This window comes from Dasypus novemcinctus, chromosome 8 (assembly GCF_030445035.2).
Source record: "Dasypus novemcinctus isolate mDasNov1 chromosome 8, mDasNov1.1.hap2, whole genome shotgun sequence".
NCBI classification, from domain to species: domain Eukaryota; kingdom Metazoa; phylum Chordata; class Mammalia; order Cingulata; family Dasypodidae; genus Dasypus; species Dasypus novemcinctus.
This window is the reverse complement of record NC_080680.1, coordinates 3669498-3741586: the sequence shown is the minus strand read 5'-3', so window position 1 is coordinate 3741586 and position 72089 is coordinate 3669498. Positions and strand designations below refer to the sequence as shown.

Below are 72089 nucleotides of genomic sequence, written 5' to 3'. Positions count from 1 at the left end.
AGCGGGCGGCTCCCCACAGGTCCCCCTTTTCTGTTTAATACGTAATGAAATAAAGAAAGGAACAGCCGGCGACGGCTCACGTTAGAGCAGGGCTTATTTTCAGTAGTGGCATGCAGCTGCAAGGTGCTCCTGTGCTGAAAGGGGGGCTGTGCCTGTCTTAGGTCAGGGCTGCACCCGGTAAGCGATTCGCCTTACCCAGTATGCGATCAGTCTTACCCGTCATTGGGAATCATGGCAGCAAAAGGCCACGTCCCTGTCTTAGGTTGACTGATGGGTCAGCCCAGTTGCCCATCATTGGCTAACCAGTCCAGCGCTTAGCGACAGATGGCTTGCAATTACAGCAAGCTATAATGGGGAGCCCTCATAGACCGCATATGACAAGCATGATGTACTGAGATTGGTGGGTGTGGCCACACCCGCCCCGGTCTTGTCAGGCCAGGGTGCCCATTGCTCGTTCGAGCTGCTGGATCTTTGCCGAAGCCGTTCAGTGATATAGATTAAACAGAGAAGGTTAAGCCGTGATAAGGGAGGTGGTGACTGTAAAGGGAAAACAGGCAAAGAAATGTTATTAGGGTACAGGATAGCAAATGAGACAACATAAGAAATTTGCATTTTCAAAGGTTGGTTGTTCATTCTTCGGTCCGGATAGGTGGGTACTGACGAACAGCGGCAAGATACATCACGTGGGCCGAGATTTGCTTCATCCTTTCTTGGAGAAATTTAAGGAGGCAAGGTGCAAATGCACAGATTAATATGAGAGTGATTAGGGGGCTGAGGAGGGGACCTAGCCATGTTGCGAGAGGGGAAGTGAGCCAGACGGATAAGGAGGAGGTTGATTGGGAGGGCAGTATTCCTTCCCGCAATTCTCGCAATTTCTTAACATTTTGCTCAACAATACCAGATTCATTTATATAGTAGCAACATTCTTCCTGGAGGAAAAGGCAGGTTCCCCCTTTATCAGCTTTAAGTAGGTCAAGATGATGATTTTGATTTAAATGCAGATATTGACCATTCTTACTATTATTCCCAATCCATTCTATAGTAGGAGTTATTCCTAGAAAAACTTTCCACAGATTCTTCTGCTTGTGTATAGATGTAATATTACACCATGGAGAAGGGATCCATTTCCCTTTCTGTTTCCAAACACTATTATTTTTAGTAAAATTTATTTTTTGTTGTCCTTTACTATTTAGACTATACCAAATTAATCTGTCATTATATTCAATGGGACTCTCCATAGCGGCACTTTCCCACACTATTCCATAGGAATCATTAAAAATGACAAATTCTCTTCCTATATGGCATTCTGGCCATCCTCTTTATCCCTACTGTCTTTTTGTGGACAATCATAAGTAGGATTTTTGGTTATGAATAAATTGGAAGAGTGAAATAAAGTCACAATAAACTGAGTATTATTATTTTTGAAGATAATTACGGCCCGATTTTTAACATACATACAGGAAGGATGGTTACCCATACATAAGGGCCGATAATCAAATGGCAATATGAGTTTATCGATTCTTTGTCTTTCTTCATAGAGTTTAATTAGCAATCGATCATCAATTGGTCCAGGGAATATATGGGTCTTATTCAGATATATATGAAAGAATGGATTTTTCCAGGTTAACACTCTAAGTAATGGGGGGTTAGGTATATAGGTCTAATAAGTGTAATTACTGGCAGCTTCCTTATTACTTACAATCACCATTATCAGAAGTTGTAGAAGACTCCATCTCTTCATTCTGGGGTTTAATCCTCTTCACAGGTAGCCAAATTTGTTCTCCATTTTCTGAAATGATAAGAGCATAGCCTCACCCCCTTACTTTAATCCTGCCTTTTTTTTTTTTTTCCATTCATTGCTTAAAAGATCCTTCTAGAATATTGGTTGATCTTCATTTCCTGCGTCTACTGTAGATGCTTGACATTTTCTAAGTGATATTCCACAGGTGTCAATGAATTATAAACATTAAGAAAATTTAAAGTAAATAATACTTTTGCCAATTGATCTTTTGGTGTTATAATACTATCATCTCCCCCTTTTTGTTTTAAAAGCATAGTTTTTAGGGTATGATGGCTGCATTCAACTATGGCTAGACAGTAAGACTTACATATTTAGAGTCAGAGACAACATTCAAGGGCTCTCAAAACATTTGTAAAACTTTAATGATGGCTGAAAGCTCTGTGCATTGAGCAGATGAATAAGAAGTTTGCCAAACCTGTTCTTTTTGAGAAATAATGTATGCTGCTTTTTTATTACTATTACTATCAGTAAATACTGTACAAGATGGTTGGGCTATGCACACAGCCCTGAAAAGCACCGCAGAAGTCTATTGTTGGGTTTTTTTTTAATAGATAGAGGATGCAGCTAGCTTGATTTGTCTAAGAAGACACTAAAGAAAGTCTTAGCAAGTTTTAAAACAAAGTGATAGCAATACAGCTGGATATTAACTTTATGCAACATACTAGCAGTGTTTGGGATTGCTGCATACTAGTGTTGTTACTTTAATCTATGATAAGAGGTTGTTTCTGTGACACATACTCTTATAATTATTAAAACCATAATTAACCACATTGTACTTTTCTTTAATATTATGCTGAAATATTGGTAAATTTATACACTCTTAAGCAGTCATAGGAATCTTTTACTCATACAACTTTAATTAACAGAGGGTTAAAAAAATCCTGTTAATTTTATAACACTTTTAAACACTCTCAACTTATAACATATTAAATGAGCTTAACTGTTTTTTTCTTTCAAGGTAAAAGAACAAATCTCTTGTAATTAGTTTGAAATAAAAAGCTGCTTTTCAGGATCTGATTTTTAGAAAGCAGGTTTAAACATTATTTCCTTTAAAAGAGATAAGACCTTTTCTTCCTTGAACACTGAGGAAATGATGAGGTTAAAGCATAAGAATCTGTTTTGATAAAGCAGACTCTTTGTATACTGATTACTCAGGATATAAATTTCCATAAACTTTCACCAAAACAGACTAATGATTTCAGAGACTTTGAAAAAGAACAATATTTTTAACTTTGATACATACTACTTGATACTAAGGCTTTTTCAAACTTTATAGACAGACCCATCAAATCTTACTTAACTTTAACCATAAAATTTTCTTTCCACAAACCTTCTACACTTTCAGTATTCATTTGTCCCACATTTTACTCTTTCTCAATAATCAATCATTTTATTTCAGGATGAAATCATCTCCTGTTTCCTTAGTAATAAAAACACATTCCATATATCCCACATACTAAGTTACCAGGCAAACTTCTTACAACATATCACTGCCATCAACACTAAATGAGCTTGTTAAAATAATGAACTTTTCTTCACTTGAAATACTTAGTAGCATGTAATACCAGAAACAGTCCCCTAGAAGCCAGTTTGCAGGGAAGACTAGCCACCAACAAGTTTTCCTGTTATAAAATTACCTTTTATTATTTATCATCATCAATTCAGTTTTATATATATTTAATAATGACTTTTTGGAATTAGCCATTTAAATACCTTAATTTAAACAATGCTTCATTAAACTTCTTATAATTATTTATAACCATATAGCCTATATTATTTTAAGACAACTTTTACATTTACAGAACACATTCCCTTACTTAAAGTTACCACAATACCTTCTACAACTCACCACATGCACATTAAGTTCCAAGAGTTTATGAAAAATTAGCCATCCTATTTTAGGACAAAACACCTTTTTGCAAAGACTTATTAAATTTCAGTTAGCATTTTCACAAACTTTTAACCAAATATTCATTTAAGTTTTACATCCTTCATATTATCCTGTGAAGAAAAATAAGTTATTCATTTCAATCTAGGCAAGAACCATTTTTTATGAAAAGGCATAGCAATTTTGTTAATCAAGACTTATAATTTTTATCATTGTAGCTATCTTATTAACATTTAAACTTATGTATTAATATAATAAACTTAAGTATTAATATAAGCACTTATTTAATTTTTGGCCATTTGAATAGAGCTCTTTTTTTTTTTTTTTTTTTTTACTAATTTATATTACCATCCGGAGGTATCACAATATACAGTGACATTGAATGAACAGACAGACAAACACAACACAATTACAACACATTAACAGAAACATACCAATTTATTTACAATCGACTCATAATTCTTTACTTTCTTGATATAGCTGCTTTTAAATCCTCTGTTATACAGCACATCTTAGATTGTACCTTTCAAGATTTCTTCTGGACTTCATGTTGCCTGTAATATGCAAGCTTGTGCTTGGAAACATTTCTATTAGTTATCAGCAATCAGTTAAAATAACTTGAGCAGCAGTTAGGCAGACCATTAGCACACATTTTTGGATTATTACTGTAAGACTATACTGAGACTTGAAGTTCTGGAGATAATTATTGATTTAAAACTGAAAATTCCTTTTAGACCTTGATAAAAATTTTGTACTCATTTTATTATCTTGGTTAAATAAGCCCAATCAGAATTAGCATGGAAATAAAACAAAACACAAATGTTGCCACGTTTTTCTCTCATACCAGTGGATTAACTATACTAGCCCTCACTAGCCCAGAGCTACATTGTCATGTAGATAGTAGGGAGCCCGTAGAATTGTGAAAGGGGTGGGCGTTTGCTGGAACAGAGTTGATTGCCTTATAAGCTTGTTTGGATTTTGGGGCTTGTGGCTGGCCTTGTTGATAGGCAGGGCCAATTTCAGAACAAAGCCTGATGTAACCAGACAAGTTCTCCTTCTTTCCATAAGGTCTAACTGCGGCCTGATAAGCCGCATTTGCATTTACAAAGGCAATTTGCTTTACATAGTCTGTTTCTGTATTGGTATCACCAAACAGCCTTTCTGCAGCCGTGCACAATCTGCCCACAAAATCTGAAAAAGGCTCCTCCGGCCCCTGTTTACTATTAGTGAGGGAGGAGGCCGGGCGTTCTTTTGAGCGCAACCTTTTCCAAGCCTTAAGGGCAGCAGTTTGAATTTGAGCAAATAGGCCAGGGTCATACCTACACTGGTTTGTATTATCTCTATAATCATTTGACCCTGTGAGCATATCAATAGTCCACCTGTTGTTGCCAGCCTGAGCATTATGCTTGGCTGTATCGCCACAGAACTCGGCGTACTCGGATTTCCATAATAGGTAATCTCCTGCACTGAGAGCAGAGCGAGCAAGAGTACGCCAATCATGAGGTGTGAGCCAAGCATCGGCAATGTGCTCCAAGATGGTAATAGTATACGGAGCAGTGGGCCCATAGGTAGAGGTGGTGGACTTAAGCTCTTTTAAATTTTTAAACGGAAAAGTGGAGTGTACCCGAACTTGCTCATCATCATCATTTCTTTTTTTGGTAACCGGGTAAGCAGAGGTAATTACAGGGGGGTGGGATGGAGAAAAGTTAGGAGGGTATTTAAGTGACAGTTTTAGCACGGGCGGCTCTGACGGGGAACTACAGCTGGGCAAAAGGTCGATAAAAGGGTTGTGGTTAACTTCCTTCCTGCATTTACAGTGTTGTAATTCTTTTAGCTGCTGTAGCTCCTTTTATGAGTTGTAAATGCTCCTTTCCTATGGAAACTAGGGATAAACTTCTTTTAGGAAAGCAAGGAATTCTAGGAGCTGTTTAACCTTTACTCCTCGTGCCTTTAAAGCCTCACGTAGACCTTCTACAAACACTTTATGCTCACTCATTGCTTGTCCCATACTTTCGCCGATCACTTACCGAGATCCTGACCGCGCAGCAGGCTCCTGTGTGGTGTCTCCGTTCACTCACGAAGCTCTGACCGTGGACTCACTCTACACGGTGTCTTCTTGGATTTCTTCTTTTGGGCCCATCAGTCGGTGCTCTCTACGTCGTTGCTCAGTTCTGCCCCCACATTGGGCTCCAAAATGACCTGGACCCGCCCGCAGGCCAGGCCAATACGACAGGACGTCTCCCGTCTGACCAAGCTCGGGGATCTAGAAACAAAGCAAACGACACAGAGACGGGGACAAGAGACACGAAGAATGGAGGCAAGACAGGATTCTGATCAAGCCTCATTTATTGGGGGTAAAACACAGGAATTTATAGGGAGGGAAGGGAATGTGTACATAGGTGATAGGCTGGTTTTGTGGGTGGCAGACGTCCAAGGAGGGGATTGGCCGACAGTTCACGTCGGGTCTGCGGAGTCTCGTGCCTTGCGCATGAGGTATTGCTGTGGTCACCAAAGTTACGTTGGGAAGGGGAGAACAAAGAAACAAAGAGAGTTGCAGCAGGAAAAGGAGAACAAAGAAACAAAGAAGAAGAAGAACAAAGAAATGACAGGGCAGATTTGTGAACTCCACCATGTTGTGAGATCCGCCATGTTGTGGCAGGCTGTAAATAGGTCTCACAGCGGCTGGCTCCCCACACCTAGAACAGGATGAACCAAGAATCAGAGAACAGCTACTTAACAGTAAATCCCCATGTGAGAGAGAAACTAACATCAGAATAAACTCAACATCATAATCAGATGCCTAGGCATCAGCAAAACTTTACAAGTCATACTATGGAAAATAAAGATATGACTCAGGAATATCTTTGCTCCAGATGAGACACAGGACTTGAAATAACTAATCAATAAGGTTCATACAAATCTCCTAAATCAAATCACAGAGTTGAAGGACAACATGGCTGAAGAAATAAAAGACATTAAAGATGATGCTGGGTGAGCACAAAGAAAATTTGAAACCTTGGTTAGAAAAATAACAGCTTATGGGAATTAAATTTGCAATAAGTGAGATTAAAAATACAATAGAGGCATACAACAACTGATTTGAAATCATGCAAGAAAGAATTCAGTGATGTAGAGGACAGCTGAAATTGAAAAGAAAATAACAGAGAGAGAAAAGAATGGAATAAATTGAGGAGGGGCTCAGAGAGTTGAATGACAGCATGAAGCACACCAACTTATGGCTTATGGGATTTCCAGGAGAAGAGAAGGGGAAAAGGGCAGAAAGGGTATTTGAGGAAATAATGGCTGAAAATTTCCCAGCTCTCATGAAAGACATAACCAAACATGTCCAGCAAGCACAGCATTCTCCAATTAGAATATGCAAAGAGATCAACCCCAAGACACATAATATGCAGGATGCCAAATGCCAAAGATAAAAAGAAAATCTGAAGGCAGCAAGGGAGAAGTGAAACATCACATACAAAGAACGACCATAAGACTTAGTGTTGATTTCATTTCAGAAACCATGGAAATGAGAAGGCAGTGGTATGATATAGTTAAGGTACTGAAATAGAAAAACTGCCAGCCAAGAATTCTTTATTTGAAAAACTGTCCTTCAAATGTGATGGTGAGTTTAAAACATTCACAGATAAGCAGAAACTAAGAGAGTTGCTAACAAGAATCCAGCTCTGCAGGAAACATTAAAGAGATTTCTGCAGTCAGAAAAGAGAAGACAAGAGAGACAGGCCTGGAGGACAGTGTAGAAGAGAAGACTATCAGAAAGGGTAACCAAATAGGTAAAAAGATGGAGAAAAATAAGATATGACATTTGAAAGTCGAGGAATAAAATGTTTGAAGTAAGTAATGCCTTTACAGTAATAACATTGAATGTTAATGAATTAAACTCCCCAATCAAAAGATATAGGGTGAAATAATGGAAAAGAAAACATGAGCCATCCATATGCTGTCTGCAGGAGACTCACCTTAGAACCAAGGATAAAAATAAACTGAAAGTGAAAGGACAGATAAAGACATTTTATGCAAATAGTAACCAAAAAAGAGTAGGATTAGCTATATTGGTGTTATCCAAAACAGACTTTAAATGTAAAAAAAAATTGAGGAGATGCAGAAGACCATTATATATTAATAAAAGTGACAATCCACAGGAAGAAATAATGGTCATAAATGTCTATGCACCTAATCAGGGTGCTCCAAAATACATGAGGCAAATTCTGTCAAACTGAAGGGAGAACTAGATACCTCTACAATAATATTTGGAGATTTCAACACACCATGCAAATTAAAAGATAAAAATAACTAGACAAAAGATCAAGAAAAGATAGAACTTGAACAATATGATAAACCAACTGGACCTAACAGATGTATACACAACTTTGCCCCCAAATCAGCATTTACACATTCTTTTCAATGCTAATGGATCCTTCTCCAGGATAGACCACATGTTGGGCCACAAAATGGCTCTCAATAAATTTAAGAAGATTGAAATTATGCAAAGCACCTACTCTGATCATAATGGAATGAAGGAGGAAATCAAGAATAGGTGGCAATATATATTTGCAAATATATGGAAGCTAAGCAACATATTCCTAAACAATCAGTGGGTCAAAGAAGAAATTGCAACAGAAATTAGTAGATATCTCGATACAAATGAAAATGAGAAAACAATGTATCAAAACTTATGAGGTACAGAGAAGGCAGTGCTGAGAGGGAAATTTATAGCGTTAAATATTAAAGAGGAAAGAACTAATATCAAAGACCTAAATGAACTCTTGGAGAAACTAGAAAAAGAAGAGCAAAGCCAATCCCATAGAAAACAGAAAGAAAGAAATGACAAAGACTAGAGCAGAAGTAAGTGATATTGAGAACAGAAAGCAATAGAGAAAATCAATGAAATCAAAAGTTGGTTCTTTCAGAATATCAATAAAGTTGACAAACCCTTAGCTACACTAACAAAGAAAAAAAGAGAGAAGACACAAGTAAATAAAATCAGGAATTGGGTGGGGGTGACATTATGACTGAGCCCACATAAATATAAAGGATCATAAGAGGATATTATGAGAACCTAGATGCCAAGATATTAGACAACCTAGATGAAATGGACAAAATTCCTAGAAATGCACAACCTACAATGACTCTACAAGAAATACAGGAACTCAACAAACCAACCAAAAGTAAAGACATTGAATCAATCATCAAAAATCTTCCAACATTGGAAAGTCCAGGAACAGATGACTTCACAAGTGAATTCTACTAAACATTTCAAGAAGAATTAATACCAATCCTGTTTAAACTCTTCCAAAAAACTGAAAAGGAGGGAAAATTTCTCAACACATTTTATGATGCCAATACCACCCTAATACCAAAGTCAGATAAAGATACTACAAGCAAAGAAGACTACAGACCAATCTCTCTAATGAAAAAGATGCAAAAATTCTCAATGAAATATTTGAAAATTGACTCAAAACCCATGATAGTGGGTTTTTTCCTTGGAATGTAAGGATGTTTCAACACAAGAACATCAATTGGTATAATAAACCACATTAACGAATTCAAGGAAAATAAAAACACATATCATCTTGATTGATGCAGAAAAAGTATTTGACAAAATCCAGCACTATTTCTTCATAAAAACACTTCAAAATATAGGTATAGAAGGAAAGTTCCTCAACTTAATGATAGGCATATATGAAAATCCCACAGCAACAATTTACTCTATGGACAGAGTTTAAAAGCTTTCCCTCTAATAACAGGAACCAGACAAGGATGCTCACTGTCACCACTGTTATTCAACATTGTGCTAGAAGTTCCAACTATAGCAATTAGGCAAGAAAAAGAAATAAAAGGCATACAGATTGGAAAAGAGGAAGTAAAACTTTCACTATTCAAAGATAACATGATCCTATACTTAGAAAATTCTGAAATCTCCACAACAAAGACATTAAAGCTAATATGAGTCCAGCAAAGTGGCAGGATACAAGATCAACATTCAGGAATCAGTTGAGTTTTTATACATTAGTAAGAAAAAACTGAGGAGGAAATCAATGTAAAAGTTCCATTGGTAAAAGCAACAAAAGACTCAAATATGTAGGAATCAATTTAGCCAGGAATGTAAGGAGGTTGTATTCAGAAAACTACAAAACACTGCTAAAAGAAATCAAATAAGGCCTAAACAAATGGAAGGACATTCCATGTTCATGGATTGGAAGACTAAGCATTGTGAAGATGTCAGTTCTACTCAAACTGATTTACAGATTCAATGCAATACTAATCAAAATTCAAACAGCCTACTTTACAGAAAGGGGTCCTGAATAGCCAAAAACATCCTAAAAAAGAATGATGTTGGAGGACTCATGCTTCCTGACCTTGAAGTGTATTACAAAGCTACAGTGGTCAAAAAAAGCATGCTATTGATATAAGATAGACACATTGATCAATGGAATTGAACTGAGAGTTCAGAAATAGACCCTTACTTCTATGGTCAACTGATTTTTTATAAATCTACCAAGTCCAGTTTTCTAAGACAGAACAGTCTCTTTAACAAATGGTGCTGGGAAAACTGGATATCCTTAACCAAAAGAACGAAAGAGGACCACTATATCTCTCCAAATACAAGAATCAACTCAAATGGATCAAACACCTAAATGTAAAATCCGGGACCATAAAACTCCCTAAAAAATAATGTAAGGAAATATCTATAAGACCTTGTAGTAGGTAGGGGTGTCTTAAACCTTACAGCCAAAGCATGAGCAACAAAAGAAAAAAAATAGATAAATGGGACCTTCTCAAAATTAAACACTTCTGCATTTCAAAGGACTTTGTGAATAAAGTAAAAAGGCAGCCTACTCAATGGGAGACAATGTTTGGAAATAACACATCTGACAAAGGTCTAAAAAGCCAAATGATCCAACTAAAAAGTGGGCAAAAGACCTGAGTAGATATTATTCTAAAAAAGAAATACAAGTGGCAAAAAAACACATGAAAAGTATTTAATATCACTAGCTATTAGGGAAATGCAAATCAAAGCTACAATGAGATATGATTTCACATATGCTAGAATGGCTACTAATAAAAAAATAAACAGAAAAGTACAAGTGTTGGAGAGGATGTGGAGAGATAGGAATGATTATTCACTGCTGACAGGTATGTAAGATTGTACAGCCACTGTTAGGTGGTTCCTAAGGAAGTTAGATATAGATCTACCATGTGACCTGTCAATACCACTACTAAGTATATACGCAGAAGAACAGAGAGCAGTGTCACGAAGAGACATCTGCATACCAATATTCATAGCGACATTATTCACAACTGCCAAAAGATGGAAACAACCCAGGTGTCCATCAACTGACAAATGGATAAACAAACTGCAGCATATACACACAATGGAACATTATTCAGCTCTAAGGAGAAATGAAGTCATGTAGCATATGATAAAATGATGAACCTGGAGGGCATTATGTTGAGTTAAGCAAGCCAGGCACGAAAGGACAAATATTGTATGTCCTTGCTATTATGAACTAAGAACTAAGTATAATAAGGAAACTCATAGAGTTAATAGCTAGAATATAAGTCACCAGAGAAAAGAGCATAGTTAGAGGATGGAAGGCTGAGTTTTAATCTTTACAGAACTGGTAAAGGGTTTCTTTTTGTTGCATCATCTTGCTGTGTCAGCTTTCTGTGTATGCGGCGCCATCCCTGGGCAGGTTGCACTTTCTTTCGTGCTGGGTGGCTCTCCTTACAGGGTGCACTCCTTGCGTGTGGGGCTCCCTATGCGGGGGACACACCTGCATGGCATGGCACTGCTTACGCGCATTGGCACTGTGCATGGGCCAGCTCCACACGGGTCAAGGAGGCCTGGGGTTTGAATCGCGGACCTCCCGTGTGGTAGGCAGATGCCCTATTCATTGGGCCACTGCTTTCCTCAAAGCTGTTCAGTGAAAGACTCTCAGTTCCCAAGCTTCTGTTGATTGGAAAAGACACCTGTATCTGTCACCCTAAATTCATTAAATTTAAAACTAAATTCAAATATCAAGGAGGGCAGACTTGAGCAGACAGCTTCTTCTTAGGGTAGTAAAGGAAAGTCAACCTGGGGAGGCCTAAATGCAAACAACCAGCAAAATGCCACAACCTTTAAAACAGAGTTTGAATGTATGTACTGAAAGTACAAGGACTTTGCATTGTTACTGGGCAATACTTGTATGTAAGTCTCTGAACTTCAAATTAATAGAGCTTTATAACACATTTGTGGTTCTGTCCAGTAGAGCTAGAAGGAGGTTAAATTCTATTGTTTAAAAGCTAGCCTTAGGGGCAAAAAAGAAGAAAGTAGGAGGGATTTATAGCTATAGTCATCAAGACAATGTGTTATTGGTGAAGGTATAGGCACACAGACCAATGGAGCAGAATAGAGAATCCATTCTTGGTAGATTTATAAAAAATTTGTGTGCCAATTATGCCACACAAATATGCCAAAAGCAATTCCATGAGGAAGGATAATCTTTTCAACAAATGGTCCTGGAAAAATTGGATATTCATAGGCAAATAAATAATAAATTAAGTGATGACCTAAGTCTCACAATACAAAATTTAATTCAGAATGGATCAAGGATTTAAATGTAAAATGTAAACTATAGAACTTTCGAAGAAAGCAGGAGAAATTTTCAGGCCCTTTGGCTAGGTGAAGAGTTCTTAGACATGACACAAAAAGCATGGTCCATAAAAGAAAAAAAATTAATAAATTGTTCTATATCAAAATAAAAATCTTGTGCTATAAAACACCCTATGAAGAGGATGAAAAGACAAGCTATAAACTGGGAGAAAATATTTGCAAAACACAAAATTATATGGAGAATTTATAAAGAACTCTCAAAACTCAACAGTAAATAAGAAAATAATCCCATTAGAAAATAGGCAAAAGCCATGATCACATATTTCGTCAAAGAGAGAATACAGATGTCAAACAAGGACATGAAAATGCATTCAACAGCAAAAGCCATTTAGTAAATGAAAACCACAATGAACTCTCACTACACAGTTCTTAGAACAGCTAAAACAAAAGTGATGAAACCAAATGCAGGTGATGACAGAAACTAGAAAAGGGTAAAGCCACTCTAGAAAAGAGTTTGGCAGTTTCTCACAAAAAATAAGCATGTATGTACCGTATGATCTAGCAATTGCACTCTTGAGAAATTATATCTAAAAATGAACATGGTGTTCATACAAATATCCATAGATAAATGCTCATAGCAGCCTTATTTACAATAGCAAAATGCTGGAAACAACCGGAATGTCCTCTGCCTAGTGAGTGCATCCATGTAATGGAGTACTACTATTCAGCAAGGAAGAAGAATGAATTATTGATACAAACTGAATAGACCTCAAGGCCATTATGCCTAGTGAAAAAAAAAGTCATCCTCAAAAGGTTTTACATTCCGTATGATTCCATTCATATAACATTCTCAAAATGATAGAACCACAGGGGCAGAGAACAGTTTACTGGATGCCAGGGGGAAAGGACCAGGGCGATGGAGAAGCACAAAAAGCAGGGAGTTCTGCGATGATTGAGCAGTTCTGTATTTAGGTAGTAACCATGGTTACATACATCCATATACTTGAGCTAAGAGTCATAGAACTCCATACATGCATAATGAATGCAGGAGAAAATGGTATAAACGTAAGAACGCCTATAGGGTAATTAAGAGTATTGTCCAATGTCAAGGTCTTTGGTAGGGCACTACCTTGTTTGATACACATGAGGTAGAGGTGTTGGGCGAAGCTGGGTGAAGAGTACACTAACTATTTTTCAATTTCCTGCAAATATGTACTTATTTCAAAATAAAAAGTCAATTAAAAAGTTGCCCTTTATAAGGCACACACTTGTTATAGATGATAAAGTATCCCTTCACCTCCCAAAATAATTGGAAATAAGGTTTTTTTCTGGGAGTTAAATTAACAGGGAATGGACTGAGACAAGGATATTAAAAGTCAATTTAGGGGACGGTAGACTGGGCAAGTGTGGGGAGGGAAAGCAGCCTTGGACTGCCACCTGAGTACCTGACCCAGAACTCATTTTCAGGAAAACAGCTTCCTTCAAAATGATAAAATAATGGAAGGAGGATTTTGGACATTTTATATTTGGATGGGAATCTGCTGAGCATTAAAAGAGCGATTATTACTCCAAGCCATGTGTTAAAATTGAGAATCTGAAGAAAATGGAAGTATTTCCATTTTTGCTGACATGTATTTTTCTACCCTCCATAAAGGGACAGTCTCTTCACTTGTGAACCAATTGCTGTTCCCAGATATGTGAACATGGTCTACAATATGACATTTTTTTCTAACCAGATGGGTCATTATGACCAGAACTCTGTTACTACGGAAATGAAGCTTTTTCTTCCTTTTGCAAATCTGGAATGTTCACCAAATGTTGAAACTTTCCTTTGCAAAGCTTTTGTACCACCCTGCACAAATCAAAGTGATGCGATTCCACCTTTTTGTAAACTTTTTGAGAAAGTATATTCTGATTGCAAAAAATTAATTGACGCTTTTGTGTCCGATGGCCTGAGGGACTGGAATGCGACAGATTACAATACTGTGATGAGACTGTTCCTGTAACTTTTGATCCACCCACAAAGTTTCTTGGCCCTCAGAAGAAAACAGAACAAGTCCAAAGAGACTTTGGGCTTTGGTGTCCAGGACACCTCCAGTTGCCTGGCGGGCAAGGCTATAAGTTTCTGGGAATTGACCAGTGTGCACCAACGTGTATTTCGAAAGGGACCAGCTCGAGTTTGCAAAAAATTTTACTGGGATAGTTTCAATATTTTGTCTTTGTGCAACTCTCTTCACATTTCTGACTTTTTAAATTGACGTTAAAAGATTGAGATACCCAGAGAGACGGATTATTTATTGCTCTGTCTGTTACAGCATGTCTCTCTCATGTACTTCCCTGGGTTTTTGCTAAGCAATAGCACAGCCTGTAATAAGGCAAATGAGAACTTGGTGACACAATTGTTCTAGGCTCTCAAAATAAGGCTTGCGCTGTTTTGTTTATGCTTTTATATTTTTTCACCATGGCAGGCACTGTGTGGTGGGTGATTCTTACCATTACTTGGTTCTTAGCTGCAGGAAGAAAATGGAGTTGTGAAGCCACTGAGTAGAAAGCAGTGTGGCTTCTAGCTGTTGCATGGGGACACCAGGTTTTCCGACTGTTAGGCTTCCTGCTATGAGCAAAGTGGAAGGAGACCATATGAGTGGAGTTTGCTTTGTTGGTCTCTATGACTTGGATGCTTCTTGTTACCTTGTATTCTTGCTACTGTGCCCTTGTGTATTTGTTGGGCTGTCTCTTCTTTTAGCTGGCATTATTTTCTTAAATGATATCTGACAAGTTATACAACATGATGCCCAGAAGCAAGAGAAACTAAAGAAACTGAAGAAGTTTATGATTTGAATAGAAGTTTTCAGTGGCCCGTATTTTATACCCTTAGTGACACTTGTTGGATGTTCCATCTATGAACAAGTGAGCAGGATTACCTGGGAGATAACGTGGGTCTCTGACCATTGTCATCAGTACCACATCCTGTGCCCTTATCAGGCAAAAACAGAAGCCCAGCCAGATTTGGCTTTATTTATGATAAAATATCTGATGGCATTAATTGTTGACATCCCTGCTGTCTTCTGGGATGGAAGCAAAAAAGACATGTACAGAATGGGCTGGGTTTTTTAAATGAAATCGCTGGAGAGTTCCAATCAGTGACAGTCGAAGAGCGTTGCAAGAGTCATGTGAGTTTTTCTTCAAGTTCAATACTAAAGTTAAACACAAAAAGATGCACGACAAACCAAGCTCACATAAGCTGAAGTCATTCCCAAATCCACTGAACCAGCACAGGAGCCACAGTAAAGCACCGCGCTTCTGCAGTAGCAATCACTCCCCATGATGACTTAGCACAAGAAGCTCTGACAGGAATCCAGACCCTACCGGAAACATCAGTGAGAGAGGTGGGAGCAAATGCAGGAAGCACCCCTCAGTAAAGAGAGCAGGACGGTGGTGAGCCTAGGAAGGCAGCACCCAGCTCCAAACTCTCTGGGGAACAGACTCATAGAAAGAGCAGGGAGGAAGCGGCAACGACAAAAGCAGCGTGTCTGAAGTGTGCAGAGTGCAGGAAGGGTAAGTCCAAAGGGGAGTTTACAGGAACAGGCCCAGTGCAGACCCCCAGTTCTTCTCAGCCAAGCAGCCCCAGGGGCTCCGTCACTGCTGGTTCACTCGGTTTCAGGAGTCAGAAAAGATCAGGGTGCCATTCACACGCTTGGAAAACCCTGTATTCTGTTACTTGAAAGGGGATTCGTATTTCACCGGAGGCAACCGATGCGCTGTGTTATAAGAATCACTACCGGCAATCCCTTATGTTTTTTATGTAACATTTTCTGTAATCTAAGTATCTTCTAAAAATAGATAAAAAATATATTTTTAAAAAACTACTTTAAAAAGTAAGAATCACTACTATATTCTTATTTTGCATTTAAAGCTCATTGCCCACGGTTACACTGAAAAGAAAAATAGATTTCAAGGATCATCGGATTCATTTTACCTAGAACACAGAAATGTGCAGGTTAATAATATTTTTAAAAATTTGTAGGGGGAGGGAATTAGAAGGAATCCTCCTTTACTATTTTTGAAGATTCTACTCTTGTTAAAAGTATTTTAAGATGTACTATGCTATTTCACTTTCAGGATGTAAAAATCAATATTTTTCTTTGAAATATTTAAAAACTTATCCTTTATCTTTTTTATATATTTGAAAATAAGTTTATATGTATTTGAATTTTTTAAAGATACCTAGGAAACCTATCTAAAATATAATATCATTCAGATATCTTATTTTAACCCTTCTTGTGTAGCTTTTACACTGACTTTCCAAGGAAATTGGAAAATAGTATTCTTTTATAATATGAAAATAGTTGATGCATTGAAAGGTGTTATAATAGGAATTCAACTTAAAAGCACTTAAGGAACCCTAAAGTCTTAAATATGTGAATTTTGCAATTTCTCGTTATTTTAGAAATTTCACAGATCTATTATGGAACCAAAATAAGGTGCTTATTTAAAGGGTACCATGCTGCCCACTGACCCTTCTGCATTTTTAAAATAAAATGTCCTGAAGGATTTGTAGACGAAATGCTATACTTTTTTTTTTTTTTTAATTTTCATGACCACTCAAGATTGTATGATGGTCATTTACAATTGCTTATACTGTAACTTTTGTTTAACATTCAGATAGTATAAACCCTTTGTACTTGTGCAGTATCTTCTCAGATTCCATGTAGAATTCACTTCTTCAGCTCAGTATATGATTTTGCTGAACATTCAAAAGTGTGTCAATGTGCCAATCAAATGGGGAAAAACTGTAGTTCTGATGAGCAAAATTATGTACTTTATACAACATATTTTGATATTTTAAATCTTCAAATTTTTTCCCACTAATAAGGTTTTCTGATGCTTTTACTTTTTTTTCCTCTATTTAGCCTTCTGTGAAAGCGTAAAAAGAAAATTATGTACTATGTGGAAAATGTAAATCTTAAGTTTTTCACATTTTTAAACAACTTTGTATGTAAAAGCTTTGTTTTGTGTGATCTTTTCAATAATAAAATTTCCTTTGTATAAGGGAAAAAAAGTCAACTTAGGGAAGCGGATGTGGCTCAAGCGATTGGGCTCCCGCCTACCACATAGGAGGTCTGTGGTTCAGTTCCCAGTGCCTCTTAAAGAAACAAAGAAGACAAACAGACACAGCAAGTGTAAAACAATGAGGAGATGGGGAGAGATAGATAGATAAAATAAATCTTAAACTTAAAAAAGTAAACTTAAACTTGACAATTGACAACTGGAGTAAAACTAGGTTGTGGAACCCTTCCTCCACCCCTGCCAAAAAAAAACACAAAAAAACCTAAAACCCAAGAGGTGGGCTGGTTGGGTTCCATGGACTCAGGAGGCTGACCCTAGGGACGGGGAGAAGCTGTGCTTGGCGTCGTCTCTGCTGCTAGGGCGGCAGCACGAGACTCCACCGTGGGGTGCAGTAAGCGCCCAGTCTGTGATTCCAAACAAGCTTCTCCTGATAATTCAGTTTACAGGCAGACTTCATAGTAGGACACTGGACAATTTGGATAAGTCAGAAGTGCAGTTAGTAAAAGGGCTTTCTCCTGAATTCAGCTGGCCAAGGAAGCCACAGGGAGTGAGGTCCTGGGTAGAATGCCTTGCCTTTCGAAGGTCGACAGTCGTTAATCAGACTGGAAAATTTTGTACATTTCTGTCATCACCTATTGGGCTTTCAGAATGATAATTTCTTAAAGCCCAAAATAACAGGCGAAATTTTGAAAAATGGGCATGAATAGCTTTGTCCCATCTTACTGGTTAAGTAAAAGGGGCTTGTATAATTCTAACACTGCACACACCAGAAGATATGACATGAAATGTTAGAGACGGATCCTTTCGTCGAGGGACAGCCAAATCAAAGCTGCATTTGTAGTGTTTGCTCGTTGTACTGGGAGTGCCCTACCTCTCCGTGGGCGCAGGTGTCTGCTGAGCCGGTGGCCTCGGGCGCAGCGCCCTGAGCAGGCCCCGCTTTGCCGTCTCCTCATGTGGGCCGCGGCTGAGAAGGACCGGGCTTGGCTGGACGGCTTGTCCTGCCCTGACCGCTGAAAGGGCTGGCTGCTCCGTGTTGTCACCCAGAGCTCCCTGCAGTGGACGCGCACCCTCCGTAGCTCCCCGGCTCTGCCAAGAGCCCAGGGCTGCAGCCCAGGTCCCAGGGGGGCTTCTGGTCTAGTCTGCGGCTCTGGCGTCAGCCTTCAAAAGCCCTCCGTGTGATCCTAAAGCGCAGCACAGGCTCAGAATCCCTGAAGTCGATTTACAAAGTCTACGCAGTGAAACTCCTAGAAAAAGGCACGGGGATGGGGAGAGTGGAGCAGAAGTGGAACTGAGTAAAGCCAAGTGTTCATCTAGAGCAGGCACGTCCCGTGGGCGTCACTGTCACCCAGCAGCACGTTTCAAGCCCCGATCAACACCCACTGGGTGAAGGTGACTGCCACCCTAGAAATGTTTTCATGAAACTTCATATTCACTTGAGATGACCGCATTTCACTACATCTTACAAGACAGAAGAGGAACTAGAGCACTGTCTTAAGTTTAAAAGAAATGACTTGGGGTCCCATTTTAGAAGACACTAAATACTTCTCCGTATGAGGTGCATGGCCTGCTGGAGACGACGAGGTGTGCCTGGTCTGCAACGGGCAGAAGCAGAGGCCTCTCCCGGGCAGCCGGGACGTGGACGACTCGCTGGGGGTGAATGGGGATCTGCCTGCGCCACGGCGGGCCTTCTGGCCAGGAGCCCCCGGCGCTGGCTGAGGTAGTGGGCTGGGGGCATCGCGGGCAGGGGGCTTCTTGGCGCCAGCGCAGCCAGGCAACGGGGGCTTCTGAGAAAGGGGTCTCGGCCCTGGCTGCACAGTGAAGTCGCTCTGGGGTGTTTAGGGTGGAAACAGGCACCAGGTTATTCGATGCAAAGTGGGGTTTAAGGCTCAGTTTAGAGGCATGACAGTGACCAATATGGTTTTTCTTTACTTTGACCAAGTTGCCAGCCTTGCTCCTCCCTCTCCCTGACTACCTTGAAACTAGTTCTGCAGGGAATGCCAGGGAAAATAACCCTGAGTGCAGGAAAAGAAGGCGGGGTGGGGAGGCAACTCCAAGGACCAGCCACTCTGGTTTCCACTTGCCCCACCTTCCTCGCCCCTCTCCCCAGTGGTTCACAGGCAAACCTAACAGCGGCTTTCCCCTACCACTCTCCACCACACCCTGCCTGCCTGGGAGCTCGACTCTCTTCCCAATCATCCCACATGTTAGCTGTAGATACAGTCATCCTTTCCTGTTCATATTGTCCAGTGCAGGCTTTTCTTGGTCATAGCAACCATTTGAAAGTCCAACTCTTAGGTCATATCAACATTTGCAAAAATTAGGAGGGAGAGAGAGAGAAAATCACAGAGAGAGAAAGAAAGAGAGAGGGAGGGGAGGAGGGAGGGAGAAAGGGGAAAAGCAAAACCATCAGAAACTAAGGATTCAATTTCTAGTGTAAACCAAATAGTAATTTAATATGGAAATGCACACCTTTGCTATTAGGTGTGCAATGAATCAATTGCAAAATGCTATCTGAGTTTCACTAAAATAAATCTGAAGTGGTCATGGAGATTATGATTCAGAGGACACCTCAGTGCCCTGCAACGGAGGGGGCATATGTAGGTAGCACAGGGCATTTGTGAACTATTTTATTATTGTTGATAGAGTTGTAAATTGTAGAATAGCAATTCCTGAATGTTGAAACCTAAGTAGCTGAGAAGAGTTAGCCAGGGGAATGCTTGGCCATTAGAAAAACTGTGCTGCCTCAATGTTCATTGCTGCATTATTCACTATTGCCAAAAGTTGGAATCAACACAAATACCCATCAACAGATGAATGGATAAATAAAATGTGGTATATACATACAATGGAAGTATGTATGTAAGAAGGAATACAGTACAAACACATGGGAAAACATGGATGAATCTTGAGGACATTATGTTGAGCGAAGCAAGCCAGTCATTGAAGGACAAATACTAAATGACCTTTCTGATATGAATTAAGCAAATCAAGCAGTCTCAGAGAGCTAGAGACTGGAAGATAGGCCTAGAGGAAATGGGGGAGAGGAAGGTTGTGAGCTGATGCCCACATGGGGGAAATCTATGATGACTTGGAGATAGGTAGTTGTGCAGTGAAAGGATAAGATGGGGGCATAGGGATACCATTTGATTGAGCTTTGCAAGCTTGAGGGGGCTAGGATTGGGAGGATGGGACAGATGGTCCAAGGAATTGGGGGAAGGCTGGGGGGGGGGGGCAGGTGAACATGGGAGATTGTCAGGTACGTGGTTGAAACTACAATATTGAGAAAACTCTTTAGAAAATACAATAAGGAAGGATTACGGTTTTAAGGTGTTTGATGGAGGACATCTGGCACAGGGTTCACCTGGGGCAGGCTTCTAGGGAGTGTGTGAGTGCTCATCTTGTCACAGGGTGTTACATCAGTGGGTGGAGACCCATACAATGAGCAGGAAGATGTTGTACCCCCATCCTGGGGAGGCCGGATGTTCTCAAACAGAGGGGAGGGTGTTTCTCGAGAGCATGGGTGGCTCCCAGTGGGGGAGGCCAGACTAGTGTGTCAAGCCCTGAGGATTATTACATGTACCTATGAATCTTGTCCTTTAGGCAGTGAAGCTTAGTTGTCACTGTGAGCCCCAGGGGTGGGGAGATGAATAGAACAGATGGAAGAGGGGGTAACAAACTGGTGGGCAATGGAGGTGTTTTGCATGATTGTGAGGTGACGGATGCAGGCCATGTTAAATTTTATCAAAAATTTGTAGAGGTGTATGGTCTAAAATGTCAACCATAATGTAAACCATAATATAATAAAAAACTTATAAAAGTGTCAGTCTAAAATATAAACCATAATGTAAACCATAATGTAACCATGGTTGGTAGCTATGTTTCAATATTTGTATATTAGTTGTAGCAAATGTAACATCCACATGCAAAAAGATCATTGCTAGGGAGGGGGGAGAAGGGGGAGGATGTTGGGTATGTGGGAGCCCCCCATATTCTATATGTGACTTTAGTGTGACCTAAAACTTTCTTGAAGACATAATTTTTTAAAAAAAGATGCAAGACATAGAGGGCAACACCTATTACAGTGATCCTATTATAGTGATGTAAGGCAAAAAGTCAAAAACAATGTTTTAAGACGTTTTTCATTTTTTTAATACCCCAATTTATTTTTTACTTTATTTTAGTTTTTCTAAATTATTATGTATTTTATTTCTAATCTTTAAACCTATCATTACTATTTCATTTTCCTATTAATTGAATTTGGCAATATATTAGGCTTCATTTTTGAAGAAGTTTAGGATCACAGAAGGGTTCAACTATGGCAGGGGAGGAGCACTGGTGTGGAGTGTCATTGATGGGGGATGCATGGGTGGGAGGGAGTTTTTCAGGGCATGCATATAGGGTATATAGATATGTTCAGATATTCATTGGGTATTGACATAGTGGGAAGCGTTTCACATGACAACTGAGGGAGTGCTGAGTTCCTATCCTGGGGAGCTCTGTCACATTCCCCATAGAACAGCAACAATCCCCCAAGTGCAAGGGCAAAAACCAGTAAGCAGGATGGTCCGATGATGAGCCCTTGATACTGATGACTATGCTTATAAGTCTGTGTGCTTAAAATTTCAACTTGGCCTAGAGCTGCAGAGTGCCTAAGAGGTACCTCCTGAGAGCCTCCACTTTGCTCAAATGTGGCCACTGTCTAAGGTAAACTCAGCATATAAATGCATTACCTTCTCTCCAGTGTGGGACATGACTCCCAGGAATGAGCATCCCTGGCACAAAGGGATTATTACCAAGCACAGACTGGTGATGCAACTAGAAAGAGACATTGAATAAAAGTGGGAAATGGTAAAGACAAATGAGTTTATATGGCTAAGAGACTTCAAAATGAATTGGGAGATCACCAGAGGGGCCACGCCTATGCACATCTCAGCAGGAACTCGGAGACAGCCAAAGTAGATATAACCCCAGGTAGTGGTGCTCCTGAGGGCTACAGAGACACCCAGATCCTACAGTCATGGCACATAGCTCTGGAGTTCAGTGCCTTGCCAGTGGGCCCTACTTTGGAATTTGTGCTCCTGAGTGTGATGGAGTTGGACTCAGATGTGACTTCTCTACATATGCCTCTTCTGTCACTTTTACTGAACCTGTGATTGGTGCTGGGGTTGGTGTATGACCAGGAGACTTGAATCTCTGGACTGTCCATGTGCCAGCTGGGCCCTGAGCCTCAGCAGAGTTGCAACATCTACTCTCTAGTTCGTTGGACTTACCCAGGTCAGCTAACAAGGAGGTGAGGATGGTCAACCACCACACCGAGGAACTGAGAGAGCCAACAACTGCTAGCTGGAGAATCCCATCCATCGGCCATGTGGGAGCTAAACCCTCTCTCAGTTTAGAGGTGGAGTGGGCATTGCCATCCCAGGATCCTCAGGATGGAGGAATAAAATATGGATTAGAGTGGACTTACTGGCATTTACCAAAGAATTACTGTGACTCTAGCAATGGAGGAAATTGTATCATTGATGTGGAGACCGTGGCCATGGGAGTTGCTGAGGGCAGGGAGAGAGAAGAAGAGGTGTGATCTGGGGACATTTTTGGGACTTGGAGTTGTCCTGAATGATGTTGCAGGGACAGATGCAGGACATTATATATCCTGCCATAACCCACTGAATGGACTGGGAGAGAGTGTAAACTAGAGTATAACTATAATCCATACTGTGAAGCAGTTCACCAAAGTGCATTCATCAAATGCAATGAATGCACCACACTAAGGAAAGAAATTATTGATGTGAGAGGAGTGGGGCTTATGGGGAATGGGATATATGGGAGCCTCCTATATTTTTTAATGTAATATTTTGTGTGATCTATGTATCTTTTTAAAAAATGATAATAAAGTCTATTTCATATAAAAAAACAAAAACAAAAACTGTGCTGCCCAATGGTAAGGTGCTGGTTTAGTACTACCAGAAAGTCTGTGGCTCAAATATACAAAACTGGTCTTTAAAAATTCCTTTCTTCTTTGTCAAGAATCCTCCGTATTCATTTATAAATGAATAAAAACTATGTAACAACCTTTGTCAAAGAAAACACTGCACAGGTAAATGTGAAACAGGCAAGGATGGCATCATAGCTGTCGTGGTAGGGGAGAGAAGTAGAATTCCACTGCATTAAAACAAGGACAGTGTGTTTTGAGGGCTGGGCCTGGGGTGGGAGGTGGTGGTGGGAGGAGCTGACCACTGCAAAGGGTGGGGGATTTACTCAGCTGGCAGGGAGGCCCACGTGGTTGGGAATGTTTTCCTTTGCCATGATTGGACTACCAGAGTCTGTAGAGGTCGGGGAAGAAAAGAAAGGTAAGGAACTGCCTATTTAGGAGAAGATGGGTGCCACAGTAGTGCAGGGTCTGGGTGAGTGGGGCTCAGGCACCAGGGGTCAGGGACAAGCCTGTCCAGAGCCTCGTCCGGCTAAAGGAGGTTAGGTGTCTTGGTCACTTTCTTCCGCCTTTTTCTTTCTCATTGCAACTGTTCAGGGGCATATCATCACTTGGCAATTGCAAGCGGAGCTGGGAACTGGAGGAACCAAGTGCATTCTGTGATGGACATCAGGAAGAAAGAGAGAAAACAAAATATGAAATTATACAGAGCACGCTGGAACAGGCACCGCCCCGGAAGTTCTCGCCGAATGCGCAAAGGCAGGTCATCCATCCGGAAGAGGAGGAGAGCACTGCAAGCGCACGCCGCGCAGGACTGCGCAGTTCCAGGGCTCTGCAAACGGGGGAGGGCGAAAGGACGCGGGGCTCAAAACACGCCGCCCCCGGCTCTGCCGGCAGAGAGGGCAGCGGGTTTGTCTCCTTCCTGCCTCCGCAGGCAGCGGCTGGCACAGGGGAAAAGCGTTTTCTATTTAAGAACAAACCGAATTTGAGGAGCCTCTTTTATGGTTTTGTCCGGGAAAGAATCTTCCTTGTCACTAATTGCCCAGTGCGTTTTCACTGGGCGTCGAGCGCTTGAGTGGCGGGAAACAGGAAACGCAGCATCGGGGCCTAACTCACCGCTGCTCAGCTGCGCAAGGGGCAGTTGCCTGCAGTGGGAGACTAGGGGGAGAGCTGCCCACGCAGTCAGGGTGCTGTAGCCAATCAGGGGAATTGCCGCGAAGCACGCAGTGCAGCAGATGTCTTTAAGGGAACAGGAAACGCAGCACTGGGGCCTAACTCACCGCTGCTCAGCTGCGCGAGGGGCAGTTGCCTGCAGTGGGAGACTAGGGGGAGAGCTGCCCACGCAGTCAGGGTGCTGTAGCCAATCAGGGGAATTGCCGCGAAGCACGCAGTGCAGCAGATGTCTTTAAGGGAACAGGAAACGCAGCACTGGGGCCTAACTCACCGCTGCTCAGCTGCGCGAGGGGCAGTTGACCTGCAGTGGGAGACTAGGGGGAGAGCTGCCCACGCAGTCAGGGTGCTGTAGCCAATCAGGGGAATTGCCCCGAAGCACGCAGTGCAGCAGATGTCTTTAAGGGAACAGGAAACGCAGCACTGGGGCCTAACTCCCGCTGCTCAGCTGCGCGAGGGGCAGTTGACCTGCAGTGGGAGACTAGGGGGAGAGCTGCCCACGCAGTCAGGGTGCTGTAGCCAATCAGGGGAATTGCCCCGAAGCACGCAGTGCAGCAGATGTCTTTAAGGAAAGAGGAAATGCAGCACTGGGGCCTAACTCACCGCTGCTCAGCTGCGCGAGGGGCAGTTGACCTGCAGTGGGAGACTATGGGGGAGAGCTGCCCACGCAGTCAGGGTGCTGTAGCCAATCAGGGGAATTGCCGCGAAGCACGCAGTGCAGCAGATGTCTTTAAGGGAACAGGAAACGCAGCACTGGGGCCTAACTCCACCGCTGCTCAGCTGCGCGAGGGGCAGTTGCCTGCAGTGGGAGACTAGGGGGAGAGCTGCCCACGCAGTCAGGGTGCTGTAGCCAATCAGGGGAATTGCCGCGAAGCACGCAGTGCAGCAGATGTCTTTAAGGAAAGAGGAAACGCAGCACTGGGGCCTAACTCACCGCTGCTCAGCTGCGCGAGGGGCAGTTGACCTGCAGTGGGAGACTATGGGGAGAGCTACCCACGAAGTAAGGGTGCTGTAGCCAATCAGGGGAATTGCCGCGAAGCACGCAGTGCAGCAGATGTCTTTAAGGAAACAGGAAACGCAGCACTGGGGCCTAACTCACCGCTGCTCAGCTGCGCGAGGGGCAGTTGACCTGCAGTGGGAGACTATGGGGAGAGCTGCCCACGAAGTAAGGGTGCTGTAGCCAATCAGGGGAATTGCCGCGAAGCACGCAGTGCAGCAGATGTTTTTAAGGAAACAGGAAACGCAGCACTGGGGCCTAACTCCACCGCTGCTCAGCTGCGCGAGGGGCAGTTGACCTGCAGTGGGAGACTAGGGGGAGAGCTGCCCACGCAGTCAGGGTGCTGTAGCCAATCAGGGGAATTGCCGCGAAGCACGCAGTGCAGCAGATGTCTTTAAGGGAACAGGAAACGCAGCACTGGGGCCTAACTCCCGCTGCTCAGCTGCGCGAGGGGCAGTTGCCTGCAGTGGGAGACTAGGGGGAGAGCTGCCCACGCAGTCAGGGTGCTGTAGCCAATCAGGGGAATTGCCGCGAAGCACGCAGTGCAGCAGATGTCTTTAAGGGAACAGGAAACGCAGCACTGGGGCCTAACTCACCGCTGCTCAGCTGCGCGAGGGGCAGTTGACCTGCAGTGGGAGACTAGGGGGAGAGCTGCCCACGCAGTCAGGGTGCTGTAGCCAATCAGGGGAATTGCCGCGAAGCACGCAGTGCAGCAGATGTCTTTAAGGAAAGAGGAAACGCAGCACTGGGGCCTAACTCACCGCTGCTGAGCTGCGCGAGGGCAGTTGACCTGCAGTGGGAGACTATGGGGAGAGCTGCCCACGAAGGTAAGGGTGCTGTAGCCAATCAGGGGAATTGCCGCGAAGCACGCAGTGCAGCAGATGTCTTTAAGGAAACAGGAAACGCAGCACTGGGGCCTAACTCACCGCTGCTCAGCTGCGCGAGGGGCAGTTGCCTGCAGTGGGAGACTAGGGGGAGAGCTGCCCACGCAGTCAGGGTGCTGTAGCCAATCAGGGGAATTGCCGCGAAGCACGCAGTGCAGCAGATGTCTTTAAGGAAAGAGGAACTCAAAAATCCCACAATCAGCTACAGATGGATAACGTTTTGCAGGGATATTTTTCAGAAAGAATTCAGATCCTGAGAGAGGTAACAACATACTTCTGAATTTGCAGAGAGCAACACTTTATATAATTTCCAGAATACTACAACTCAGCATAGAACAAATTAGGAACAAAAATAGCTAAAGCAGAAGTTTTCAAGCATGATGAAATTCAGCTCTTTTAACTATACAGCTCAATAAAATTTGGCTAATGTAGTCGTTTTACGTATGGACCACTCTGATCAAGAAAAAAGAATATTTCCATCTTCCCCGAAAGTTTCCTCCAGCCCCTCTGCAGTTAATCCCACCTGGAGAGCCTGGCAACTACTGATCTCTTTTCTGGGCTCTCATTTTGCCTTTTCCCGAATATCTTGTATAATAGACCGCACAGTATATGGCCTTTTGTGCCTGGCTCTTTCCAGTAGCATAATACCTCTAAGCTTCATCCTTGTTGTTGCCTGATTAAGGAGTTTGTTCACTTGCACTGTGGCACAGTGTCCCATTGTAAGCGCATAACACTCTTACCCACACACCCTGCAATAGTTGGCTGGAAGCATTTGTGTACAGGTCATATGGTAGCCCTGTGTTCTCGTTTCTCTCATTTTTCTACCTAGAAATATTCACTGGGTAAACATATGTTTAACCTTGTGAGATACAGTACTGCCAAACGTTTCCAAAGTGATCGCACCATTTTGCTTTCCCATCAGGAATGCTGGAGATTTCCAGTTGCCCTGTATCTTCAGCAACACTTGCCAATCTTTTAATTTAATTATAATCATTCTAGTCAGGCCTGGTGGTATTTCACTGTAATTTTAACTTGCATTTCCCTAGTGACTAATGATGCTGAGCATTATTCCAGGTGCTTATCACACCACCCACATATCTTCTTTCTAAAGTGTCTGTTCCAATTTCTTTTAACTGAGTCATTTTTTCTTATTATTGAATTTTAAGAATTTCTTGTTGGTTTGTTTGCTTGTTTAAATATATTCCATATCCAAGCTCTTATATATATTTCACAAATACTTTCTCCCTGGCTACAGCTTGTGTAATTCTGCAAGCACAAATTTCCAACCTAAAAAGAGTGTGAACATCTTCTCACAGTCTCTGTCACAAACCCCAGTGCAGAGGTGCGGACAGAGTGAGGGCAGTGCCTTGGACCCTCTCTTGCTTGGCACCATCAGAGCCGTTCAACTCTCATACCCCAGTGGGGAAATTTACAGTGACTTAATTTACAGCAACCTAAATACGCATGAGACTCACCCGGGGAGACCTCAGCAATACGATTTCTAGAGATACTCATTCAGTCCGTGCGGGCTAGGTCCCTCCTTTGGATTTACACCAAACGAAAAAATTTAGCAAATAGTTGATCATATCTGGGTAGCTGAGGCAGAAAGACCCTATTTATCAAAAAATGAAGTGTGTCCAACTGTTGGAGAAGTTCACTTACTAAATAAATGAACGAATACCCTGGTTCTGATACAAGGAAGGGAGCGGCCAGCATGGCTGGGGAGGAGCCATGCAGGACATATCGGCCCCTGGACCTTATTGCCCCACAAGAGAGCAAGTCCACACCCAAGTGCATCCAGCTTTGCCGGCACGCTGGCTTCCGTGGTGCCATGGTTTTATTACTGACATTGGTAGTATGGTTGTGTTAACACAGTCACACCTATATTATATTCTAGGGCAGGGGCAGGGCAATACTACTGCTTTTGTTATACATTGAGGACACAATTCAAAACCAGTCATCTGAAGATGCCATTTTTAGAAACTCAGCAAATGGTTCCTTTTATTAAATTCATTTTGCCCTAAATATTTAGTTTTAAATGGCCTTACTTTAAAGGATTTAACTGTCAAGTTACCAACCGGAGAAATGACATGATTGCACACAAATTTGAAATATTAATTGCAAGAGGCAGAGGCCAATGTTCTACAAAATATACTTACAGTTAGAAAAGTAAAAGAGCTAATGCTTATAACTGTCAAATGAAGAGGCAAATCTAGTCACGTCTCTTCAACTATTTGTCCACACAGCTTGCCAAAATATTTTTATATCATTAATCGTGTTGTATGCTACTGTACATAATGCTACATGACATAATACCTAGATGCTGAGATAGGAAAATAAATGTGATTTTCACATTTGCCCAATACGAATTGTGGTCATATAATTAGTTTAGAATCTACTAGACCAGAGAAGCCACGTAGGTCTTGGGCTCTGGGTTAAAAGTGGCACACTGCCTGTGACGTTTATCTCTTCTCTCCTCCAAACACCAAATGGCCGTCAATAAATAAAATAGACAATGTGTGTGTGAGAGAGAAGGCAACATTAGATGAGGAATTTCCATGAATTTTTGAGAAGAGGGAAAGCAACCAACATAGCGGTGAATTCTTCAGCAGAGTGGAGGAAGTTATAACCCGGGGAGGCCACAGTGAGACATGTCTTAGTTTGCCCGGGCTGCTAGGACAAGCACCACCTACTGGGTTGGCTTAAACAGCAAGCAGTTGCTGCCTCATGGTTTTGAAGGCTGGAAGTCTAAACTGAAGGTGCTGGCAAGGCCATTCTTTCTTCCCCAAGTCTTGAGTCCCCCCTGTGGCTTCCTCTGACTTCTGGCTTCCCTTACTAAGGCCTCGGGTAATAGACTAGGACCCTCTCTGATTCGATGTGGCCATCCTACACTAGTGACAGCACCCTCAAAGGTCCTCCTTATAAACGGGTTCACCGCCCTCAGAAACAAAGGTTACGATGAATGCGGTCACCCCTCGGGCTGAAGTGTGGCTTGCTGGCCTGGCGGGGGAGCAGCCGCGGCAGGCCAAGCTGCTGCCCCCATAATAGGGTGGCTGGTCGGACTCACCGCCACCCCTGAAGGGAGCTCGGCATAAGGGCGCAGAGTGCCCTCGGGTCTCCCCTTCTCGGCAGCCATGCTTCCGCGGCCGCCCCTCCTCCCGGATGGCGCCACACGATGCCTGTGGGGCAGCACCCTTCTTCTTCTTTCTACCTGCGCAGGCGCAGGGTGGAAAATTCCAGTCTGCCCTTTTCCCCTCCCCCGACAGCAGCAACAGCCAGGCGTGGGCGGAAAAATCCAGTCTGCCCTTTTCCCTCCCCCGACAGCAGCAACAGCCAGGCGTGGGCGGAAAAATCCAGTCTGCCCTTTTCCCTCCCCCCCCCCCCCCCCCCCCCCCGCCACAGCAGCAACAGCCAGGCGTGGGCGGGAAACTCCAGTCTGCCCTCCACCCCAGCAACAGCAGCCACCAATCCCTAAACCCTGCCCCTTCCCCCAGCAACAGCAACAGCCAATCCCTAACCACCACCCCTCCCCCGTCCAGTACCGCCCACTGACCTTTCGCCGGCAACCAATCAGAACAGGGCGTGGCTTCGACCAATCAGCCTTCCCCAGCCCCTATAAAACTGTTGCCTCTCCCTCAATAAAGTGGACTTGCGTGTTTACCTTGTCTCCGCGGTAGTTCTTCTGCCGTGCGCCCTCCAGTCCTGAGAGCCCCCGACCAGGGCCTGGCCTCCCTTGTCCCCAGTTCGTCGCCTGCTTCTCCGGGCGACCCCTTCGTCGCCGGCTTCGCCGGGCGACCCCGTCAGCCAAACCGCGCAACCCCTGTGAGACCGACCCCTCGTCCCAAGCGTGACCGATCCCTCGTCCCAAGCGGGACTGACCCCTCGTCCTGAGCTGGACCGACCCCTCGTCCGCAGCCAGACCCCACCTCTACCGACCGAGCAAGCCGCTGCAGATGAAGAACCTGCCTTCTGTGGGGCACGTGATTCAATCCCCTGCAGGGAGCAGCTAGGGTAAGGGAGCCAACTGATTCTACAGAAATTCTGAGAGGCCCCCAATGCGTGGGAGGGTGGAGGCAGGCCTGGAAGTTGGGAAATGGACTAGAAATGTGTGTATTGGACAAACGGACCTTCATGTCCCTGCCCTTCGCCTGTAGGACAAAGTCTGTTGGATGTCTCTCAGTCCCCTGCCTCTCGCTCCAGCCCCTCTCCCATAATCAGTTGTAGGAGTGAATGTGTTTTCTCCCTTCACCATAATGACGAACATTTGGAAACCACCAGGCCTGTTTTTTGCAGAGTAATTGACTTACAGAATCCTTATAATCCTCCTATATTTAAATTTCCTGTATTTTATGGACATAAAACTAATAGCTCTTTTCTTTCAGTGCATGGTTTTGTGACTCTATCAGAGTCACCTTTACATGTCTGTCCTCTGGTAGAATTTTGCATCATCAGCCTTGAACTTTCTCTGATATATCTCCATAAAGCAACACACTTCCTTTTTGATGAATGGGTCTTGAATCCTGTGACAGTTTGAATTTTGTGAATCTCAGTAAATATTCTGTTCTTGAGCTAAACCATTCCTATAGGCATGGGGCCCTTGGATTGGATTGTGTCAGTGAGTCACAGTGAGTCAGTGTGTCAGTGAGGCGTGACCCTGGTTGGGCCTCCACCCTCTTGCTGGGGCCTTATACAAACTGAGAACTGAAAGCCAAAACACACAAAGAGAGCTGCCACCATCTTTACCCTGTCGTGTGAAAGAGAAGACTCCAGGTTTGTCTATAGCTGCAGAAAGACAAAGAAGCTCTGAGAGGCTCAAGGACACGAGGCCCAGGGAGATGCCTGATGGCCCACAGCTGAGCTCCAGAAGAAAGTAGAGAGACCAGCAGACCCGCCATCTTGCCTCACCACATGGCAGGAGGCCAGGATCTGCCAGCACTGACCTTTGGTAAGAAGGAATTTCTGATGATGCCTTGGTTTGGACATTTCACAGTCCAGAATTGTAAGCTTAACCACTAATAAATTTCCTGCTGTAAAAGCCAACCCAATTCTGGTAATTGTGCATCAGCAGATTTAGCAGACTAAAACGAACTCCAAAGAACATTTAACCACTTTCATTTTTTTTATTACCTGAATTTACTGTCCTTGTTAAAATATCTTTGTTCAGTTAATACCTCACTCATAAATAACGTTTATTGTTCAAGACTTGGATTTAATGGACAAATAATTCAGGCCTCGAATGCACAATTCTTATTGGTGGTAGCATTTCTTTATGCTTTGTGGAAAATAATACTTGGTAAAACAGATCTTCCAACATTCATAACTGCTCTTTTGGCATTGGTCTCCACTCTTGGGTTGTCCCAAGAAACCAAAAGATTAATCTACCTGGAGAGAGGACAGACTTTCCCCAAATAAACACGCATGCATTCAGGGATAGAGCTGTAACCAGGCATGATGGTTTTTGTTTTATGCTACAGGCTTATTAGATGAATATCCTCACATGACATTAGCACAATTCACAGAGGTACTCTGAAAACAACAATTTGGTTAAAATGCATGAGTCCTCTGAATAATACACAACATTTTCGGGGAGAGGGAAGTGGCAATTTTATTTTCATTTCAAAATCCCTGTGTACAAAGCATCTTTTCAATTACTGATGTGCAGGGTAGACCTATAGATTCTGAATAGAGAATTTTCACACTCCAGTGTCTTCTGTGCAATTGGACTCCTTTTCAGGACTATTAAGGCTATTTTGGAATGGTGCTTTTATCTTCACCAAATTCCTGTAACTGATGAGACCCCTAAATCATCCAAATGGAGAAACTTCAATTTTGCTCCCATAAAGGTTTATCTGGCTGAAAGGACTTAGAAAACTAATCTATTAGTTTTTTCTACCCAAAAGCAAAGTGTGTTAAGTACTGGAAAATGTGAACCCTGTGAGCAGCTCTAACTTTCCGTCTTACTTGGTTCCTTTCTAAGATGAAAAGTCCCCCTGCTATTGTGGAGCGTGGAGCGTGCAGACGTGGTCTGAGCTTTCGCTCAGCTGGAGAGCCGCAGCTTTCATTTCTGTAAAACGGAGATATTAACATATGCCTTATTTGGTTATTCTGACACTCAAGCAGGATAATGTATGTAAATTGTCTAACAGCGACCTTACATGGCAGGTACTTAGTGATTCCTGGTAACAAATCGCATGAAGGCAAGGACATCTAGCTCGGAGCCTGCTCTCTATGTAACATTGCTTCTCAGTGTTACCCTCATGGACAGATTCGCACAAAATGAGGAATCAGGAGAGGTGGATGCCCCTGTTTCTCCCGGCCTAGCTTCACCAACCAGCTTGCATTCCCCACTCCCTCTCAGGCTGTGTGTTTAACTGGACTAGCCAGTGCAGGGAGGGCAGGTGACCTCAGGCTACAATGTTTGGTTCAAGAGCCCTCCAGAAACCCCGTGCTAATCCAGTGAAACAGAGATACAGACTTTCATTGGACCTTTGGGAAAGGTAATCATTCATTCATTTTATAATTATTTGGGGGAGTATACTTTTTAAAATACATTTTTTATTTTTTTAAAAGCTACTTAGATTACACAAAATGTTACACACCCAAAAAAATGGGATTCCCATATGCTCCACTGCCTCCACCTCCCGCTTTTCCTACATTAACAACTTCTCTCATTAGTGTGGTGCATTCATTGCAATTGATGAACACGTTTTGGGGCATTGCCACTAAGCATGGATTACAGTTTACATTGTAGTTCACATTTTCTCCCACTCAATTTTGTAGGCTATGCCAAGATATATAATGGCCTGTATCTGTCATTGCAATGTCATTCAGAACAACTCCAAGTCCCAAAAATGCCCCCATATTACACTTATTTTTCCTTCTTCCTGCCTTTAGCACCTCCAGTGGCCACTGTCTCCACATCAATGATATAATTTCTTCCATTGCTAGAATACCAATAAGTCTATAGTAGAATACCAGTAAGTCCACTCTAGTCCATATTTTATTCCCTAATCCTGAGGATTTGAGAATATACTGTGTATCAGCCAATGTAAGAGAAAACAGAAAGTCATGGATATCATAAATTCGATCATCAGGATCCTGCAGTGCCTGAAGACAATAAACTCCTGTAGTTTGTAGTATCAGAAATCAGTAATCACTTTGCTAATTTATAAATTTATTTTGAGTTAGGTTTTCTATCCCTTTGAACTGAATGTTACTTGACAAATATACAGCCCTGGATTACTTTTCTCATTTGCCCTCCCCATCCAAATACTAAGTCCCATAAATTTATCAGCTGTATGCATTTTAGAGTTTTCCCATTTTCACTACTGTTATCCCATTTCAAATCCTCACATGAACTGCTTAAATAGTTCTTATGCCAAATATTTACTTCTTTCAATCCATTCAACATATCCTTATTGCATGAATCTTGCTAAAATACATCTTTGCACAGATTCACACATAAAAATAGCAGGCATCTTAAGTGGTCCCCAAGACATATCAACCAAAATCCCATCCCAGCTTTTTGCACCAGTCCCCAAAAACCTTTGAATCTGGTGCTGAGGTAAGATAGCCTGTCCTTCTAACTCCCCAGATGAGTACTTTACTGCACCCAAAGTGGTCTTCTCATTGCTTCTGGAATGTGATTTGCCTGCACCAGTTCCCAGGGAGATGGTGGGTTGGGGCTGAGTGGTGGGGCACTGATGTTTAGTGTTTGCCAATGTCTGTGTTGTGAGTAGTCTCACTATATTAGTTTCCTAGATGCTAAAACAAATACTATGAATAGGTTGGCTTTACTAGTGGAAATTTATTGCTCAGGAGTTTGAGGCCAGGAGAAGCACAAAATCAAGGCTTCATCCAGGAGATGCTTTCTCCCCAAAGACTGTGGCATTCTGTGCCTGGCTGCAGATCTTTGCCATAGGACAATGTGCAGGGACATGTTTTCTCCTTTCTCTTCCGGATCCTGTTGGCTTCCAGCTTCTGACTTTCTCTCTGTGTGTCTGAATTTCATTCTGCTGGTAAAGGACCTCTAATAATCTGGATTAAAGCCCAGCCTGACTCAGCTGGCTATGCCTTAATGGAGGACAGTCTTGAGGAGATCTTTTTTTATAATGAGTCCACCCGCCGGAAGAGGAACACAGGGTTGGGACTGAGCATGCCTTTTATGGGGTACATGATTCAACCCCAACACACACCATGGCTAATTTCAAGCTACCAAAAGGGTTTCACTAAATGAAAAGCTGCAAGTGTGGTGGAGTGGCTTGTGCACCGCAGTGTGGACATGTTCTTGATCTTGGGCTGCGTTCTGGTGGGTGGGGACTCATTGTAAGTAAGAGCTCTTCAGCTGCTACTTCAGGTCGGTGTGGCCCGCTGAGTCAGATGGGCTTTAGTCGGGACTGTGGGGTCCCTTCCAGGCAGAGTGAAGTAGCTGCCGAGAGAAGCCAGGGGAGGCCACCATGTGCATTGCCCCGTGACAGAAACGCTCAGGACCGAGGTGACCAGCAGCAGCCCTGGAACGCCACAGTCTTGGGGAAGAAAGCACCGCCTTGCTGGGGCCTCGAATTTGAACTTCCCCTAGGTGCCTGCTGGGAGTCAATAAATTCCCACTCTTTAAGCCAATCCCCTGGATGGTATTTGTTTTATCTGGCAGGAAACTAAAACAGGAAGAGATGTACAGTAGCACACCACTATGTAGTGCTTCCACCATACAAATACAATAGCTGCAAATTCCCTCAAGAATATAGCTAAAAGTAAGAAGCAAAACAATGAGGTGATGGATTTTGAGTATTTATCACCATGGTTTTTTTTTCTTTAATATTTTTGGTCCTTTCAAGTAATGCATTCATTTTTTTTAAAGATTTATTTTACTTATTTATCCCCTCCCCCTTGCTGCTTGCTTGCTGTCTGCTCTCTGTGTCCACTTGTTGCATGTTCTTGTTTGTCTGCTTGTCTCCCTTTGTTGCATCATCTTGCTGCGCCAGCTCTCCGTGGGCACGGGCCTTCAGCTCTCTGTGGGCGCAGGCCAGTTTACCTTGACAAGGAGGCCCTGGGAACTGAACCCAGGGCCTCCCATTATGGTAGACAGGAGCCCAGTTGGCTGAGCCAAATCCGCTTCCCTCACCACGGTTTTTAATTTGTTATTTAGGTTTATATAACTAATTTTAAATGATGGCTGCTTTGAACAATTGCTTTGCAAAGTTCCTGAGACTTTAACAACAGGCTCCGGCACACCACTGGTCCAATCTCTGATGACTCTAGGTGTTCACAGGTGCCCCAGAACCCTGCCCCTCCTCTCAGCGTATCAGACTCTGGATTCTGCAGGGGCCCGACCGCTGCCATGCAGCCTTCCCCTCATCTGGACAAACCCCAAGCCGGCCCGGAGGCCTCCTGCCCGTAGGCTCAGGTACCCAGCATTCCCCAAAGGAGGGGCTGGGGGCAGGACCTGGCTTTCCTGTAATTGCATCAGTGCCCCAGGCAGAGCTACTCGCCAGAGGGGCTGGACGCAGGCAAGGGGTCTGAGGGGATTTGATCACGTTGCCCAGGGGGCTGAGACCAGGAATGCGGCTCCCAAAGCACCCCATTCCCCCCAATCTTCCCTGCCAGGAAGTGGCTGGTTGCTGGAAGGGATGCTCAGGTTCTGAAGAGCTCTGAGAGGGAGTCTTATCATATGATCTTTTCTAAAAATATTCTGGAAGAAAATAAAATAGCAACCACATTTAGATGTACTCGACTTTCCTTACCTATGCATTAAAGGGATGTAAACGAGAGACAGACAAATAATGAAAGCTGCCAACTGGCTCGCCTCCCTTCTCCCTCTCATCCTTTTAGCCGGTCTCCAAATCCTGTCCCTTGAGCCATCCCAGTCCACACCCATGGACCCCACACTCTCCATCACCCCATGACTCACTGTGTTCCCTCTTCAGCCCCTGTCAATGCACCCTCCACATTGCTAGGAGCTCAACTCCTAAAGTGTTTTTTTAGGTGATAAAACCCCCAAACTTTAATTCTTAGCATTTCATCCATCCTCCCTCCCAACCCCAGCACCACAGGCCAGTCCTTGTGGAGAACTTGCCGTCCCTTGAAAAACAGCCGAATGGCCCGAATGAGCCAGGAGTGCAGACCACACTCCCAGAACCACAGACTACCAGAAAGCATCCACAGCCCTCCACTCGGAATTCTGACAGCAGCATTAACTAACATTTTCTCCCTTTTTTATTAGAGACCTTGTAGGTTTACAGAAAATCAAGCATAAAATGCAGAGTTCCCCTCTGCCTCCCTAGTTTTACCATCTTGCAATAGTGTGGAATGTTTGTTACAACTGCTGAAAGAGCATTTTTGTAATTGTACTATTAATTACAGTCCATGGTTTATGTTAGGGTTCACTGTTTGTGCTGTACAATCCTATGTTGTTATTTTTAAAATTTTTATTTTAGTAATATACGTACAACTTAAATTTCCACTTTTAACTACATCCAAACATATAATTCAGTGCTGTTGATGACCATATTTTCTCCCTTTATAGGTATCACGTTAAATATCACCAGTGCTAATTTCAAAGAGAGAGTTCAAGTTACAATGTGGCATTATGGTCCAGTCAAACAAAGTTAAATTTACAGAAATAATTAAAAAGAAAATTTAAAACCACAGCTGATGGTATCTCTATTAAAAAACATTGCAAGTAATTGGCTGGTGTTTTAAAGAGAAATGAGAGGAAATCCACGGATTGCAAATGATGAATCATTCTGGAGGAAGTTCCACTGACGAGCTGGTTCACATGAGCCCGCTGTGCCTGGAGCCTCCCACTGTGCTTACATTGTAAGTGTGGTCATCCATGCCTTTTAGTTTTTAAGTCCCTGCATGTGAGACATCATGCCTCACTCGTGCTTGAATCCCTCCACCCTGCCTATGCCAAGAACAGTCATCCAAGTTGGTGCATAAGATGCATGGTAGAAGAAAAAGGCTGGGGAGGCCATCTCCCCTCACCCTCTCTGGAGACTCTAAGGTGACTCAGACCCAGGAGTCCATGGCTGATATCTGTTACCAAGCACTGAAGACCATAAAATGATGAAAGGACTGCAATGAAATTCCAAACCTAAAGAAATAAAATGTGGCACAGATAAATGTGAAGCCTGGAATAACTAACACACACACTATAAGTGAATGGCAGTATGGGTGTTGTCATTGCAATCGCCCATTTATTTAGCTGGAACCTGTGCTCTCACCTTTCCTTACACTTTCATGGGAAATTTGATATAACATTGAGTATAAAAGCCATTGAGGCATCCAGTCATTGAACAAGTTTTTATTACCACTCTGCGTGTGTCCCAGTGCTAGGTATGGAAAAATATAAAACTGATGAAGATAATCCCCCCACCTCAATCTTCTCAATCTTGTGACTGAGAGCTCTGTAAAAATCAGCTACATAACTATGTAATCAGAGCAGTCAGAGGAGTAGACCCAAGGATTTAAGGAATCAAAGTTGAGCCATGAAAGATGGGGTTGGGAGGAGCCAGGGAACACCACACAGAGGACTGATGTTTGGTGTGAGTAGAAATTCTCCAGGAGGATGTATAGGGAAAGGATTTGGGACATTCCAGGGTAAGGGAACAAAATTAGGTAAAGAGAAATATATTCTAATCTATTCCTGTGGGTGAGACCCTTTCAAACTGGAGTACATATGAGAAGGGTGAGTCAAGCTGAGTCTCTGCCCTCTTGCTGGGTCTGATATAAATGGAGACACACAGGAAAAGAGAGCTCTGCCATATTTGGTCATAGTCACATGCGGGAAAATGGAGGACAAGAATGATCACAGGAAGTTTAATTGTGGCATCTCTGTAAAAAGAAAGTTGTCTCTTCTCTGGAGAATCAATCTGCAATTAATGACACAACTTGCAATCTTTTCATGTTGAGATGGATGTGAGTTCACAGATGATATTGTCCTATACAGCTACTTCATGTTCAAATTATGTTCACCAAGAATTAACCATTACATAGGGAAGCACACAGTCTCCTCTTGACAAATGAATACTGTCATTTACAAAGGGAACCTGTTAAAAATGAAGTTGTCTTAGTGAAATCCATCCTCATTACTGAAATAAATGCCTCAAAATTCAGGTTTTATTCATATGCTTCAGTAGGTTTATCATTAGAGAAATAATGACAAACTATTATGATATTTTTATTACTAGGATCTGAAATCAATGATAAAATTTTTTAATGATTGTGCTTTTTATGCTCTGCTGGTTTGAATCCATTGTGGACCCCAGAAAATCCTGTTCTTAAAGCAAACCCATTCCTGTGCCTATAAATACAAATGTAGGTGAGATCTTTTGATTAGATTCAGTTAAGGGACCTTCCTTTGATTAGATCACTTCCGTAGGGCATGGTCCAGGGTGGGTCATAATCCTTTTACTGGAGTCCTCTATAAAGGAGAGAAACATGCAGAGATACCAACAGAGAAAAAGGCACCAAGACGGAGAACAGAACCCAGGACCTGGAAAGGAACCCAGGAGAGAGAAAAGCCATAGGCAGGACAGTCCAAAGCAAAAGTAGCAACAAGATCCAGAGGAGAGAGGAGAGACAGTGGACCAGAATTGTCCCCTGCAGACTGATCACCCACAGCCAAGCTTAAGGAGAAGGTGAGCCTGGAGGAGAAGACAGAGGCCATGGCAGAGCCACATTGGGCCTCGCCACATGACAGGAGTCCATGATGGGCAGGAGCCAGACTTTGGTGAGACAGCATCTCTGATGATGCCTTGATTTGGACATTTTCACAGCCTCAGATCTGTAAAGTTTTAACCCAATAAATTCCCATTGTAAAAGTCAACCCATTTCTGGTATGTAGCATTAGCAGCCTTTATTTTTTTTTTAAGGTTTTTTTTTTTTAAAGATACATAGATCATACAAAATGCTACATTAAAAAATATGAGGTTCCCATATACCCCACTCCCACTCCCCCCTCACACAATCTTCCCACATCAACAACCTCTTTCATCATTGTAGCAGATTCATTGCATTTGATGAATACATTTTGGAGCACTGCTACACTGCATGGATTAGAGTTTACATTGTAGTCGACACTCTCTCCTAGCCCATTCAGTGGTTATGGCAGGCAATATAATGTGCGCATCTGTCCTGCAATATCATTTTAGACAACTCCACATCCCCAAAATGCCCCCACATCACACCTCTTCTTCCCTCTCCTTGCCCACAGCAACTCCCAAGGCCACTATCTCCACATCGGTGATATAATTTCTTCCATTGCTAGAGTCACAATAATTCTATAGTGGAATACCAGTAAGTCCACTCTAATCCCTATTTTATTCCCCCATCCTGAGGTCCCTGGGATGGCAATATCCACTCCACCTCTAAATAGAGAGTGGGCTTAGATCCTCCATGGCCATTGGCAGCCTTTAAACTAAAACATATGCTTTAAAAGAGGGCAAGCTTTGAAATTTCAAATCCCCATGACCTTATTATAATTTTAGGGATCTTTCCAAGACAAAATGCTATAGTATAAATAAGGATAAGTATCATATATAAAGTGAAACCAGAGCCCAGAAGAGAGAAGTTCTAGAACATTTCACATGTTCTAAAGACCTTAAACAGAAAATTTTAAATTTGAGAATCATCAAACATTCAAAGATACTTCTGATGCAAAGATTTGTTCCTTTTTGTAAAATCATCTAGAACTGAGGCAGAAGGTAGATAATCTTAAAAATGGTTTCTATCATACTAGAGACTCATTAAATATGTCTCTTTGGTCTATTTATTGAATTACCAACTAAAGCACAAAATTAGGATTAGTGACATGATATATCTTAATTTCTCACACTTATGAACTGAAACTGGAAAGCAAATAAGAAATAACCTAATTCTTTCTGCCAATATTATTTTATTTAATATGTAGTATTTATAGCCTACTATTTCCTATATTCCCCTACCAAGGCTGACTACCCACTCTCTTTCCCAAATAAACAAACACACACTGACACATTTGCTACTTTTCCATCAACTGACTACCCTCAAAATAACATTGAGTTTAACTTCCTAACTTGTATTGAGTGTTAGTAGATTTTAAAATCTATTAAAGCAGAAAGTACCAGATTCAGCAAGTTTAATAAATATGTAAAGTTGATAAGGGATATTTCAGACTAAGCCATTCAGTATTAACCCAAACTGTATTTCAAGTCCCTACTCAAGATCTCTAGAGAGATCTCTCTATTGGTTCTTCACTAAAGCAAGTAATAGTTTGCTATGGAAAAAATGATATGGGGACCTCAAGTACAAGCCAAGAGGCAGCAGTAGACAAGAATCACTGCCAATCCATGGCTGAAAAGAGATTCCTAACAGTGTTTCCTATCTCTTCACTTGATTGTGGTCTAAAAAAAACAAATGGTTTTGGAAAAATCTGTGTCCATGGTCTCTGTGTTCAGACTAAGTCAAGTAATGGAACTACAAGTTATATTATTCTGAAAGCCACTAATGAATTAACTCAAGAGGCAGATAAAATTAAATATTCAATATTATTTTCTGATTTATATCCCCTTAAGATTTCATTTGTAATATTGCAAGTTCAAAGAATAGTTACAGAAGTAAAGACATACACCATCAATTAGAAGCAAATATTATGTTATTCTGAAGTGCCATCATCTAAAAAATTACTGGTAGCAACAGTTGTATGATATTATACCATGTTTTCCTTTTGATTTGAAAGGATCTATTAAAGAGATAAAGTGTTTATGTATAATTCCATAATTACTAATTTTAAACTACTTAAAATATCAAATGTTTTATGCCTCAATTATTTTTCAAATTATTACATTGAAAGTATATGTTAATTGAAACATCAGGATTGTTTTTTACCTCCACTTTAAAACCAGTTTCCCGGTTTTATGACCACATATTATATCTCAGCAGCCATGTTAGAAAAACATTGTACAGCAATAGCTCCACCACTGAAGCACCAAGAATTACTTACTAAAACATAATGTCATAATTGCACCTGCCAGATATGTGAAAACCTTGGAGACATGTATTTAAAGAAAACAGTTTTACATTCTAGAATGCAAACTGGGGGAAAGGTGTCCTTTTTGCAGAGAAATGAGCAAAAAATTTTATCACGTAACTGTTAGAAATGTCCAGTCATGTAGGTTAGTTGTTCTAAATGTTATGAATATTCAATATAAATCAGCTGTAACAACTGATATTAAACATGGCCCAAGAGCAGCACGTAGGCATATGGAAGCCTATTACAAAAGTGAAAACAGCAGCACTTTATGAACAATCTTTAAGTGACTATAACATTATCACCTACTCAAAAGAACTTGGCATATTGTTATCATAGCCATAAAAACTTCCTGCTCTTCAAGGTCAATTATATCTTTGTTTTCAGAAATAACGTTATAGGTAAACAATCTATTATTTCCCAAGAAATGTCTACTATTCTGGACATTTTATAGACATAAAATCAAATATTTGGACTTTTATGTCTGGTTTCTTTCACTGAGAATGTTTGCAAGATTCATCCGTGTTTAGCATGCATTTCTTTTTATGGCTGAACCATATTCCATAGTATAGATATACCAGGTTTTATTTATCCATCCATTATTTGATGGTCATTTATGTTGTTTCCACTTTTTAGTTATTATGAATAATTATGTATCTGACGAGGGAGCCTCAAAATATATGAGGCAAACATTGGAAAAACTAAAGGGAGAAATAGATGTATCTACAGTTATACTGGGGGATTTTAGTACACCATATCACCATTAGAAAGAACATCTCAACAGAGGGTCAGTAAAGAAACAGAGACCTTGAATAACAAATTAGAGGATCTAGACCTAATAAACATATATAGAACATTACACCCAATACAGCAGGATATACATTCTTCTCAAGTACACATGGATCTTCTCCAGGATCAACCACATGTTAGTCCACAAAACAACTCTCAACAAATTCAGTAAAATTGAAATTATACAAAGTAATTTCTTTTACCTCAACGGAATGAAGCTGGAATTCAGTAAGGGGCAGAGGAACAGGTTAGGCACAAAGATACGGAAGTTAAAAAACACACTCTTAGACAATCAGTGAGTCAAGGAGGAAAATGCAAAATAAATAACTATCTTGAAATGAATGAAAATGACAACAAAACATATCAAAACCTATGGGATGCAGCAAAAGCAGTAGTGAGGGGAAATTTATAGCCATACATGCCTATATTAAAAAAGAAGAGCTAAAATCAAACTAACCACATACCTGGAGGAATTAGAAAAAATAATAACAAACTTATCCCAAAGAAAGTTGAAAGAAGGAAATTAGAAAGATTAGAGCAGAGCGAAATGAAATTGAAAATAAGAAAGCACTAGACAAAATTAACAAAACCAAAAACTGGTTCTTTGAGAAGACTAATAAAATTGACAAACCATTAGCTTGACTAACAAAGAAAAAAAGAGAAAGATGCCAATATATAAAATAAGAAATGAGGAAGGAGATGTCACCACTGATCCTACAGAAATAGAGTATCATAAGAGGATACTATGATAAATTGTATGCCAACAAGATGGAAAACTTAGACGAAATGGACACATTTCTAGAAACACACAAGCACCTAGCATTGATGAAAGTAGAATTTGATGAAATCAACAGACCCATCACAAGTAATGAGATTGAATTAGTCATGAAAAATATGCCAACTAAGAAGAGCCCAGGACCAGATGGCTTCACAGTTGAATTCTACCAATCATTCTGGAAAGATCTAATACCAATCCAGGTTAAAATCTTCAAAAAATAGAATTAGAGGGAAATTGCCTAACTCATTCTACAATGCCAACATCCTAATACCAAAGCTACATAAAGACATTCCAATAAAAGAAAACCACTGAACAATCTCTCTAATGAACCTGGTTGCTAAAATCCTCAATGAAATACTTGCTAATAGAATTCAACACATCAAATGAATTATACCATGACCAAGTGGGTGTCATCCCTGGTATGCAAGGATGGTTCAACATAAAATCAATCAAGGTAGCATTCCACATGAACAGATCTAAAGAAAAAAAACACATTATCATCTCTATAGATATAGAAAAAGCATTTGACAAAATATAATACTGCACACTTTCTTCATAAAACACTTCAAAAGAAATGAATAGAAAGATACTCCCTCAACATGATAAAGGGTATATATGAAAAACCTTCAGCTAATACCTTGTTCAATAGCAAAATGATACTGGCTTCCCTTCTAAGACCTGAAACAAGACAAGGATGTCCACTGTCACCACTGTTATTTTACATTGTGTTAGAAGTACTTACTTGAGCACTTAGGTAAGAAAAGCATATAAAAGGCATCCAAATTAGAAAGGAAGAAATAAAAATTTCACTATTTGCAGATGATATGATCCTATACATAGAAAGCTCTGAAAAATCTACTATAAAGCTTCTAGAGCTGATAAACAAGTTCAGTAAATTGGTAGGATATAAGATCAATGTGCAAAAATCAACAGCAGTTCTGCACACTAAGAATGCGCAATCTGAGGAGGAAATCAGGAAAAAATTTGCATTTCCAATAGCAATTCAAAGAATAAAATACCTAGGAAAAAACTAAAGATGTAAAGGACTTGTACACAGAAAACTGCACAACTTTGTTAAAGGAAATTTAAAAAAAGACCTAAATAAATGGAAGAATATTCTGTGTTCATGGATTGGAATACTAAACATCATTAAGATGTCTGTCCTACCCAAATTGATTACAAATTTAACACAAATCCAATAAAATATACAACAGTATTTTTTACTGAATTGGAAAAACTAACTATAAAATTGATTTGGAAGGGCAAGAGGCCCTGAATACCCAAAGACATATTGAGAAAGGAAAATGAAATTGGAGGAATCACATCACCTGACATTAAAACATATTACAAAGCTACAGTGGTCAAAACTGCATGATATTGGCAAAAAGATAGACATACTGCCCAACTGAACAGAATTGAGACCTCTGATGTAGATCCTCACATATACAGTCAACAGACATTCAACAAGGCCTCTTCAATAAATCATGTTTGGAGAATTGGATATCCATACCCAAAAGGATAAGAGAGGCTCACCATCTCATGCTTTATACAAATTTAACTCAAGATAGATCAAAGATCCAAGTGTAAGAGCCAAGACCATACATTAACTCAAAATGGATCAAAGATCTAAATGTAAGAGCCAAGACCACAAAGCTCCTAAAAAACAATGTAGGAAAGCATCTATGAGCTCTTATAGTAGGAAATTGTTTCATAAACTTTATATCCAAAGTGTAAGCAATGGAACAAAAAAATAGATAAATGGGACCTCATTAAAATTTAAAGCTTTTGAACTTCAAAGGGGTTTATTAATAAAGTGAAAAGGCAGTCTACACAATGGGAGAAGATATTTGGTAACCATCTACCCAATAAGGGCCTAATAGCCAACATATATAAAGAAATCCTACATCCTGAAAATATAAACACAAACAGCCGATTTTAAAAATGGGCAAGAGATTCGAATAGACACTTCTCCAAAGAAGAAATAGAAATGGCACATGAAAAGATGCTTAAAATCACTAGCGATTAGGGAAGAGCAAATCAAAACTACAATGAGATATCTTCTTACACCCATTAGACAGGTAGCTATTAAAAAAACAGAGGACTACAAGTGTTGGAGAGGAGGTGGAGGAATGGGAACCCTTATCCACTGCTGCTGGGAATGGATAATCGTGCAGTCATTGTGGAGGACACTTTGGTGGTTCCTCAGGAAGCTAACTATAGAATTCCCATATAATCCAGCAATCCCTCTTCTGGGTATATACCCAGAGGAATTGAAAGCAGGGACACAAACAGACATATGTACACCAATGTTCATAGCAGCATTATTCACTATGGCCAAAAGATGGAAGCAACCTGTGTCCATCAATAGATGAATGAATAAGTTAACTGTGGTATATATATACAGAGGAATATTACTCAGCTGTAAGAAGTAATGCAGTATTAACACATGGAATAACATGGATGAATCTTGAAGACCTTATTTTGAGTGAAGCAATCCAGGCACTGAAGGACAAATATTATGTGACCTCACAGATATGACTTAAGGAAAACTGAGCAGACTCACAGAGCTAGAATCTGAAAGACAGGTTAACAGGAGACAGAAAGGGAGTAGAGGGTGGTGAGCTGTGTGATGGCTATATGGGCAAAGTCTATGATGAGGTGGAAGGGTGTAGTTGGGCGGTGGCTGGCCATGAGAGTTGTGTAGTGATGTGATTGGGTTCAGCAGTGCTGGTCTGTGAGGGAAAGTAGGGCGGGGGGGGGTTGGGTTGGACTATTCATGAAACTGGGGGGAGGGTTGGAGGAAGAAGCACGTGAACTCTGAGGATTTGCAGGTTTGTGTTAAAACTACAATGGTAGGAATGTTTATTTGGCAAATATGGCAGGGTAGGCTTACTGGTGTAGGGCATCAGGTGTAGGGAGATATGAGGGATAGGTGCACCTGGACAGGCTTCTATGGAATATGTAAGTGTTCATCTCACCATAGTGTGTTCTTTCAGTGGTTGGAGACCCACACAATAAACAAGAAAATATTAAACTTGCATCTTGGGAAGTCCTACTACGTTCTCAATTAGAGGGGCAAGTATCTCAAGAACATAAGCAGTGCCTTATAAAAGAAAACAGACTGATATGTCAAGCCCTCAATATTATTGTAAGTAACCATGAATCTTATTCTTCAAGAATTGAAATTTAGTGATTACCATAGGTTCCAAGGGGAGGGGGAGAGGAGAATAGAATAGATGGAACATAGGGCATTGTTAGGGCATTGGAATTGTTCTTCATGATCTTGCAATTTTAAATTTCTTCAAAGCCTATAAACATGTACAGTGTGAAATCTGAACTGTAATGTACACCGCTGACCATGGTTAGTATTGTAACAAATGTATCATCTGCATGTAAAATGTTATTAATAGGGGAAAGTGGAAAATGGGGAGGGTGTTGGCTATATGGGAATCCCCTATATTTTCTATGTGACTTTTCTGTAATGTAAAGCTTCTTTGAAGATAAAATGAAAGAAATAAGACACTAGGGGAATACATGGAAAAAATTGTTACTGTAGATGTAAGACAACAGATTTTAAAGTGATGAAAGACACAATGCCTAAAAAACTTTAATTTTATTTCAAATTTTTAAATTTTTAATTTTATTTGTTTTTTAAACAACTATTATTATTTCAGTTTCTTATTAATTCTATTTGGTTAATTTGTTGGCTTGTTTTTAGAGGAGTTTTGGATCACAGAAGGGACACAACTGTGGCAGGGGAGGATCACTGATGCAGGGTATCAGTAATGGGGGATGAGTGGGGAGGGGTGCACCTGGAGCATGCCTCTAAGGCATATGGATATGTTCTAGTGTTCTTGGGGTGTTGTCTCCAATCTTGGAGATCTGCAAAATAACTGAAAGTATATTGAATTCCTGTCCTGGTAGTCCTGCTACATCCTCTAATAGGATGGCAAGAGCCCCCCCAATAAAAGGACAGTGACTAGTGAAGGAAGACAGACCATTACACCAGGCCCTTGATATTGATGACTGTACTTATGAACCTTTTCTTGTGAAATAGAAGCTCAGCCTAGTATTATATATCGCCTAAGAATTACCCCTTGAAAGCTTCCTTGTTGCTCCAATGTGGCCTCTCTCTAAGCCAAACTCAACATATAAATGAACTATCTTTCCCCCATGGTGAGACATGACTCCTGGGAGAGCCTCCCTGGCACTGAGAGATTATTACCAAGCACCAACTCGCAATGCATCTGGAAGAAGACCTTGACCAAAAGGGAGAAATGTTAAATACAAATGAGTTTATAAGGCTAAGAGAGTTCAAACTGAATCGGGAGGTCCTTCCAGAGTAACCTCAGGACATTATGCACGTATCGGCAGGATCTCACTGACTGCCACAGTAAACAGTGCCCCAAACAGTGGGAGTCCTGATGGTTCTAGAGACATCTAGACCCTATAAATAGGGCAGAAAATCTCAGGATTTCCACACCCTGTCAGTGGGCCTTACTTGGAATGTATGCTCCCCAGTGAGTTAGACTCATTTATAATTTCCTTTAAATGGTTCTTCTGTCCCTTTTATTTGAACCTATAATTAGCATTATACTTGTTAAATATGTGTCCCAGAGACTTAAATCTGTGGTCTATTAATGTGCCAGTTGAGCCCTAAACTTCAGCAGAGTTGCAACACCTACTCTCCAGTTCATTGGACTAACCTAGGAAAAGTAACAAGGAGACGATAATAGACAATACCCATCCCAAGGAACAGAGAGTATCTGCAACTGCTAGCAAGATAGTTCCACCCATCCACCCCATGGGATCTAAGCCCCCCTCAATTAGAAACAGAGTGGCATCACCATCCCAAAATCCTCAACATTGGGGATTGAACAGTGGACTAAAGTAGACTTACTATTATCTATTATAGACTTATTATTATTCTAGCAATGAAGGAATTTTTAGCATCAGTATAAAGGCAGTAGCCACCAGAGGTTCTGAGGGGAAGGAGAGGGAAGAATAGGTGTAATATTACAGCTTTTTTGGACACAGGAATTGTCCTGTATGGCATTGCAATGATGGATACAGGTCATACTTTTTGTCATAATCAATAAAATTATGCAAGAAAAGCATAAACTATAGTCCACGGTTAGTAGCAATGCTTCAATATGTGTTCATCAATTGTAACAAAAGTACCACACTAATGAAAGATGTTGTTAATGTGGGAAAGTGTGAGGGGGAAGGGGGTGTGGCATATGGGAATCTTATTTATTTTTTATGTAACATTTATGTAATCTAAGATTCTTTTAAAAAATTAATTAAAAAATCACAAAAAATACAACTTACGAAGTTTTTGATCTATTACAAAATTCCGAATAATTATGGTTCCAAGATAAAAGTAATAAATTTCTACCAGATCAACAAAAATCAGGAACAGGACCAATGATAACATAATAAAAATACAATACTTAAAGAACAATGATCAAGATTAGAAATATTCCAAATTTTAAGTGAAAATGTTCTAAAATAGAAATGGAATTCCTTTTTCACGGATGGTAAAATTGCAAAGTCTTTAGGATATAGCTCCAGATATTCTGGATGGCCATCTGCTCTGCTTCTGAATTGTGTTTTATATTAGAAAAAATATATCAGAAATATTGACATCTTAATATAGAACAGATGCAGAAACTTCCATTCTGAAGTATTGTGAAGTTATTGTCTAATGCAGTACAAGGAAAGTCTGCTAGGCACTTCCCTTTTAGACATGATCCCTAAAAGTGCAGCATGCAAAGGAGGAATAAATGAAGACTTTCACGTGCTATTCCCCTGCTAATAAATTTACTCAAGGTTCATTAGAACTTGAGCTACCTCAAATACTCATCAACAAAAGTAAGCATTCTTCTCCTGGACAAAAAGGGATAACGTTGTATATACTTTAGAGTATATGGCAGTTTGAGATTATTTTATGACTCCCAAACAAGGAAAGATGATGTGTGTAATCACATCTGCTCCTCTGGGTGTGATACCCTTTGATGGCACTCCCTTCAGTGGAGAGCCCTTGAGTCAATTACCGGTTAAGGTTAATCTCCGACTCCTGATTGGTGGCTGTCAGTGGGCGTGGCGCAGTTGTGTCCCATCCCCTGCTGGATCTGCTATAAAGGGACCCTCCCTTAACAGACCCCAGCGCAGAGCTCTGTGGATTTGGATCCCGCAGCGGGACAGAAGGAGAAGGCTCAGGTCTGAGGCCCGGGGGGACACCAGCCCCTGCCTGGCTGCTCACGGCTGAAGACCCGAGAAAGAACAACTCCGGAGACCGACGCAGGAGGCCCGGGAGGAACCCAGGCCTCTGCCAGGAGGGCGGCCTGCGGGGCCCTTCCAGCAGGCGCCGGGAGAGGCTGGGCCCCGGAGCCCGGGCGGGGAGGCGGGAGCACGCACAGGGCAGCCAGCCTCAGGCCTTCCCCGCGGGCAGCGGCGCTGGGAGCAAGCGCCTCTCGTGGTGCCCCGAGGTGGTCTTTCCACGGCTTGTAACTGTGAGCTTTTAGGCCAGTAAAACCCCTGCAGAAAGCCAGCGCATTCTGGCACTTCGCATCAGCACATCTTTGGCAAACTAATAAAACTACTGCAGAGCGGATAAGCGGGAAAGCCCTGCGAGCAGCCCTGCCAGGGCTGCCCGGAAGTTCAGAGCCTTCTCAGAACCAGCCCGCGCTTCGCTCCAGCACCCCCGGAGAAAAGGAGTGCGCCCCGTGTGCGCCGCCGGAGGCCCCCGCGCAGGGCTCCACTCGCAGCCGCCTGCGCCCCGACGCCGGGCTGCGGCTGCGGGCGGGCGGGGGCGGCCCCGCGAGGCTGCGGCTGCGGCTGCGGGCGGGCGGCCCCGCGAGGCTGCGGCTCCGGGCGGGCGGGGGCGGCCCCGCGAGGCTGCGGCTCCGGGCGGGCGGGGGCGGGCGGGGGCGGGCGGGGGCGGCCCCGCGAGGCTGCGGCTGCGGGCGGGCGGGGGGCGGCCCCGCGAGGCTGCGGCTCCGGGCGGGCGGGGGCGGCCCCGCGAGGCTGCGGCTCCGGGCGGGCGGGGGCGGGCGGGGGCGGCCCCGCGAGGCTGCGGCTCCGGGCGGGCGGGGGCGGGCGGGGGCGGGCGGGGGCGGCCCTGCGAGGCTCCGCGGGCCCTGCTGGCCTGGCCCTGCCCCGACCCCCTGCCCCGAGCCCATGCCCCGAGCCCCTGCCCCTGCCCCGAGCCCCTCCCCTCTGCGTTCTTGGCCCTTCTCTCCGCCCGCCCCTCGCAGACGCCGTCCTGGCTCTCCAGGGGGCCGGGGAAGAAGCCCCCACGTCTCTTCTGGCTCTGAGGCCGCAGTACCCCCACCCGCCTCATGGGGCAGGGTCTCTCTCCAGTTCAGGCCAGCTCCAAGCCCACCTGAGCTGGGCCCCGGGGCGCCCCCCGCGGTGGTGCTGGGGAGTGCAGGCGGCGCTAGCTCAGGGGTCCCCTAGAAACCCCGAAAGCTCCTTCCACCCAGGATGGGGTGGCGAGAAATGCTGACTCGCTCATCGTCCGTCCTCCTGAGTTTCCCGGTCAGGACAGGTCGAGGCAGCGCCTTGAACCAGCTGAGCCTGGACTCTGCTCTCCCCAAATGGGAGGCTTCCCGTGAAGCCACACGTCCAGTCTCGGTTCAGAGAAGTTAGGGCAGGAAATTAAATGTGTGATTGTGCATCCACTGTGGTAAAGAATAATAGTTTGGTTTTCTCAAGTTCTACAAGAGGCACCCACTTCTACAACCTTAACTTTTTATTGGGTAAATTCCTACTCAAAATGTAGAGCCATGCTTGGCGTATATTATAAACTGTCACATGGTAACCTGAGTGGAATAGCTCATTTCTTATTGCAGTGCAGAAAGTGACTTACACTGTTTACATGAATTGAGCAGGTTTAACTTGATGAATAAACAAACCTTATCGCTTGTATGTAGAAATGCACTTTATTCCACGCAAGTTTTAATAATTTCCCCAAAGAAGCATATTCAAATTCTATACACACACACACACACACACACACACATAGTGTAAGAAAGAATTAAAATGTTAAGCTAGAGGGAAGCAGATTTGGTTCAACTGATAAGAGCGTCCACCTACCACACAGGAGGCCCAGGGTTCAAACCCTGACCTGTGTGATGAGCTGGCCCACATGCAGTGCTGCAGCACACAAGGAGTGCTGTGCCACGCAGGGGTGTCCCCCGTGTAGGGGAGCCCCACATGCAAGGAGTGCGCCCCGCAAGGAGAGCCACCCTGTGTAAAAAGAGCACAGCCTTCCCAGGAGTGGCTCCACAATCATGGAGAGCTGACGCAGCAAGATGACACAACAAAAAGAGACATGGATTTCCAGTGCCACCTGATGAGAATGCAAGCAGACACAGAAGAACACACAGCAAATGGACTCAGAGAGCAGACAATGGGGGGAAAGGGAGAGAAATAAATAAAAAATAAATCTTAAAAAAAAAAGCTTCAATTAAAAAGAATGTAGAGGTAGAGGAGTGAGTTGGGGTTAAGAAAATCACTGACCTTGGGAAATGGACTTTGGCCCAGTGGTTAGGGCGTCCGTCTACCACATGGGAAGTCAGCGATTCAAGCCCCGGGCCTCCTTGACCCGTGTGGAGCTGGCCCATGCGCAGTGCTGATGCGCACAAGGAGTGCCGTGCCACACAGGGGTGTCCCCCGCGTAGGGGAGCCCCACGCGCAAGGAGTGCACCCATAAGGAGAGCCACCCAGCGCGAAGGAGGGAGCAACCTGCCAAGGAATGGCGCCGCCCACACTTCCCGTGCCGCTGACGACAACAGAAGCGGACAAAGAAACAAGACGCAGCAAAAAGACACAGAAAACAGAGAACCGGGGGTGGGGAGGGGAATTAAATAAAAAAAAAAAAGAAAATCACTGACCTTGACAAAAATATGGCTTCATCTTTGGGTGCCGTTATTTCTTGGAAAACCTATAAACATGTAGTTGAGAACATATAAAAGTGTAACACATGGTATCTACCAACTAAAAAGGAAACCTTCAAAATATGTGGACAGATCAAGTGCTGATGATGTGCTAGGTCCTATAGAATAGGATTCCAGGAGAACTTCATTAGCGTGAGGCAATAAAAAAATAATTAAAAGAAATTCAACCTTCAGCATGTGCATTCTTGCACAATGGCTTAAATAGTATTGATAAAAATATCAGAGAATCTTCTTATATAATCATAATAAACACATTTGTTTAGTAGTTGCCTATCCACAAAGCACAAGAGGTGTTTTTATTTTTTCCCATTTTACAGATAAAAATAAGAGTAAACTTAAGAATTTTTAAAATAATTATTATTTAACAGGTGAAAAACTAGGAAGAGAGAATTTATATGACTGACCAAGGTCGCATGGTTAGTAAAGAGACGCACTATGTTCCTTGCTTCCTTCACTCCACCTTAAGGCCTCAGAATCAGGAATAGTCTTTCCCTTCTTCAGGACTGGTCTGCAAAGCACTGATGCCCGAGGCTCTTTGTGTTTGTACAGCCATGCCTACAAGGGTGACACACATTCCTCTAATGGGCATGTACTGAAAGTCCAAAATGTGTCCCTGGATTTGAACATTTTACCTGCAATGGCTTCAAGTAATAATTAAAAAGGGAAAATTATAACGTAACCATTTACATCAAGGTCCAGTGGTTTTGAGTGCATCCTGTCCACCAGGTACTGTAAATATATTAGATAAAGTGTCACAGCAATATTTTGAAATAAATATTGTTCCCATTTAAACAAAGAAGCCTATTTGAAATGCAACAATGAGCATCTTAAAATGGAGAAAGTTCAACATTTGCTGACTGTTAGAGGTTTGCAGTAAATAACAAGTCATACCTCAATTTCCCCTGATATGCATTGGGAAAAAGGTAAACCCCCTCCTGCATGTCTGAGGGCATGGCACTCTCCCACAGGTTAAACAAAGGAATCCCGAAGAGACAGGAGTAAAGGGAGATAGAGATCTTCACCATCTGCACATCAGAGGGAGATGGAGATCTTCATGAGCTCTACCTGCAAATCAGAGGGAGACAGAGACAGAACCCTCACTATTCACAAACCCTTTAAAACCTTAAGATCAAAGGAAACATTTACTCCTGCAGCATTCCGAGAAGCCATAGACTCCCTCAACTCCCTGCCTCTAACTAGCATTTCCCGCCTAGGAAAGTTCTGCATAAATTCAAGTCCCCCCTTCCAGGGGTGGGCTGAAGTCTGTCTTCAGACTCCCAGCATGCTGATAGGGCTGCTAAAGTCTGTTCTTCAGACCCCCTCTATTGGGAGAGCTTCTCAGTAAATAAATTCTTTGCTTATGGTCAATCAGCCTCCGTGTCCCAGTAAGCGCCGTATTTTCTCCAACACTGACAATGGTGTAGCTTAGGCAAAGCAGGTAAATTACCCTCCTGACACTGAGGATGGATTTTTCAGGTCCAAGATAAGTGGAGCAGGAAGACTGGAAGCTCTTCAGTGGATGCTCCTGTGCAGTAGAGAGCAATGCAAGCGTGACTCCGGGTTTCAGAGCACTGTGTGCCTTTCTAAACACTCCCTGCCCCCATGCGCAGGTGGGCTATGTCATTTGAAGAGACCATGTAATGCAGGAAGAGAACATGTAATACAGGTAGAGCATGAAATTTGAATTCTACTGCAGCCTTTTCTGGCGACCTTTTTTGAGTAAGTCATAATGGTTCTGAAACTTGGTTTCCTTATTTGTTTCTTATTAGCTAGTAACAGCTAGTCATTTGTAAGGTATGAAATCACAGGTGTAAAATCCCTGCAGAATGGCTGTCAAAGCTGAGAAAACCCTCAACAACGTCTTACCAGCTATAAGACTGTGGATGAGCTGCTTAACATCTTCCCAATAAGGATGACACTAAGATCTCATCCTAGACTCGCTCTGTGGATTCAACAGGGTAAAGCAGGCAAGATACTTAGCAAAGGCACATCAGAGAGGCTGGAATTACCGCTTGCTGTTACTGTTCCAGCTCGAGCACTGGAGTGTCTGGAAATGCAGGCTTCCCAAAGCCAGGGAGGGGCTAAACGCAGATCCTGGCAGACACCAGCGTCACCAGCCTTCAGCCCTTGCTGTTCTCCCTCCAGCAAGTAGTTTCTCATTTACCAAAAATCCAAATGGAAATGATCAGGACAAGGAAAAGAGCAGATTTTGCACATTCTGTGTCTGCAGATTCAAACTGCTCAAGTCACTTTTCTCTGTGTGGTGAGTGAGTGAATTGAGAGTGGGGGTTGCAATTTCCAGGGAATTAGAGAGAAATTAAATCAGGTGTGAACAGGAACAGGCATGGTCTCAGTTGCTGCTGTTTAGGACTTCGTATATAAATGAGTTTCCAGAAAACATTTTTCTAACTTTTTTGAAAACATGTCAGCATAAAGATTATTTCCTGTACTTTTCTTCACGGCTTCAAGGAAAAGAGACAGCATTGAGTATGTAGTTAGATTCTTTTCTTCACTAAAAATTAAAATCACCTTCTAATTCTGATATAAAATACATTTTAAGAGGCTATTGTGAAGTGTGCCAATCAGATCAGTAAATGTAATTTTTAAAAGTAGTGCACAAACTGTAGTCTTTTTAGTAAAGAAAGAAAAAGAATAAAAGGTAGATGGAGATATCTCTTAGTGACATATAGAAAATGAAAGGCATTGTCTAAACCAAACTGTCAAACAATTAGTCCAGTAATTTGAATCGGTCACTGAAGGAAAGTTAAAATATGTTTGGTTCTTGACAGTATTATGATTAATGGTGAAAACCTAAGAAACTCCTCTGAAGTAGTAGACATTTGTAGTTTTAAATGACCTTTTTAATAAGTGGTAGGTGTGGAGTTTTTATTTAAATTTAATTATAGTACAGGTAATAATAGTTCTTGAGTACTGTATGCAGAAGATTCAAAACAGATATTCTGATTTTGGCTGAAGCCAGAGTTAGCTTTGACTCACTGTTAACCCCGTCTGGCTGGAGCAGAAAAGTGCATAATATACCGAATTTAAATAAGATTTACATGCTTTAATTGGTACCCTTCCTTACAAGATGGTTATTCTAAGAGATAGGAATTATGCCAATCATTATGTTTGCCTCCATTTTAGGTTAATGCTTGTGCAATAAATCATATTTCATTTTCATTTTATTTTCCACTTTTTGGTTAAGGGACTTGAAGTTCCCATAATATAAATTAAGCTTATAAGTAACTTTTATTAACTGTAATTGCTTTTGCTGAGCTGTCATCATTTTTATTAAATTTGATTTGATACTTTTATAAAGTACATGCACTGAATTGCACAAAATTTAAAATACTGAAACTAGAAATGCATGTCATCTAATCTATTATAAGTGTTCCATAACAGAAATTTAAATGACAAATGAAGGTTAAAAATTATAGACAGAAAATGTAAAAAAAAAAAAAAAACATATATAAATAGCTATCTCAGTTACCAAGGTTCACCATTTTTGCCATAATGCTGCATAACAAATAGGCACACATCTCTGTGTCTTACACACAGGTACTCATGAGTCTACAGGTTTGGATCTCGCTGAGTTGTTCTTAGGACCTCAGCTCGCTCATGTGTCTGGGGTCAGCTGCCACTTGGCAGCTTGTTACAACTCAGCTCCACTCTGTGCATCTGGTCATTCTGCAAACTCTCCCAGGATGCTCTTATGGAGAGAGGAAATGGAGATGCACAAGTGCATTTTAAGCCTGAGAGTATGTAATATCTGCTAACCAAGGCAAACCATTGGAACTAAGAAATGGGGGGCTGGGGGTATGATTACCTGCCGAGGGTAGGAAATGAAAAATACATGGGCAAGGGCAGACTGGGTTGAAGAATTGATGCCAGTAAAACCTCAGTCTTCCAAGGCAGTTTACTTGACTAACACGGGCTGTTTACCACAGAACAAGAAAGAAAGAAGGAAGAGAAAAGAAATCCAGCAAATATAAATGTTTCCCACGTCTCAGCATTTCTTTCTTCCCATTTTTGCTTAAAATTCTATTCAGAAACTGAAATTTCTTGCTTACTTTCCATTTAATTTTGACTTACATAATAGAAACATGTTTGTATTTTATTTTGGATAATGGCTGCATAATTCAAAGTTAAAAGAAAATAAAATCTAATTAGTAATAGAAAATGTTAAGGATTTCCATTTATCCTTCTGATATAAATGTCACTGGATAATATCTTGAGTGACTGAGATGTGCTTCATCATTTGATTTTTTAAAATTAATTTATTGAAATATATAACCCACATACAAACATACATAAACAAAAAGTGTATAGTAATAATTATGAACTTACAAAACAAATATATATGACATCATAAAGGACTCTCATAACTCACCCTACCACCAACACCTTACATTGTTGTTAAACCTTTTTAACTAATGATTAAACAGCATTGTCAAAATATTGCTATTAACCAAAGTATTTTACCACAACCCTCCCTATTATTATTATCTTTATATCATTTATATATAAATATACATAAACAAGTGCATAGTAAAAGTTGTGAACTTTCAAAGCATGCATAACATCATACAAGGGTCCCATACATCAACCCTCAACCAACGCCTTGCATTGTCGTGAGATGTTTGTTACAAATTATGAAAGCATATTGTCAAAATCTTACTACTAATCATAGTCCTTATCTTACATTTATATATTTTTTATGACAGAAGTTGTAAACTTATAAAACAATCATGCACATGTGCAGAGTTCCCAAACAACATCCCTCTATCAACACACCACATTGTGGTAGAACATTTGTTACAGATAAGATAATATCATCTAATTGCTACCATGTTCATAGCATACATTTGGCTCCCATTTTCCATACTGCCCCATTATCAACACAGTACATCTTTGGCATATTATATTATTACTGCTAAACGCAGTCCAGAGATCATTCCAGTTTACTTTTCCCATGTGTTCCCAGCACCCTGAAGTAGTGATATACAGTTTCTCTAGCTCACAAAGGACACTCTTGCATGTGTACCATCAGCCACAATTCTCATCCACCTCTTGATTTACTGTGCTATTCAGTTCCTAGATTATTCTCTAGCATTCTATCAATTGGCATTTACATACCTAATCTACCATTTTCAGCCACATCCCCATTTATAAACTAGCTATTATTCACCATTTGTTACCATCCATTCTATACATTTCACACTTTTACAATAAAGCTAATTAAAACTTCTACGTACATTAAACATCAGTAGTCTATCTCAGTCCTTCTCTTAACTCTGCTAATAATCCACCAACAACCAGCAGGTCTTGAAGATATTTTCCTACAATTTCTTCTGGCAGTTTTATGGTTGCTCTTATTTTTAGGTTTTTGATCCATTTTGAGTCAATTTTTGGATAAGGTGTGAGATACAGGTCCTCTTTCCTTCTGTTGGCTATAGATATCCAGTTCTTTCAGCACCATTTTGCTGAATGGACTGTTCTGCCAGAGCTGTGTGGGTTTGAGAGGCTAGTCAAAAATCACTTGACCATATCTGTGAGGGTTTGTTTCTGAGTCATCAATTTGGTCCCATTCATCTATGTGTCTGTCTTTATGCCAGTACCAAGATGTTTTTATCACTTTAGCTTGGTAGTATGATGTAAAGTCTGGACATGAGGGTTTGCTTTTCCTTTTATGATGTTTCTGGCTATTCAGGATCCCTTACCCTTCCAGATAAATTTGATAATTGTGTTTTCAAGTTTTTTTAAATGCTGGTGGAACTTTTATCAGGGATGCATTGAATCTGTATATCAATTTGAGTAGAACTGACATCTTAATGATATTTAGTCTTCCAATCCATGAGCATGGAATGTTCTTCAGTTATTTAGGACTTTTTGATTCCTATTAACATTGGGCTGCAGTTTTCTGAATATGAGTGCTTTACATCATGGGTTATGTTTATTCTTATTTGAGTTTCCTCTGTCATATTTTTTTCACCACTCTTCTGACACTTTTAGTTACTTTTATTGATATAATCTTCATTTCTAGACTTTCTTCCAGGCCCCTCTCTCCTGTCTTTTCTTTTCAGGCTCTAGCACACCCTTTAATATTTCCTGAAAATGTGGTCTCTTGCTTAGAAATTCTCTCAGTTTCTGTTTATCTGTGAATATTCTAATCTTGCCCTCATTTTGGAAAGACAGTCTTGCTGGATATAAATTTCTTGGCTGGCAGTTTTTCTCTCCTAGTATCTTAAGTATATCAGACCACTGTCTTCTTGCCTCCATGGTTTCTGTGAGAAATCAGCACTTAATCTTATTGGGTATCCCTTATATATGATGCATTGCTTTTCTCTTGCTGTTCTCAGAATTCTCTCCTTGTGTCTGGCATTTGACATTCTGATTAGTATGTGTCTTGGGGTTGGTTTATTCAGATTTTTTCAGATGAGAGTAGGTTGTGCTTCTTGAACATTCTATGTCCTTCAATAGGGTTGGGAAATTTTCTAAAATTATTTCTTTAAATATGCCTTCTGTCCCTTTTCCCTTCTTTTCTCTTTCTGAGACACCCATGATACGTGTGTTTGCACATATCTTGCTGTCATTTAGTTCCCTGAGACCTTGTTCAATTTTTTCCATTCTTTTCTTCATCTCTTCTTTTGTATGTCCACTTTCAGAGGCCATTTTTTCAAGTTCATAAATCCTTTCTTCTGCCTCCTTAAATCTGCTGTTATATGATTCCAGTGTTTTTTAATGTCATTTATTGCACCTTTCATTCCCATAAGATCTGCTATTTTCTATGCATGCTTTCAAATTCTTCTTTGTGCTCATCCATGTCTTCTTAATATCCTTAATCTCTTTAGCCATCTCATTGAATTTATTAAGGAGATTTGTTTGAACATCTATGATTAGTTGTCTCAACTCCTTTATGTCATCTGGAGGCTTATCTTCTTCCTTTACTGGGCCATATCTTCCTGTTTCTTGGTGTAGACTGTAATTTTTTGTTGGTGTCTTTGCATCTGGCTTACTAGAGTAGTTATTCTGGGTGCAGTTTTTCTCTTTAGTTTAGGGCTTTCTGCCCTTTCTCCCTTGCCAGTTGTGCAGTACCAGCCAAGGATGTAATTGGTGCTATAAACTGTGGAGGCTCAAGCTGCCCTCATTGCACCAGGGACTGATGAAGCTTCTCTCAACTTTCTCCTTTGCCAGGGGAAGGGACAGAGTCACAGTTGTGTGGAATAATCCAAGTTGTGCAGGCCCAGACTGTGGTTACCCAGAGAGCCTGATGAAGCTTCATTCCCCTTTCCCCCTGCCTGGTGTGCGGATGGAGCTGCAGGTGTGGGCAGCAATCTGTGCTGTGTGGGCCCAAGATGACCACAGTTGCCCCAGTAGACTTCAGATTATTCACTTTGTGGCAGCCAAAGGTACCCAGCATTACCTGGATAGACTGATGAAGAGCTAGCCACCCTCCTTCCTGCCAGAGGAGGGGCTGAAACCTAGGCCAGGACTGCAGGCTGATCTGGGTGAAAGAAACAGGTTACTACCATCACTGTGTTATTTGATCAGCCAGGCTTCCCCTCAGGCTGGGGGCAGGTCAAAATGGCGGCCACTGGCTTCTTTCCTTTCCAGCTTGGACATATTCACATCCCAGCTGTTCCCAGGGTTATTCCTTAGCCATCCAAGTCTACCAATCAGTAGCTGAAATCAGCAGCCAACCGTGTCCTCCTCTCCTGTTTTTGGGAAATGGAGCTTCCAATTCCAAGCACAGAACAGCTCTTGGGGTGGCTTGTGCCACCAGAGTAGGACAATCACTCACCTCTGTGGCTTGGCCAGCAATCTCCCGGAGAGGCTGGCACAGGTCCCTGCAGCTTCTTCCCTGTCAGAGGTGGCACTGGGGCTTAGGCTGGAGCTGCAATCTGACCTGGAAGGAAAGAAGCCGGTCCCCACCAGCACTGGGACTCTCAGTCCACTCCACTTCACCTCATGCCAGACAGAGTTAAGATGGTGGCTCCCGGCCTCTTTCTACCTGGACAGGCTCAAACTTTAACTGTTCTTAAGATTATACTTTCACCCGTTGAATTTACTCATCAGTAGCTGAAGTTTCTGCTCAATTGTCTCTTCCTCTCCCGTTTTGGGGAAGTGGAGCTTTCAATTCCAGCCGGGGAACAGCTCCCAAGGAGGCTTGTGCCTCCAGGGGAGGATGGGCACTGGCCTCCGTGGCATGGAGCCTCTACTTACAAGTCTTCTCTGCAGACGGGCGTCTCCTCCTTCCATTCCTTCAAGGATGTGGCAGGATGCTCTTCTGGCCTCCTGGAGCCCCTAACCAGTTGCTCTAGCTAGCTCCAGAGAGCTCTGGGCATTTACTAACTGCCCCGTAGCAGGAGCTAACTCTAGAAGCTCTGTACTCCACCACCATCTTGCTGGTTGTCTCGATCATTTGATTTTTAATTGGAAGAACTTTCCGTTTTAGTTTGTGGAATGAGCTACTTTAAAAGTAATTTCCTTGATTTTTTGAATTAAAAGTAAAACTGGTTTGAGTATATAAGTTTGAAAAATATGTTATTAAGCCACCAGGTACACACAATATCATCCTTCTGCTGTTGTCTCCAGGTATTAAGTGCTTTTTTTCACAGTCATACCCACATGTCTAGGACTGCATTCTTTTGCTTTTTAATAAACATTACCCTGGCACTTCCTCTTTTTAACTAGCAATGTAACAGGTACATAGCTATATTTTTTAAAAATTATAGAACTGCATTTTTCATTTTCAGAAACTGGATTTAAATTCTGAAGCTATAATCATATTTCACCTATCTCATATCACTTGAACCCTAAAAATGGTCTAGTCAATCTTAAACTACAATTGATCTCTAAGAATTCCAATTTGAAACTGTTCTTCAAACAATTTTCTATTTGAAGGAATGAAGTATTTGTTACATGAATTAAATAGAAAATTTACATCCTAACGTGACCAGGATGATTTTTACTCACTAGCATAAATCTAGAGAAAAACTCTATCAGTAGAGAAAAACAGTATTTATGAGGAACCTAAAAGTGATGGCTTGGAAGGATGTCTAAAGTCATTTCTTTATTATTTCCTTAAGTCACAACAGTGAAGTCATGTAATATTTGTCCTTAAGTGCCTGGCTTATTTCACTCAAGAGGAGGTCTTCAAGTTTTATTTATATTATGCCATGTGTTAATATTGCATTCCTCTTATAGCTGTGTAACACTCCATTGTGCATGTATGCCATAGTTTTCTTATCCTTTCATCTGCTGATGGACATTTCGGTTGTTTTCAACTTTTGGCAATAGTCAATAATGCCACTATGAACACTGGTGTGAATATATCTGTTTGTGTCCCTGCTTTCAGTTGTTCTGTGTGTATATCCAGCAGTGGGATTGCTGGATCACAAGACAGTTCTATAGTTAGCTTCCTGAGGGACCACCAAACTGTCCTCCTCAATGGCTGCCCGTTGGCATTCCCCCAGCAGGGGATGAGTGTTCCTTTTCCTCTACATCCTCTCCAACAATTACAGTCCTCTGTTTTTTTAATAGCTGCCTGTCAAATAGGTGTAAGATGATCTCTCAACGTAGTTTTGATTTACATTTCCCTAATAGCCAGTGATGTTGCATTTTTATGGCTAAGAGATTTCAAAGTTGAGTCGGGAAGTCATTCCAGAGGTTATGCTTATGCACGTTTCAGCAGGATCTCATTGACTGCCACAGTAAATACTGCCTCAAATAGCATTGCTCCTGAGGGCTCTAGAGACATCCAGACACCATAAGCAGGGCAGACAGCTCAGGAAGTTGGTGCCCTGTCAGTGGGCCTTACTTGGGAATTTAAGCTCCCCAGTGTAACAGAATTAGACTCATTCATAGTTTTTCTATACATGGCTCTTCTGCCCCTTTTATTTGAACCTATAATTAGCGCTATGCTTTGTTAAATATATGTCTCAGAGACTTAAATCTTCCATTCATGTGCCAGTCAAGCCCTGAATCTCATCATGGTTGCCACACCTACTCTCCAGTTCATTGGCCTTACCCAGGACAGCTAACAAGGAGATGATGGTGCCCATCCCAAGGAACAGAGAGTGTCTGCAACTGCAAGCAAGGCAGTTCTATCCATCTGCCCCATGGTATCTAAGCCCCCTCTCAATTCAAAACAGAGTGGGCATCATGATCCCCAAGTCCTCAAGACTGGGGAATGAACAATGGACTAAAGTAGACTTATTATTGTTCTATTATGGAGTTGTTATTATTCTAGCAATGGAAGAATTTTTATCATTGATATAAAGGCAGTGGCCAACAGAGGCTCTGCGGAGAGGGAGAGGGAAGAATAGGTATAACATGGGATTATTTTGGGGACATTGGAATTGTCCTGCATGACATTGCAATGGCTGATACAGGACATTATATATTTTGTCATAACCTGCAAAACTGTGTGGGACATGGTGTAAACTACGATGTAAACTATAGTCTCCAGGTAGTAGCAATGCTTCAATATGTGCTCATCAATTGTAGCAAATGTACCACACTAAAGAAGGAGGTTGTTAATGTGGGAAAGTGTGGGAGAAAGTGGGGTATATGGGAATACTGTATACTTTTTATGTAAAATTTATGTAATCTAAAGCTTCTTTAAAAATAAAAAATAAATTTTTTATTAAAAATAAGTACATAAAGTCACTTTTTCATTTGGAGCCAGAAGCAAATGTGCTTGCAAGAGATGCTTTGCATCTCCAGCAGCTCCCCCTTTCACGTGTTGTGATTCCTGGGGAAGATTACTGATTGCTGTATTCTCTTTATTCTCAAATTTGCTCCTGAGGAAGGATAATGTGCTGTTCCACAAGTAACTGGGATTCCTAAATTTTTTCCCTATATTTTTTACTCTGGATTAAGGGTAGAAATTGGAAAGTTAGAGGAAGAAAGAATAATTATGGGTGTCCATTGGTAATAAACTAGTTTCTTTAGCTGTGTCCCTTAGAAGGGTTCTGTGGAAATTCTGTCATCTCTATGAGACTGTAAGCCTAACAAAGCAAAGTTCAGCAAATGCTCATAGTGTCACTAGAAGTAAACCCAGGGGACTAGTGAGGATGTTCTCAGAGATTAACCCTAGCTGTCATCAAGGGCGTTGGGGTCATCAGTTTCTTGGTTTACTCGTCCCTTCTTTCGTGTCCTCTCAGGGCTACCTTGTGGTCAGTCCGTGGACTGGGGAGTCCTGGGTGGATGTCAGTGCTCCAACCCTGCCGTCCCTATGGTTCCTTTGCTGCAGGATTTCAGCTGAAATGTTGCCCCAGAGTCACATTTGCATGAATGGAGAACTAGCCATTGAAGACCATTTATTTCACATCTCTTTTTATTGCAAATCTAGAAAGCAGCATGGACCTTTGTAGTCCCAGTGCTCTTATACCTGACCTTTTCCACTCTTAATGCCTGATTTAAATTTTTAAAAATAGAAAGCAAATAGAATTTCCCTAGCAAGCACCTTGAATACAATTCACTGTTGAATACAGATTGACTGTTATGTTAGGAATTATTCATTTGGCTTTACATGCATTTCCTTTTCTGAACTCCTTACTTCTTTCAACAAGTAATCACAGTTCCCCATTTCTAAAGCATCATCCAAATGTTGGCAAAGGACCCTATCTGGGAAGTGCCATGGGACAGAAAGCTCCTTTTCACCAGGCTCATCTTCCAAAAAGTGGCAGAGCCACCGGTGACCTCGAAGGACATGCTTCATGATTTTAGAGCTGCTCCCAGCTATTGGGCTCACCTTACATGAAAATGCAGCCTGTTGTATGAACCAGCTAAGCGTGACCGGGAATGGCCCACCAATCCCTAAAGGAACTTGCCCAGTGACATTCGAGTCATTAGAATTTGGTCTGACCCACCAAATACACCAGGCCTTTTTGCAGACACGAACCAGTACTGAGGAGACCATCTTGATTCTTCTTAAAATTCTGCTTTTCAGAAAGTGAAGCATGACAATGGCAGAAATGTAGTCATTTCTGGAGTTCAAAGTGTTGGAGAAAAATGGCACTCACTGGGACATGGAGACCGATATGACCACAGGCAGAAATTTATTGAGAAGCTCTCCCAATGGAGGGGGTCTGAAGAATAGACTTCAGTCCCCCCACCAGCCTGGTGGGGGTCTGAAGAGAGACTTCAGCCCACTCATGGGAGGTGCAGATGTGAATTTATGCTGTACAGCAATAGGCGAGGAAATGTTAGTTCATGAGAAGGGGTTAGGGTCCAGAGTGCAGCCTTGGGTCAATAAAGGGCTGTAAAGGGGAATTCTCTTTATGTACGGCTTGGGGGTGGTGGGCTAGGAGGGAGGGTTTTCTTGGAATGCAGGGGAGTCTGATGGCCCGGAAGGGATGAAGGTTCTTATCTGCTCCATTCCCGTGGTGATGTGGCTCATGTTTGGGGGAGAGACGCTGTCTTCCACATGCAGGCAGCTTGCTCAGTCGATTGGAACGGAGCCACAGCCTTATGACCTGGGAGTCATTGCAAACCTCGAACACGAAGAAAGCAAGAAATTGAATTAAAATATGCTAAATTTTGGAATAGATAAAATGAAGAAAATGTTCATTCTCCTTTTTCATGTTATTTTTGACAAAATTAGGATAAGGGGTAGGACCTCCTTCACACCAGTCTGACTTTAATACCACAAATTAAAAGGTGAATTCTGCAACCATTTTAAGCTTTGCTTAAACTTTTAATATTCAAATCATTCTCTTTTCTCAAAAACTTTGAAAAGTCTAGCTTTGCTTTTAATTTAAAAAGATTTGTTTCAAATAAATTTGAGACTTATTTTGCTCCATAGGTCTCTCGAACTATTTCCAGGTTTTAGCAGTGCTAAGAACTTATTTTAAGAACTTGTGTTTTATTGGACAATTTGTGCTAACAACCTAAATGTCATTGTCATTACCATTATAAAGGAAAAGAATTTAAAAGTAGGAACTATTACTAAGAAACTCTGCTCAATTATTAAATCACAAACAGTTTTTACTTAAAATTTTTTTTAAATTCCGATTTAAAATTTAAGTAATTGGGTTTTTCAAAAGTTATTACCAGGTCTCTTTCATGACAATAAATTTCAAGCTTTGGTAACAGAAAAAAGTTAGCTGTGGAAATCATAACTGACAACTGAAACCATAGTTAAAGATACCACTTTCCCATCCAAAATATTCCTAACTGCATTATTTCCATTTTGCACAGGAAGATTATAAAAGAAGATTATTATTTCATTCTCCATTTGTATATATGATAAACCATTACGTGACATTTCATTTTAGAATCATTGTGATATTAAAGTTAAATGCTTTAATTTTTTTAAACTAAAGGAGTAAGAATACATTCTGTTCTCTTATTTTCTTAAAAGCTAGTGCTTTTTGTTCTGTTTCTTTCCAAATGTTTTATGCACATGAAACAAAAGACCACTAAGAAATTGTCTTACTTGTCTGCATTTTAACAATGAAAACCATGCATTTATAAGAACATCTCAGTGATAATTTTGAGAAAAACTTAGGATTTCAAACTAATTCTTAGTCAATGTCTTTAAAAATTTATTCGTAAATTTATGTTCTGAAGCATGGCCAGCAAGTTAGCAAGCTTGTTGTATTTCTTCAAGTTCAGATGAAACATTTTTTTTTAAAGATTTATTTATTTATTTATTTAACACCCCCCCCCCCCCACCCACTGGTTGTCTGTTCTCTGTGTCTATTTGCTGTGTCTTGTTTCTTTGTCCAGTTCTGTTGTTGTCAGCGGCACGGGAAGTGTGGGCGGTGCCATTCCTGGGCAGGCTGCACTTTCGCGCTGGGCGGCTCTCCTTATGGGGTGCACTCCTTGCGCGTGGGGGTCCCTTATGCGGGGGACACCCCTGCGTGGCGAGGCACTCCTTGCGCACATTAGCACTGTGCATGGGCCAGCTCCACATGTGGTAGACGGACGCCCTAACCACTGGGCCAAGTCCGTTTCCCAGATGAAACATTTTTAAACACTCTTAATATAAGGTTTAAGTAGGTTTTCTTTATTCACCCTAAAGAGAACTATGTTAAAGTAATATGTTTTCTTATTTTAGTTATGTCAATATAGACTTCCTAAGTAAGCTATTTTAATTGATTCAGTGTCTTATTGTCTATAAGCATATATTAATTTTAATAAATAAATAATTTAAAAAATAATTTTAGTTGCTTCACAGTTTTGACATCTAGGAACATGTATTTTCTGGAGCAAGTAACTCATTTACTTTTGCCTGATTCCAGTCTTGTTTAGCATTAAAAAAAGGAAATGTGTTGGTGTGAAACATTTGTTACAAACTATGCAAGAGCATCGTCAAAATATTACTATCAACTATATTCCTTATCTTACATTTGGTGTATTTTTCCCCCAACCCATATTATTTTTTTAATGTATTTTTGTTATAGATATTGCGAACTTGCAAAACAATCATACAGATGTGTAGATTTCCCATACATGGGTGATGTATAAGACCCCTGTGTGATGTTATGTATGTTTATTTTCTAAGTTCACAGTCTTTACTATACACTTATTGCTTATGTGTGTTCATGTATGAATGATATACTTCAATTAAAAAAAAAAAAAAAAGGAAATGTGTGACTTGCCCCAGAATTGTTTAGCACAGGTCCAAGAAAGTATGTATGCTCCAAACATTTTTTAGCATTAGGATAGGAGAGTAGGCTGGTTTCAGTTTTAAATCAGCCCCAAAGTTTCTTTCCTCAAAGACATTACTAGAAAAAAAATGAGTTTTAGTGAAGGAAAAAATACTTTCAGAATCTTCCATTTATACTTAAAAGGCTATAAATTCCTATAACTTTATCTTTCTGGTTTAATAAGAACTCTTGTCTGAATGCTATTAATTATTTTTTCCAGATACCAAGCAGTGCCAGAATGATTTATAAATATGATTTGCTAATTTAGAATGTTGCATTTATGTAGACATTTACAAAATACTCCAATTCTCTTTTTAAGCATTAAAGAGAACTAATTTTAGCAGTTATAATTATTTTTTCAATATAAACAAAGATATGAATCTTGATATACTTGTAATATTTAAATAGTCAATTTCTTCAAGTTACAAATAAAAGAAAAATTACTTTTGAGAATTATCCAATTGACTTTATGTTCATACTGTAATGTTATATTTAACCAAACTAATGTAGAGAACTCATTACCTAATGCCCTTAACTATTTTTATCTATTTTCTTGTTTCACTTAAATTGGTATAGGTCAGCTAACGAAAAGAATCATTTGTGAGAATGATCTTTGGCTCTCGGTTGCTTCATAAGTGAGCCAAAGCACTTAGCAAACATATTAGCTCTCAAGCATTTCTTCCTGAACTTGAATTCCCAAAGGCATTTTGAAAAGTTACTTTTTACTAATAAATTCCAGTGAGTCCAGATGACAGCTCTCTTTAAACAACAACAGCAACAAAAACACAACTCCTAAGCCATATTGTAATGAAACAGATGGCATAGTACAATTACTGTCTGTGCAATAGGGTATTCCACAATTACGAGGAAAACCCATCAAATAAAATAACTATTATTAAAACAAAAAAAGTCTGATCTGCGTATCCTACAGCAGAAAAGAAAGACCTAATGCTTAAAAGATAAAAGAGTACCATACTAATGCTGGATTTTATTAATGTGGGAGGGAGTGAGGGCTATGGAAATCCCTTATATATTTTTTTTCAAGTTCCAAATATTCAATTCTTTATTCATACAGTCTGAAGTTTTCTAAATATCCCACAACATTATACATCATGCAGAAGAAAAACTAAAAATTCAACATAAACCACCCCTCCCCCCCCCCACACAAACACAAACTAAAAAAAGAAGAAACCCTCATTCCCCAGTAAGGGAATAATGTTTGCACTATTTTCTGTAACGCCAGCCAAGATATGCACAAGCAAGAGAAATAGAAAGCATATGCTAAAATATTTGTAGCAAATACTTATGTACAAAAAATTCACAAAAGACAAGTTCCCCCTTGAAGCAGAGCTCATGGCAGTTGACACTGGAACAGATCGAACCACTGGCTGGGATTACAAGCCACCTACTGATCCAGAGAAAGTCACATGTAGTGGAGTTGCCAGTTTTAACATGATCATTTCCAAAATTTGGCAACACTTTTTAAAATTATGCAAATTATGTAAACAAGAGGTACATTTTAAATCGATCTACATGCAAAACTCGATGTCATGCAAGGACACCAAGCACCGGGATTTTTCTCTCACAGGCAGAGCCCGTGATGGGCAGCCCTCAGTTGAAGGACCAGCGACGGCAGGCAGGTGGGCTCAATTTAAGATTCATTCACCTTATTCAACCTGCTCCTTTCCACTCATGATTATAAACCAGTTGTTTTTTTTTTTAATAGAAAAACTCTATAGGGAAAGACTACTGTCCTAGAAAGCTAACCAAAATGTTTGTGTTCCAGCCAATAGTACCTCTGCAGAAAAGGGAAGGGATAATATCAAGTGGTAGAACATGACACTCTACTTTTATATCACCCAAATTTATTAAGTTATTATCAGTCATTCCAAATTGTATGAACAAATGAAGAAAGCTGTCATCCGCTCTCTATGCCTGTGTAAATAAACTTAATAGGTTTAAATTTGGATAAAACTTTGCTCTTCTATGGCATGTAGATAAACAATATTTCTCCCACTTATATCACAAATATGTATGGGTGTTCAGATCCAGTCATACACATTAAATATCACCAGTTACTTAGATAAGCTCCAAGTCTTTTAAAACACAGAAGGTAAATCCAAAGTTCAAATGTGAATTTAATGACAAATCATTTAACCATGTCATGAAACAAAAAATGTATATCCTGTGCAGTTACATGATTCCTTCAGGTGTTCTTCATCAAGCAATGCACATGCTAAATCACGGTTGCCTCAGACAGCTTCTGTTCTTCTTCTACAAAAGAGAATTACACATAACTTACATTTACTCAGGGGCATTTAATGAATGTCATGGCTCCTAGTTACGAAGTAACAGAATGAAGCAGCCATCAGCATTGTGCAACCTCAATACGAACACAAGACTAGCTCGTGGCAATAGCACTAGCTACACTCTGTCAGGCAGAGGTGTACTCAAAGCTGCTCAGCGACGAGACATAATCCCTGGATATATATATCCATAGATATACGTAAAGTTACATACTCCATTGTTATAAAAATGCAATTAAGGTAAATAATAGGATGTTAACAAATGCTTTGTCAATCTCTCAAAGAAGAAAGCACAGGAAAAGGAAAATAGCTGGCTTAACACCTGGCTCAAATTGTGCAATCTTCTAATTATATATAAAACTGTGTGAAATAAAAGAAAGGATGTACATATCCATGATTTTGAGCTTTTATATTCAGCTTGGCACTTTTTGTACTCTATCATCTTATTTCTGGACCAAGTATATTAAAGTAAAGCCATCCGACTACATATATAGAAAGCTACATATATCTATATATACATACATATATTCACATATGTATATATACTTTCTTTTTATAAAAGATGAAGAAAAATAAATTAAAAAGCCAACCCCTTCTCTTTTTCTACCACACTGATATGCTCTTTTCCTCTTGCTGTCCTTCAGACTTTAAAGTGCCACACTGAGTTATTGAGAGAGTAAGAGTTCAATAACACTTAGATGGCTTCATGAGGCTCATGTTGGAAAATGTGGCTTCACAGAGAAAAATACTTCCATTTACACACAGAGAGCACTGCTGGACCTCTTGAGCAGGTCTTCAGAGAGGGAGAAGGAAGCAAAAGTGTTGGGTAGCACTCTTTAAAAAGAGTCACACATCTACTGCCATCTTTTTGTGGATATCTAGGCCACCTACAGCAGCACAGAATTCTTTAAAGGGTATTCTTTCATCTCCATCCTTTTTTACATTTATTATGGCTTTGTCTACAATTGGCTTTTACTGTGTATCTTTCAGACTGTTCCCTGCCATCACCTTCGGCAGCTGGAAGAATTCTCCACTGGGAATAGAGCCATCTTTACCCATGTCATAGATACGGAAGGCAAACCTCGACTTTCGCTCCTTATCTCCTTTGACACTGAGCCGAGAGGCTCCCTCAGTGAGTTCTTCCAAGTCTACTTCTCCATTCCCATCCGGGTCGAAGCTATCTACTACTGCACTCAAGGATTCTGTTGTAACTCTGGGAGAGACATGAATTCTCCCACACTCAAAGAACCAGAATTGTCCAAACAAGCTTCTTAAATCTCTTCCCTAGCCTTTTAATTCCATCAGCATCGAAGTGTGAGCGCACTTCCGACGGGTAACTTGCCTCATTTCCCATTTTGCTCGGTTGGAGCAGAGTGTGGGCGCTCAGACCCGCTAGACCCAGCTGTGCACGCCAGGGGCAGCTGCCAGCCGCCCCTTATAGTCTTTATGTAACATTTATGTAATCTAAAGCTTCTTTAAAAATAAAAATATAATAATTTTAAAAAATTTCCCAAGGTAAAAAAAAAATAAAAGTAACTCCTTACTCTTCTCCATACACTCGTGCCCCCAAACCTACATGTTCAATTTCCATTATCAATACAGGGGATTATAGATGATAGGGGAGAGTGTAAAGATGTTTACTTCTGTAGCAAGAATTACAGACAGCTTACTAGAGTGGAAATGCCTTACACTGTACCATCCTGTAAGGTCTCCCCTAGCCAATTGTAGCTATTAAGTTCAAGGTTAATCAATTACACTTAAATGACATGTAGAAATCAGTTCTTCAGTTGCACTGTCCACACTTCAAGGGCTGGGTGTGTGGAGACCACGTGCGGCTGCGTCATAGACCACCAGGCAAACTCCTGCCTTCTGGGCTGCTGCGGTTTTCCTTCAACCTCGGACCACCCCCCTGTGCCTTGATGGAAAGCGCTTCCCTCATGCTAAGAGAGTCAAACGACCATGCATACACAGATTATACCAGTGTGATGACAGCAAGAAGGCCACAGAGAGTCTAAATATTCCTAATGCAGCATCTGGGGCCATTTCTCTCCTGTTCAGCCTGCATGGGAGTGGTAAAATTTAATAGTTAAATTTAACCCCATTAATAAACACCCAGTATAGCTTCCTGAGTACATCAACGTAAAATCTAGCCTTTTCTGTTAAAGGGCACAGAAAGTTCTTCTCCATTTTCTGTAACTGAAAGCATTCTGAATGAATGAATAAATAAAATGTTGGCAATAAAATAAGAAGAAGTAATTTTTATGGGGAGAGATGAGTTTAGCATCTATCATAAAAAAAAATTCCAAGTAAGAATACCCTTTTCTTGGTATTTTTATTCTTTTCTTTCATGATAGCTGCTTCAATGTGTTTTCTGAAGGTGAGTCCTGTGTGCATATATTATGTTGGAAAGTTTTTTAATATCCCTATGTAACTTGTTCTAAGTCAAGCTGTTAAATTTCAGTTTTCAACCATGATGGAAGCTCAGAACACATAGCAGACCCTCAAGAAAGCAAAACATGCTTACAGATTTTCAGATTTGGTGTCAGAAATAGCCATGCGAATTGAGCCAAAATGAAACTTGGAAATTTCTACTTCCAGGCAAGACTGGACAACAGGAGCCAAATTCACCCTCCCACTTTAGTCAAGTATAAAAGAGGAAATTATATGGAAAAAAAAAAGTTTTAGATGCTGGGAAACAGACATCACAAGACAGCAAACCTTGAAAAGGGGAAGCACATGGGGTGCGTGCCCCTGGCGCGAGATGGTGGCCTGCAGGGAGGCTCAAGGCAGCAAGGTAGGGGCGACAACCACACAGAGCCCAGAGATCCCTCAGCGGAAGAGTCTGGGCAGGGAGCCTGGGGAGACCGAGGCAGCTAGAAACACCAGAGAAGAGACACCAGCTAGAAACAGCAGAGAAGAGAAAGCTGCACAGGGAGAGAGCTCGGGCTATGAGACTACTGACCCATCTCAAGGCTTCAGCCTAATACAGACCAGCACCTGCCTGTGAGGACACTAATTCTGTCCAGGGAAAAATCTCAGAGCAGCAGTGGGGCTCAAATCAGGGCTTACACAGGGCTGGTATTGGCTCGTGTGCCCACTACCTAAGCGGGAAAGCCTTGAACTTCAGGGAACACTGAGTAGACTACTCCGAAGGGTATTGCCTCACTGGTGAGGAAAAATTAACCCTCTACTAAATGCTTCTCTGCTCTCAGTTACCATTGTTTTGATAA

The 72089-nt window shown here is 41.4% G+C and overlaps 2 pseudogenes; one reads left to right on the top strand and one right to left on the bottom strand.

The window, feature by feature from the left end:
• The first annotated feature begins 13912 nt into the window (after positions 1 to 13912).
• Positions 13913 to 49457, top strand: LOC101423673 (frizzled-6 pseudogene; annotated as a pseudogene).
• A 20248-nt stretch (positions 49458 to 69705) lies between these two features.
• LOC101419455 (calcineurin subunit B type 1 pseudogene) lies at positions 69706 to 70213 on the bottom strand (annotated as a pseudogene).
• Positions 70214 to 72089: the final 1876 nt, after the last annotated feature.